Here is a 69,743-nt window from a genome sequence, read left to right on the forward strand (position 1 = left end):
AGAGGAGAAAAGCAGAGATGCTACAAGTGTGAAAATGCTGTCGGGTTGGTGAAATGAGCCAGGGGTGTCCTCGGCTACGAATGTGGTGCTGAGACCTTGAGAGAGGGACGGACATTTGGGGGTCTGTGGTGGATCCATCTGCTCCCAGCAGCACCTGGTGATCTTTAAGGGAAACATGGGAGGGTGAACATTCTACATTTGAGAGAAGTGAAACTGAGAAAATCTGAGCAGGTCAGAATGACAGAGCACCTCCCCTGAGTCTCCACTCATCATCTTGCCTTGCAAAAGTTGCTCTGTTCTCCCTGAAGGCAGCAGAAATGCTAAGGATTTCTGATACCCAAGAATACCAAGAGAGATATGGGGGGAGTTAGAAAAAAACCCCTCAGAACTCTTAAACACAAAAGGGTGTCTGTGTGTGTTCCAGGGGAGGGTGGATGGGAAATGGCTTTGGTTGTGGTTACAGATCTCCTCTAACTCTTCACTGTGTTTTTCTCCATGGTAGAACCCAATGCCCGGACACAGCCAATGTCCAACAGCAGCTCCATCAGCCCCTTCCTCCTGCTGGCATTGGCAGACACGCGGCAGCTGCAGCTCCTGCACTTCTGCCTCTTCCTGGGCATCTCCCTGGCTGCCCTCCTGGGCAGCGGCCTCATCATCAGCGCCGGAGCCTGCGGCCAGCACCTGCACAGCCCCATGTTCTTCTTCCTGCTCAGCCTGGCCCTCACCGACCTGGGCTCCATCTGCACCACTGTCCCCAAGGCCATGCACAATTCCCTCTGGGGCACCAGCCACATCTCCTACTCAGCATGTGCTGCTCACGTGTTTTTCTTTCTGTTCTTCCTCTCAGCAGAGGATTTCCTCCTCACCATCATGTGCTACGAGCGCTACGTGTCCATCTGCAAAGCCCTGCACTACGGGACCCTCCTGGGCAGCAGAGCTTGTGCCCACATGGCAGCAGCTGCCTGGGCCAGTGCCTTTCTCTACGCTCTCCTGCACACGGCCAATACATTTTCCCTGCCCCTGGGCCAGGGCAATGCCCTGGGCCAGTTCTTCTGTGAAATCCCACACATCCTCAAGCTCTCCTGCTCCAAATCCCACCTCAGGGAACTTGGGCTCATCACTGTCAGTGCCTGTTTGCTCTTTGGCTGTTTTGTGTTCATTGTTTTCTCCTATGTGCAGTTCTTCAGGGCCGTGCTGAGGATCCCCTCTGAGCAGGGCCGGCACAAAGCCTTTTCCACGTGCCTCCCTCACCTGGCCGTGCTCTCTCTGTTCCTCAGCACTGTTATGTTTGCCCACCTGAAGCCCCCCTCCATCTCCTCCCATCCCTGGATGTGGCCCTGTCAGTTCTGTACTCGGTGGTGCCTCCAGCCCTGAACCCCCTCATCTACAGCCTGAGGAACCAGGAGCTCAGGGATGCCCTGAGGAAAGTGAGGACTGGATACTTTTCACAAGTTAAAATCTTTCTATTTCCTTCTGCCATGCGGGGAAAATGATGACTAGGATGCTTCTCAGAAGTAATAATCTCTCTCTTTCCTGCTCCAGAACCTTCAGAATGTAACTTTACAATCCGGGCCTTTTTTTTCCTCTTTGTCCATATTTTCATTGGTGCTTTTTCTTATTCTTTTTCTGGTGTTATTCTGCTTTTTATAAAGTACTGTAGTACTACTCCTTGCATTTCTACATGAACATCTACCTTTCTTTTGAAACACAAAGACTTTCAGGAGGCTTCTTCCCTGTGCATTTGAATCAAAACAAGGGGCTGCCCTGACCTTTGTGTCCAAGGTTTGTTCCTCAGCCTTCTCTGGCTCTGCAGGGGCAGTGCCTGTGGGCAGAGCTGGAGGGAAGAGACTCCCAGCACAGCAGCACGGCCAGGGACAATGGCCCAGCCTCTTCCCACCTCTGCTCTTCCCAGCTCCACACTCCCTTTCCCAGCCCTTCTGAGGGTGCAAGGCCGGAGTGCTCGGGCAGCTCGGTCACTGTCCTGCTGCATGTCCGTGCTGTGAGCACAGGCAGGGGCAGGCCACGGGCACTGCTGGGACACAGCCGGGCTCCAGCACAGCAGCTCCATCAGCAAAGGGCATCTCCTGGGGGCAGGGCAGGAAGGCTTCGCTCTCCTCCTGAGCTGCTGTCAGGAATGTGCCCCAGGAATGCCCTGGCAAAGCAAACCCCAGTGCCCAGGGGCAGGGGGGAGTGTGCAGGGGGGGCAGGCAGCAGTGTCCTGGCACTGCCAGAGCTCCTGGGATGGACCTGAGGGAGCAGCAGAGCAGGGCCTGGGCTGTGCCTTTGTTCCGGGCACAGCCTGGGAAGGTGCCCAGGGCAAGTGTCCCACACCAGCCCCTGCCACCAGCAATCCCAGCACTGGCCTCTGCCCTCCCCTGCAGGAGGTTGTTTGTCCCTGCACGGAGGGACACCAAGTGACCAGGCCAGCAGTCCGTGTTTGCTGTGTCCTGAGGAGCCTTCAGCAGTGCATCGAGTGGGTGTGGGGAGATGAACCCGAGTGAGCACAAACACCATCAGCAGCACTCGGGGCTGGCACAATTCCAGGGGCACAAACAGTGCCCTGAGGCCACTTCACTGCCAGAGTAATGTCCTCTGGGAAAGCACCTGAATTCTTTGCTGGGCTGTGCTGAGAACTGCATGGAGACAAACGTCCAGGGCAGGGAGGCTCCAGGGAAAGTGCTCAGGACAGCCAAGGGCTGCACAGAGAGACACCGGAGTGGTGGGTCTGTGGGGAGAAATCACAGCTGCCTCCCTTGGGAATCGCCCCCAGGACCTGGACAGGCCTGTGCTGTGTTCTGGGCACTGACCTGGAACCGAGGGATGTGGAAAAGGCCTCTGGTGTCAGGGACGTTGGGAAGGCTGGGCAGGCACTGGCATTTGTCCCTCAGGGATTCCATGAGGGTCCTGCCAAGATGAGCTCTGCTCCTCCTTGGAGCCCTTCATGGGCACAGAGGGCTGAGAGACCTTTCCAGGACAGGCTCAGGCCAAGGAGCCCTTGAGTCTCTCAGCCCCCCGTCGGTGCCTGCTGGAATTCAATCCCCCTCCCCATCCCGCAGCAGCCCCGCATTTCCCTCCTCCAGCCTTGGTCTCCAGCACAGCCACGGGGGCTCTTCGGGCTCTCGGCTTTTCCTGCAGCCACCGAGGCCAGCTGAGCTCTGCCTTCCCCACACTCAGCCCTGCCCAGCGCAGGCAATGCCCAGAAATTCCCTGTGTGTCCCTGGCCTCGCTGTCAGCCCCGGCAGCGGCTCCGTGGCCCCTCTGTGCCCCGCTGCCCCAGCCATGGTGCCCCAGCCCCTGTGCAGGCCCAGCCCAGGACAGGAGCGCTGCGGGTGGGAACGGCCCCTGGGCCCTGCTGCCCACAGCAGCCTTGGGGCTCTGCGCTGTTGAGCTTTGGACGGGGTACCCTTCCTTCCCGGACCAGGGTGAGAGAGCAGAGGAGGCTGCTGTTCTGCTGAGTTCTGTATTTCATAGTCTCACAGCTTTCTTGAAGGCAGAGTTCAAAGGGGGTTACATGATAAAGGCAAGCAGCAACAGCAACAACAGGCAAAAACAGCTTCTTCTTCTTCTTCTATATGCTCTATATGCTCTATATGTTCTATATGCTCTATATGCTCTAGACTCTACATTTTTTCTTGCAGAAGTGTGGATTAGATTTGTTAATTGACCAATAAGATTAACACACGATTCCAGTTTTCCTTTTCTTAACTGATCCTGGTCTAATTCTAACAGTCGTAAGCCTCACACCAGTGTTACACAGGTATTACACAGATTTGCGGATGCAGTTTCTATCAGCTCTTATTGTTTACGTGAATGCTCCATCTAAAAAATGTGAACAGTGTCATTCTATCCATATTTTGTCTAAAGTAAAGAATTCTGTGAAAAGGTAACCCTGCTGCAGTAAGATCTGTGTTTAAGGTCTCTGCTGCAGCTTTTCAATGTTTAAGGCACTTAGCATATATTTCTACTAAAGGTTAAAAAATCTGTATTTCTATTTCACTTTGGTGTGTCTTCATGTATCTCAGCTTGTCCAAAGGTTTTAATTCAACCCCTGTGCTTTGGCTTCCCTCTGGGCCTGAGTCCAGAGGAGCTTTCACTTCAACAAAACAGAACACTTACAAGAAAAGTAAATGGAGTGGGAACTCATGAGAGATTGAATTTTCTCTGATTCAACTCAAGGATTGATGCCATAGACTTCTGAGTGGAAGAATAATTAATTCATTCTCCTTAAGACAATAAATCAAGAGAATAAATTAGACTTTTGTATCAGGTATGAGTGAATAGATTGCATCCAACACAAGTTTTTCCTGTAGGATTTTTATTTTATTTTTTTATTTTCTCAGGAGATTGTATCAAGGCAGAAGAATTAAATTCAAGATATTTGTAGCAAAGAGACCTCTACTGAACTCATTGTTCCAAATAAACATATCCCTTACCCCATATTTCCATGACCAGAAGTTTTTCTAATTCTGGACTCTAGTATATTGTACTGTATGTGTATTCAGAATACTTTGCAACAGTTAAATTTGCTTAAATTTCATTTCAGACATTTACTTAATTTTAAGAATTTGCCTCATTTCAGCCATCTTTTAAAAAGTATTTTCACACTTTCATTTTTTTTGTCTGTTACCTTTTCAGTGAGGAGGATCATCATTTGGGTTTTCTCTTGGTACCTCACTAATGCACTCTGAGAGCCATGTTCTGTGTTATTAATGTAGTAGTGATCCGGGGTTCATGGATAGCTACTGCAGGAAACTTGATGGCCAGTAGTGAAAACAGCAAAAATAATGATGAGAGGAGCCACAGACGTTCTGCTGTCTGAGAACTGTGAACTGCCAAAATCAAAAAGGTCAGTGCTCTTCTGGTTCAGAATGCCCTTCAGTTGGAGCTGGAACATACTTTGGGCTAAGAGCCTGAGCACAAGAGGCTGTAGCACCTATTTGGTTCAGCAGTTCCCTATTGCCCTACTCCATACTCCACTGCATTCCAGCATGTGATTTGCTGAGCTGTAGACTGTCCCTGAGTGGTGTGATTTCCTGGAATGCTTGAAAATTTGGCTTCACATTCCTCAGTTTCTTTTCAGCATTTTCTCTGTTGCCCTCGTTGCGTCACACCAGCCCCTGTTTTACTTCTAGATGGAGAACAAGGTTACAAACTACAACTTCTCTTCCTATGTCCTTAGAGGGGTTCTCACCTGTAATAATAAATGAAATAGGTTTCATTCCTTTTGATTCCTCCTGGTATGATGCAAAGAAAGGAAAGGTAGCTGGAACTATGGCTTTTTGGGGTGGCTGTTATACCAGAGCCCTGGATCTGTATTAGGGATATTCGTGTTGGCCAGACTGTCTCAGCAGAAAGAGGGAGGAGTGCAATATTAATGTCAGGAGCTCATCCCTGTCCGTGATTTATTAAAAGAAGCCTAGCTTCATGTCTTAGGCCCTGAATGAAATACCTGCAGTTTGGCTGCCTGAGTTTGTATCTATGGATCCCACTTCTGTGCAATGTCTGAAGGCCAGGGAACTGCCTTTGTTACCTCTCCTACTGGCACTGCTACAGGAGAAGGAAAGAAATCCAACTAATTTTGAATCATCTAACGTGTCCCTTTTGGATACAGAATTCACTGAGAGCCATAAATACAGTGCGTGGCTTTAATAAAGCACAAACATGAATTTTAAACCACACCTGGCATTGATGTTGCTTGGACTGAATGTGTGCACAGCCCAATGTTTCTCCTCATTGTCCCTGTTATGAATTTCTGCCATTTTTCCTCTTCATTCCTGTCTGAACAAAAGCAGACTTTGTGCCACTGAGTTGAGAACGTTATAAATAAGGTATGTAATTCGTGCTATTATGTATAAAATTGGAGTGTAATCAGACCCTACAGAGACCGAGTTTCAAAATCCCTTCACCAGCCTGGCTGAGAGAAAAATTTCACAACACTAAAAGAAGTTCTCTCACAATAAGTGAGGATTCCACCCAGGTGGGGTTAGATCTTATCACCGGGACATCTGCACCATAACGACTTGATTGCCACCTTCTGATATCTACATCTCATCTGATAAGGAATCGGACATCCCGGGAACTAAAAATAACTGTTCCAGGAAGCAGAGATGGCCCATTCATCAGCAGAAATGGCCCACTCATCACCCAGGATGGACAATTCCTGGGATCCAGGAAAGGCTTTGTGCAGCCCAACTCTGGGACAAGAAAACTTCATGAATATGCTAAAATGACGAGAAGAATAGAATTAATTCGGACTCTGCCCAAAAAATGTATAAGAAGGGACCAACCAAAGCAGCATCCGTGAACTTGGGAGGTCTGGTGCGACAGAGATCAGATCTATGCGTGTTCACCCAGCTCCGACCCCGGGCTCGGAGCTGCTTTTCTCCATCGTGGCTTTTAAAACCGATATTTCGGTAGCATAATAAATGTTATTTCTTTATAAATTTTGATTGGGCAATTTTGTTTATCTTAAGAACATCCTTCTCAGGCATCAGGAAATTGCCCCATCTCTTTGTTCACCGTCTCGAGTGCTTTTCTCACTCAGAGAGGATGGTAACACCACAGGGATTCGTGTACTGACTCTGAGCAGCAAGCTTTGGCCCTGGTGAAGCTGAAGGACCATAAGGCAAGGCAGGAATTTGTTAAGAAGTTCTCACTAATCCCTGGATTTGAAGGAATGATGAAATAAATGGCAAACCTTTTGCTTCAGGCACTGGAGCAGATGATTTTTCTAGCAAATAATATTGGTTTGAGTGTTACTGAGCTCATTCACCTTGTGAGGGATTTTTTCTTTAAAAAAACATTGATTTCTTTGTACCTTAACTGCACAGCTTTTGAACAGCTGGGTGCTTTTGTGTTCCTTCTCCCGTTTATGATGTCAATGTGCTTTTTACTGCATATCCAAGAACAGCTTTTAATTTTTCTCATTTTTAGCTTCACTTCCTAGTTTTTACAGTTAAGTGCATTTTTTATGTTGTAGGTCACCTGTCACATTTCCCTCGGGCAGTATCTGTACACTGCAAGTGATTCAGCCTCTCTCTTTCTGTTCCATCTCATGCTAATGGCTGGGAGATGTTATCTGGGTTAGCCAGGCTAAGGAACATCCTGTTCTTGCCTGATTTTCTTGAGCTGAGAATCTTCTGGCTATCTCACTGCTCCTTGGAGTATTATGTTGCTCTGGGTTCTGCAGATAGTTATCTGAGGTGGGAACTGGCCAGATGAGTTGCTGCCCTTTGTAAATGGCTCTGTTTAAATTTCTGTGCTATCTTGGACACCGCTTAAGGTGTTGGGTCCTTCTTGCTTCAGGTGCTGTAAAATGGGAAGATGAGAAATTCCTTCCCATCACTGATGAAAGTCCTGGCCAATCTCAGTATCAGGGGAGATCTGTAATGTGATGAATTTCCTTTGCTGCAGTATCTGTGCCAGGCTTTTCTCCCTTGTGTTTGATCGTTTATAACATACACAGATACATGTTTTACTTAGGGAAAATCTGGGAGCATGGTGTGTTCATAGCTACTCGGTAACATATTTTCAGTATATATAACATGTGAATGGAAAAGGGGAAGTGCAGCACAATGAGTGTGTTTTGGGTATCTCCTGCAGATGTTGAATCTGTCCATAAGAAGAGATTTCTAAGAAAGTTTTATTAATGAACGTTGCATCATTGCTTTTTTTATGCTTGCAGCTGCTCAGAGGGAAGGAAAGTCCCACGTCTCTCTTACACTTGTTGAAACACAGCATGATTTGTTGGTGTATATAAATTTAAGCTAGCTATTTCTCATTTGACTTCATTTTGCTTTGTGCCAAGGTCCTCTGGAGTAACTGAAACAAAAGTAAAATGCCTGTTCTGATGGAATGATTGAATAAAATGTAAAAGGTTAGCAACAGTCAAATTAGATCCCCTTGCTGCTCATTGCCAGGAAGAGCTGGTTCATTAAACCAAAGCAGGATGGAAGTGATGAGCAATGTGCTTGCTTAAAGGATTCCTCCCTTGAGAGGGTGATGGTGTCACCTGGATCCTTGAGATCATCATCTGCTGCTTGCTGACTGCCTCTGAGGAACAAGCCTCAATGTCATCTTACCTGTCTGTGACCCATCGGCCTCGGGAAACAGCTGCTTTCTCTCATGCTGCACTGGTTTGGAAAGGAAGGAAGAGGCAGGAAAATTGTGACTTTCACCTGTGTGAGTGCTTTGGTGGCAACAAGATTGTGTCTTTCTATGTAAGAAAGTGTGTGTGTGTCTCTCTTAAAAAGCCTGGTGCTTGTTATCTTTGCTAAGCAATTGCAAAGAACCAATGAAATAGAGAGACAGTGTTGTGGTGGATATTAACTTTTAATGAGCTTACAGAATAGAGCCTCTCATAATCGGAATTCCTTAGCTCTACAGAGATAATGAAAATAAGAATGCAGTGAAGTTGCTATATACGCTAGCAGATGATTTCCAAACACTGAAACCCAAAGGATTTAAAATTTATTCTGCTAAGAAATTGCTTGGGACATGCAACTCTTGGACAGGAACTACATTTCATACTAAGTAGACATCATCTGGTTATGTTGAAATGTAAAGACTCAATTGGGGTCTTGCAGAAAGCAGTGGTAGAAGTACTGTTGGCTTTGCTAAACGCAGACCTGGGGCAGTGGGAACTATCCTGGTGCTGGCAGACAACAAGGTCTGCATGGAGGCAGGGGTGGGGGAAATCACGGGTAGGGCTTGGCCCCAGTATTTTCAGAACTATAAAGGACTTGGAATGGCCTGGGAAATTCTGTTCCGGGTAGAGCTGATGATGGGATGGGTCAGCATTTAGGAAATGCTGATTAAATGAAGGGCACGCAGGGAGTTGAAGACATTGTGTTAAGGTGAGGAACAAGACCGGGACACCGCGCTGGGGCCCCGCGCACTTTTCCAGCCCGGCCGCCCCCACGGGCCGGGCCCCGCGGCTCCCGCTGCCGCCCCCCAGCACAGGGCTGTGTCCCAGACCCCACGGTCCAGCCCGAGGGTTGGGGGCGGCAGTGGAGCTGCTGGACGGAGCTTCCAGCCCCGCCAGCCGCGGCTCCGATCCCTTGGGTCGTGACGCCGGGGACGGGTGTCCGTCGGCGCTCGGGTCTGTCAGCTTTTGCAATGCAGAGGGAGAAACTGAGTCCCAAGGGGTGTCGCTTTCCATCAATCGCTATTTCTCCTCTCTTTTCCATGACGGATTTCACAGCGCTTCCTTTCGCCCCAGAGATTTGGAAAACAAAATTCCCGGCTGCCCCGGCATCCCTGCAGCTCTCCACAGCTCCAGCCTCGTCCCTCCTCTCCGTTTCCTTCTCTCCAGTCTCTCCCGCCTGGCCCTGCTGGCTTGGAGGAAGGAGATTCCCCCGGCACCCCCTGCCTCCTCCTCCTGTCCCGTGGGGCGCAGTTGGTGCTTCTGGAGCCGCCTGCCCGCGCAGCCGGACCCGCCCTGCGGCCGCTCAGCGCTGCAGCCGAGGGAATGAATTGCAGGCACCGCTGCGCTGGGCTGGCCCTGGCCGGGTGCCCGGGGCCACCAAAGCCGCTCTGGCACTCTGCTCACAGCTGCAGCACACAGAGCACTGAAGGAAAGGCTTGTGGGCTGGGATCGGGGCAGGGAGAGCTCACTCACTGCTCACTGCCAGGGCCACAACAGACCCAAACTGGGGAAATTAATGGAATTTATTTCCAAACCAATCACACCAGGACAAGGAGAACTAAAACAAATCCTAAAGAAACACCTTCCCCACCCCTCCCTCCTTCCCGGGCTCCCAGTCTCCGCCCGCAGTCCCTCCTCTGCCCTCCCTGCACGGCAATCGTGTCACCAGCCATGAACTTGGCTTTTGCCTCATCCCGGGATCTCTTCCCGGACAGGAAGAACTTTCCCCAGCACAGATTCAGGCTGTGGCAGCCTTTGAGGCTCAGGGTGTTTCTCCTGCAGCTCCTTGCAGGTCTCCTCTCCCCGTGCCGGCTCTCCTGCGCCACAGAACTCTGCCGGCTGCAGCTTTGCAAACGTCGGGTCCAGGTCTGGATGTTCCTGCACGATTTGCTCGAGGTCCTTGGGGGCTGCATCCGATCCACTGTTGTTGTGTTCCCCCTCGGCACGGAGCCCATGGATCTGATGGCCCCTGGCCAGGGCCTGGCACAGGAGGTGGAACCTGGGTGCTGCTGCAGCGGCGCCGGGGGAGCCCCAGGACTCGCTGTGGCCGCTGTGGCAGCCGCAGCACAGCCCGTTCCCAGCAAGGAGCCCAGGGCTCCGTGGGGCTCTGCAGGACCTCGGCCCTGGGGCTCGTCTGCATCAGCCCGGGCAGCTGGGCTGGACTTGGCTTCCTTTGTGTCTCTGGCTGCCCTGGCACAGCAGCTGCCCAGCGCCCAGGGGACAGCAATGGGAGCGGGGCAGGTCGGGGTGAGCTTCAGTGTCTGTGCCCGGCAGAAATGCCAAAGCCTTCCCTAAGGAGCAGCGAGTGCTGCCAGAGCACAGGATGCTGCTGCTGCTGCTGCTGCTGCTGAGCACGGGACGGCCCCAGGGCTGATGCCAGACAAAGCCGGGATGGGAGCCACAAACAACGGGGGGGGGGGGGGGGGGGCAGGAGAGGACGAGGAAGAGCGAGGGGGGAGGGCGGATGGAGGAGCAGGAGCGGCAGGAAGAGGAGAGATAAAAGGGGAGGAGCGGGAGGAAGAGGAGAGATAAAAGGGGAGGAGCGGGAGGAAGAGGAGAGATAAAAGGGGAGGAGCGGGAGGAAGAGGCAGGACAGAGGAGGCAGGAAGAGGAGCCTCCACGTGCATCCATCGCTCTCTGTGTCCGCAGCTCTCGGCTCCCCCCATCCCGCAGGTGACCGGGTAGGGACAGCTCGCACCAAATATCTTGGGCAGTCACTGGGGTTATTTTTGGGAGAGGGGATTTTTGGAGCTTGGAGGACTCCAGCACCGAGCCCCAAATATCTTTGTTGGTTCCTGGGGGAAGGGGGTTTGGTGGGGCGGGGGGGGAGGCGGATGTTTGGATCTTACAGGGCTCCAAATGTGAGTCGGAAATGCCCCTTGGGGGATATTGGGGAGCCCCCGGCACGCGGGGTTTTTGGGGTCCCGGTGGCGGCTGCCGGGAGAAATGGGATGGGGCGGGATGGGGCCCGGGAAGGGTGGGATGTGGATTGGGGGGTGGGATGAAGTGTGGCGGAGGGGGATGGGCGGGATGGGGCCTGGGCTGAGGCAGCCGAAGGTTGGGGATGATGAGGCCGGGGGGACCCCACTCCTGAGGGGCGTGCGGGGTATCCGGCAGCTCGGAGGGAGTTTTGGGGCACCCCTAATCCTGAGGGGGTGGTGCCGGCAGCGGGGGACACGTGGCGCCGGCAGCTCTGGCCCCAGCTGAGCCCCCCCCGCCGCCAGCGCCCCCCGGAGCGGAATTTGGGGAGGGGGAGGTGGGGGCGGCCAGGCCGGGCCCCCCCGCGCTGTCCCGGCGGGGGCCGAGTGCGGGCGGGAGCCCCGCGGGGCCCGGCCCTGCCCGGGCACGGCTGATGCCGCCCGCCCGCGCTCCGCACTGGTCCGGACTGGTGCTCCCAGTGCCGTGCGGGGCGGGGCCGCTCTGGGGACCCCCCAGGGCACAGCGCGGCTGCTTTGGGGCTGTGGGCAGCGCCCGGCGCTGGGCATGGGGCGGGTGGGGGCAGCTGGGGCCGCACTGGTGGCACTGGTGGTGCTGGGAGCCCCCCGGCCGCGGGCGAGGAGCTCTGGGGTGAGGGGCGGGGGGGGGGGGGGGGAAGGGAGACCCGTTTTAAAGAGGGGAAGAGCAGTGAAAAGGGGATCGGACTCCCCAGACTGAGTGGGAGAGGGAACTGAGAGCCCCAAACCAGGTACGTGGGACACGGAGGCTTTGGGGGAGGATGAGAAAGGAGAGGGGGATATCGGAGAGAGGGAGGAAAAAGGGAGTGGGCCCCTTCCCCTTCGTGGGGTCCGTTGGTGGATGAGGATTGGGGGATGATGGGAAAAGGGTGGAGGAGGGGAAAGATGGGGGGTGGGACCTCCAGAGGAGTGGGAGGGGTTCTGGAGAAGCCCAAAGTTGCCATCATTGCAGGGGACTGATCTCCTGTGGGAAGAGCTTTGGCCGGAGCACGGAGCTGATCTCCCAGCACAGGATCCAAGTGGGGGAGAAGTCCTGTGTCTGCCCAAGCTTTGCCCAGAGGTGCCATCTCAGAGGAGAGAGACCCTACAGGGGCCAGGAGGGCAGGAAAAGCTTTCATAGGAGCTCCAGCCTCCCCAGACACCAGGGGATCCACACTGGGGAGCCCCTATGGATGCCCAGACTCTGGGAAGGGCTTCACCGTGAGCCCCAAGCCCCTGGAACACCTGGAGGAGCCACCTGGAGGAGGGTCCCTACAAGTTCTCGGCTGCAGGAAGAGCCCCAAGGAGCCCAGGTCCCTCCAGAACCACCACCTGAAGCAGAAGGTGGTGACAACTCTCCATCCCAGGGCCCTGGGAACACTCTGGGGTCTCCGGGCTGACCTCTCCCAACAAGAACTCACAGCAGCCCTCGTCCTGCCCCTAAAATTCCCTGGGATCTCCCATCAGTCTCTGCATTCCCTGCTCCCCTCTCCATCCTGACATGAGACCAGAGGGGTGGAAGTCCCCACCCAGGGTGACCACAACACCAAGTTTTTATCTCCACCCACCAATTTTGCATCTTTTCCCTTGGCCAGGTTACCCCAGGGGTTGGGAGCAGCCCAGAGCCCTGCACTGCCCATCCCGACCTGTCCTGGCTCCATTCCCATTCCTCCCGTGGGATGTGAGGGGCTTGGGGAACAGGGGAGGAGGGATGGAAGACAAGAAGGGGGGAAGAAGCAGGAGAAAGGATGGAGAGAGGAGGAGCAGGAGGTGGGATTAGGGAGAAGGAGGAGGACAGATGAAGGAAGACGAGAAGAAGGTGGAGGAAGAGGAGGGAGCTCGTGGGTCCAGCGGTCCCAGAATTTGCAGGCCCCTCACCCCAAGGAGCATCGACCCCCCCATCCCACAGGTGATGGGGAGGGGGAGCTTGGCCCAAATATCCTGGGGAGTCCCTGGGCCGGTGTTTGTGGGGGGGATGTTTGGATCTTGCAGGAGTCCAGAGCTGAGCTGTAGGTGCCCCTTGAGGGGATACTGGGGGGTCCCCAGGCGGTGTTTTTGGGGGGTCCCTGTGCTGGCTGCTGGCAGAGCCTCAGTGGGGGGTGGTGGGATGTCAGGTCCACCCCATGCTGGTGGGTCAGGCACGGCCACCTCCAGCCCGGAGCCAGGGGGCTGCGGGACCCCTTGGGAGAGCCGGAGGGGGAACCTCGGGAGCCCCAGAGTGGGACAAGCAGAGAGGGGCAGTACCGGGAGCAGGGGAGCCCCGGCAGTCTGGAGGAGCGAACCCCTGTGACCCCCAGGGCCCCAAAGTGGGGAGCCCAGAGAGGGGGGAGCGCCGCCATTCGCGGGACCCTCAACAGCCTGGAGAGGGGCAGGGGGGACTCCTTGGACCCCCTGCACCCCGAAGCAGAGAATAAGGGGAGAAGGGACCTGGGGACCCCATAACCCCCAGCATCCCTAAGTGGGGAGACCAAAGGGGGGAGCTTTTGGATTCCTGGGACTCCCAGCAGCCTGGGGAGAGCGGGGACCAAGTAGAGAGGGGGACTCAAATAAAAGAGGGACCGCCAGCAGCCAGGACAGGCGGGAGCCCCAGAACCCCAAAACAGAGAGGCCAGAGAGGGGGAACTCCTGAGATGCTTTTTCAGAGCAGATTTTTGGTTGGACACACAGTGCCCAGTGATTTCTAGAGATGGACTTGGCAGAAGGACCTGTAAAGTCAAAGTGCTCATCCTTGTCCTTCCTCCCCAGACAAGGAGCTGAGCATGGAGCCCAGGGAGGACAAATCCCCGTGGCAGAACCTGGTAGAAGAGGCCGTTTTGAGCGGCTCCACAGCGCAGGAATCCAACGGGGAGGAAAAGCCCCGGAGATCCCACAGGAGGAGGGGCTGCAAACGCAGCCCAGGGTGCTCTGAGGAGGAAAGACCCACCCTGTGCAGGGAAGGCGGCCGGAGATGCAGCCAGAGGTCAGAGCTGGTGGTTCATGAGCAGCTTCACGATGGGGAGAAGCCCCACAAGTGTGGGGAATGTGGGAAGAGCTTCAGGTGGAGCTGCCACCTGATCGTCCACCAGCGCATCCACACAGGGGAGAGGCCCTACGAGTGTGGGGAATGTGGGAAGAGGTTTCAGACCAGCTCCAATCTCCTCCAGCACCAGCGGATTCACACGGATGAGAGGCCCTTCCGCTGCCCCGACTGCAGGAAGGGCTTCAGGTACAACTCTGACCTCATCAAGCACCGGCGCATCCACACCGGGGAGAGGCCCTACGAGTGTCCCGAGTGTGGGAAGAGGTTTCGGAGCAGCTCCCATCTCCTCCTGCACCAGCGGATTCACACGGATGAGAGGCCCTTCCGCTGCCCCAAATGCAGGAAGGGCTTCAAGCAAAACTCCCACCTCGTCAGGCACCGGCGCATCCACACCGGGGAGAGGCCCTACGAGTGTCCCCAGTGTGGGAAGAGGTTTCAGACCAGCTCCAATCTCCTCCAGCACCAGCGGATTCACACAGATGACAGACCCTTCTGCTGCCCCGACTGCAGGAAGGGATTCAAGCAAAACTCCACCCTCATCACCCACCAGCGCATCCACACCGGGGAGAGGCCCCACGAGTGTCCTGAGTGTGGGAAGAGCTTCTCACAGAGCTCTACCTTGACCCAACACCAACAGAGGCACCGCTAAGGGAAGCCCTGCGAGTGCCCCGACTGTGGCAAGAGCTTTGTCCTCTGCTCCAACTCCATCTCCCATCAGAGGAGCCACGTTTGGCAGAGCCCTGGTGACCCACATTCCCTGTGATCCAGGTTGGGAAGAGCCCTGGCTGGTGCTCTCCACGTTCTCCTGGATCCCTGTAGGCACCTGGGTGAACGCAGGGGCAGGAACATCCATTGGGACTCAGATCAACATTGGAGATTCATTGGGAAGAGCTGATTTTTTTACCTTTACACCCTAAATTTTCATCTACTCTGTCCAATTGTTTTTTCTGGTGGTATCAAGCAACCCTGGATGATCTTGGAGATCTTCTGCAGCCTAAGTAACTTCTGTGTTAATCCTACTGAAACAACCAAAATTGGGGTAAAAATAAAGAAATTAAACAAAGAGATCTAAAGCGGCACCATTTTACCGGAATTTGGGGGTGACTTTGCTGTTCAGGGGAATATTCGGGAGGATCTGAGTGTTGTGGGGTCTGAAGCTGGGCAGATTGGGGCCACAGTCTCGTAGTTGTGCTGACAGAACATGTTCACCTGAGCCCGTCTGTTCTCCAGGAATTCCGGTTGTCTGTCCCAGTCCCTGCCCTGGGTCTCCCCCTTTGGGGTGTGACCTCCAAAGTGCCCAAATCACTGCTGAAGTGCCTGAGCTGCTCTGGGCTGTGGATGTTCCTGTGCCCCAGCCTGTCCTGGTCAGTGCCATGGGGGGTGGAAGGGGGTCTGGGGGCTCCTTGGGGGACTGGGAGGGGGTTTTGTGTCTCTTGAGGGCATTGGTGGTGCTTGGAGGGGCCTTTTGGGGTGGTCTCTGAGAGAGTTTTGGTGATCTTGGCTGGGCTGTGTGGCTTGGAGAGAATTTTGTGGTTCTTGGGGTCATTTATGATGCAGGGAGTGGTTGGGGGGTTCCTGGCCAGGAGCTGTGGGGTGATTTGAGGGGTCTGGGAATGGCTGTGGGGCTGGGAGGGGGTTTTAGGGCAGTTGTGCTCTCTCCCGCAGACCCCCAAAGCTGCCACCAGACCCCACCCCCAAGATGCTGCTGGGGGTCGGGGGCTCCATGTGGGGGTTCACCCTCCTGGCACTGCACGAGAAGGTGAGGGGGGGTCCCCAGGGGCCGTGTGTGTCCCCCCAGAGCATGTGTGACCTCCCCCATCCCGGTGTCACCCCCTCTTCCCTGCCCACAATGTTCCTGAGCCAGCCCCTGCTGCCCCAGGAGGGAATTTGGGGAGGGGGCAGAGGGGGTGCGCAGCCCCCGCCGGGGGATGACCCCGGCCCAGCGCCCTTCGTTCAGCACCGAGCTGGGCTTGGGGCCGCAGGAGGAAGAGGCCGATGGGAAGCAGATCCTGCAGGGGGGACAGGGCTTGGGCTCAGGGCAAGGTCCTGCCCTGCACACCTGGCTCAGGTGTGAGCCTGCCCCGGGAAGGGAGCGGGACATTGCCATCCCCACGGATCAGGGCTGGGAGCAGCGCTGGGAGCACGGACATGGAAATCCTGGGAGCCACTGGGACCGCCCTGGGGGGTGAATGATCCCCCCCAGCACCTTTCCAGGCCGCCCTGCGAGCTGAGAAATGCTCGCTGGGCCTCGGCCTTGGCCAAGAGCCCCCGGGCTCAGCTGCTCTGAGCTCAGGCGCTGCCGGCTCCCGCAGCCCGCCCAGGGCCGCCCTGCCCGTGCCGGGGCTGTGCTGGAATTCTCTGCTGCTGCTGGGCCACTCGGGGGCTCTGGCCCAGCAGGAAAGGTGACCCTGAGCCAGGAGCTTTCCTTGGCCGCAGCAAAGCCTCGGCACGGAAAGACCTTCCCAGCGCTGGGCCCTGGGCCGGGAGGGATTGTGCCACCAGAGCTGTCCCTCCATTTCTTCTGCCAGGCAGCTTTAGCTCATGAAAAGTGGAGAAGCCAGAGCTGCCTCTCAGCTTTCCGCAGTCCTGCAGAGGAATCCTGTGTGGGAAGCAGCCTGGGAACAGGGTTGAGGTGCCAGGGCAGGGGAATTGAGAGCCCTTTCCTCCGCCGTGGGCCCAGGCTCTGGCCCTTGCCCTTTGCAATGGCCCTGCAGCTGCCAGAGGGGCCTTTTTGGCTCAGCTGAGAGCAGTCCTGCTGCAAGGCTGTCCTCGAGCTGCTTGGGCTGCACATGTGCCCAGGGAATGCTCATTGCTTGCAGTCTCAGGCGCTGTGGGTGTGCAGGTGTAACTACTGCAGGAGGGAACAGCTCTGCTGGGGGCAGTTCTCTTTTTCTTGGTGGTTTTTCTGTTGAAGGAACGTTCCCAGCCAGCTCTGGGCAGAGCTCTGTAGCCGTATGTGCCACTTGTGTGTGGCACTGTGGCTCAGGAGGTGGCCAAGGGGAGCTTGGCCGAGGTGTGGGCAGAGGAATGGCCATCAGGCCAGGCTGGGGGGTCAGCGGCCGGTCAGTTGCGTTGCGTGGCCGCGGCTCTGGAGGCTTGTGTGGGAGCGTGTGCAGGGCTGGAAGGCTGGGGCTGCCGCCGCTGTGTCCCAGAGCCGGGAAGGCCGGGGCTGGCCCGGCCCTGGCCCGGCCCCGCCAGCTCTGGCAGCTGCCGGCGGGGACACAAAGGGCAGCTCCGAGCTGCGGCCGCTGCGCTGCGGCCGCACAAAGGCAGCGCCCGCAGAGCTCCAGGGCAAGGTCCTGGCCCTGGCTCGGGGCTGGGCCGGGGCCAGCGGCAGAAAATCAACTTGCAGCTTGGGCCCCGCAGCAGGGAGGAGCAGCAATTGCTGGCTGAGAGAGACTCTTGCCAAGGGCCTGCGGGGCCGGGCCCCAGGGAACGGCTTCCCGCTGCCCGAGGGCAGGCTGAGATGGGATGTGGGGCAGCAATGGTTCCCTGGCAGGGCGCTCAGGGCCTGGCCCAGGCTGGCCCCAGAAGCTGCGGCTGCCCCCGCATCCCTGCAAGTGTCCCAGGCCGGCTCGGCCATTGGGGCTTCCTGCCCAGGAGGGCTGGGCTGGGCTGGGCTGGGGCTGCTGAGGGCGGGATGGGCTCTGCCTGAGACAGCTGAAGGCTGCGCATGATGAGGCTGGGGGGACCCCGTTCCTCAGTGGGTTCTGGGGTATCCCACATTCCTGAAAGGATGTCAGGGTATGTCCCATTCCTGAGGCAATTTTGGGGTCCCCCCAATGCTTCGGGAGAGGTTCTGAGAGGGGGGCTCTGGTACTTGGAAGGGGGACCTATTGTCAGGGAGCCAGGGAGCCCATTTTGGGAGGGATGCTGCTGTTTCTGGCAATGTTGAGAGGTTCTGAATGGGCTCCTTTTAGGACTTGAGGTGAGCTCATAAGAACAGCAAGGCCTGAGGAGAGGTTCCAAGCTCCCATTTGGGATGGAGGGATTGAGCGGGTGCCTGCAATCAACTCAATGCCAGCCCCAGTGTGTCGATGGCAGCCCCAAATGGCTCGATCCGTCAGCCCCAAGGCCCGGCTGTGGGGAGTCAGGAAGCACAGAAGGGGAATTGGTGTCCAGGAGGGGTGGGGTGGGATGGGATGGGGTGGGATGGGATGGGATGGGTGGGGGTGGCATCATTGAGGTGGGATGAAATTTGGGAGGAATGGGGTGGTTTTGGCACTTGCAGTGGGGCATTTCAGGGAGGGAAAGCAGGAGCTGCTTTTGGGGAGGCTCCTGCTGCTTTTTTACAATTTTGGGGCCTCTAAGTGGCTTCTGGGAGGTTGCAGTGAATTTGGGGAAGGTGCCGTAAACCCCCTGCAATTTGAGGGGCTGAGGTGAAGTCCCCACATTTTGGGAGGGTGAGGGGACCCCAGTTGGGAGGGGATCCTGCTGCTTTGCACCCCTTCAATGGGGCGAGAATTGGCTTGTGAGGGAAGGGAGGAAGGAAGGAAGGAAGGAAGGAAGGAAGGAAGGAAGGAAGGAAGGAAGGAAGGAAGGAAGGAAGGAAGGAAGGAAGGAAGGAAGGAAGGAAGGAAGGAAGGAAGGAAGGAAGGAAGGAAGGAAGGAAGGAAGGAAGGAAGGAAGGAAGGAAGGAAGGAAGGAAGGAAGGAAGGAAACAATGTAAGCACTGAATGAAACAAAAACAAAGGTAAATAACTGATTTGTCTTTTGAAAAATATCAATTCTCTCTGAATCCAAAGTTGCAGAAGACTTTTCACTCCACATTTGGGTTTTGTTTTCATCTCATACTTTTTATGGTTCTTTTCTTTCTTCTCTTGTTTTTAATAGATAACACCTGCTAGGAAAGGAATGCAGAGCAAAATGAGCCCCATTTCTGGCAGGCAATGAAAGTGTGGGCTCCTGGTGTGGTTCCTTTTGTGTGGATCCCTCATCTCTGCGGCACGGGGGGAATAGCAGTGCTGGGAGCCAGCAGCGGGCTCAGGAGCATCCCGCTCTGGCAGCTCTGAGCAGGTGGCACATGTCCTGCTCTCCTGCTGCCCTCCAAAGCACAGAATGCATGGGCAAGTTTAGGCACAGCTCTGGGCACAGCCAGCATGGCCTGGGCACGGGAACGGGGGGCAAAGCGGGCGGGATCCTTCTGCAGCTGACTGGTGGTTTCTGCTTTCTGTGCCCAGAATGCCAGGATGTTCTGAAGAGGTGCTTGTCCATGCAGCCCTTGGCCAGGCCGTCCTTGGAAGAGCTCTTCCGTGAGCCTTGGCTGCAGGGTGTTCATGTGCCCTAGAGGATGGCAGAGAGCCACGGGCACAGTGTGATCCAGGGGCCTGGCAGGGAACAGCCCCACCCATCTCTTGGCAATCAGTGGCAAAGCAAAGCAGACTCTTTTGTCCTGCCTGTAGCTGTGAGCAGGGAGCATCAGAAGGGAACATGCAGCTCTTGGGCTGCAGCTGAGCTGGAGGCCTGCTCTGGCAAGCCCTGGTGGCCACCATCCCCTCTGGTTTTGCTTGTCTGGTTCATTGATTGTCTGCTGGGGCCCTGGGCAGAACGCTGAGAGCCTGGTGTGGCCCCGGGGAAGGAGAAGGAGCCCCTGGAGAAGCTGTAGCAGGTGGGGCTGCTGCTGCTGGAGCCACCAAGGCCGAGCTCAAGGCCGACAACCTCTTCCTGGAGCTGGCCAGCGGCAGCTGAAGATGATGGCCTTTGATTGTGGCACCTTCTCCAAAGACACGCTCCACGGCCAGTGTGCAGGTGAGTCCAGAGCCAGGGGGATGCTGCCAGAGCTGGGCATGGCACGGCCTGGCCGGGCACCAAAGGTTCCCCCTTTGCTGGGGCACCTGCAGCCAATCCTTCAGTGGCTGCCAATACATGTGTGTCAGTACAAAGCTCTCAAGGGACTGATTAAAGCAGATGACTGGAGACCATGACTGCACAAACCTCTCAGAGACTCAAGTGTGGGAAAAGGAAAATACCTTAGAAAAACCAGAAGTACCTTGAAGCACTAATGAACTGTTGTTAATGACCAAGGCTCTCAAGGGACTGATTGAAGGAGATAATTGGAGACTGTGACTTCACAAACCTTTCAGAGAGTCAGTGTCAAAAAGAGGTACTTTAACTACCCTGGAGTATCTGAAAGCATTAATGAGCCCCACTGAGTATTGTTACTGACAAAGAATCTCCAGGGACTCATTAGAGCAGAGAATTGGGGGCCAGGATTGCACAAAGCTCTCAGAGGCTCCCAGGCAAAAGCCAAAGCCAAAGTCCTTTGAAAACCCTGCAGTCCCTGGGAGCATTGAGGAGCCCCCAGGGCCATTCCTGACCAAGGCTCCGCAGGGACTCCTTCCAGCAGATCCCTGAGGCCACTGGGATGTGGGGGGATGCTGAGGGCAGGACAAGGGGCTGACAGTGCCCAGCCTTGCTGGGGCTGTGCCAGGAGGCCCCAGGGCCTCAGGACAAGGTGTCTCCTCCCAGCCCTTGGTGGCCCAGACGCTGCTGTGCCCCAGGGCACCAAGGCTTGGCTTCTCCTGGGCACTGCCAGCCCTGCCAGGGCCCTTGGCCATGTCCAGCACAGCTTGTCCTGCGCTGTCCCACAGCTGCTGCTGTGTCCCTGCAGGCTGCACACTCCCATCTCGCTGCCCCGCCAGCTCTGCCCTGCCACTGCCAGCCCGGCCTGAGCTGTGCCCAGCCTCACCCTCTGTGCCTTGGGCACACACACATGCCCTGAGCTCATCCTCCCTCTGGGTGCTTCTGCTGCCCCAGCACTGCCCTGGGAGGGACATTTCCTCCTCCTCATGCCCAGTGTCCCTGCCCAGCTGCTCTGTGGGGCAGTGCGTGTCTCTGCTGCTGTTCCCTCCCTCGCTCCCAGGAAAGCTGCACCATGTGGGGCACGGCCCTTCCAGCAGCCTCCCAGCCCCTCAGCCTTGTTGGGCCCTTTCCCCTGGGCAGACAGCAGCAGCATCTCCGTGCTCTGCCCAGCATGCTCCTTTTGCCACCAAACTGCAGGAAAATAGAAACTGTCCAACACCATCTTTGAAGTGTCAGAGAATCAGGCCCTGTGGAACCAACGAGCCCTTGGGACACAGGAGGATCTCGTGTAACCCAGGGTCAGTTCTGCCACTGCAGATCCAAAGAGATCCTTGTGACACTGTGGGGCCTTGTGGAACCCTTCTGCCCTGGTCTCTGCACCAAGGAGACCCTTGTGCCACTGCGGGACCTTGTGCAGCCAAGGAGAGCATTGTGAGAGTGCGGGGCCATGGAACCAAGGGACCATTGGGACCTTGTGGGGCCTCCTGGACTCAAGGGACCATTGCCACACTGTGGGGCCTCATGGAATGAAGGGTCCATTGTGCCACTGCAGAGCCAAGGACACCATGGTTACACTGCGGGGCCATGGAACCAAGGCACCATTGGGACACCCCGTGGCCTCATCCTCTGGAATTCCAACACATCTGAGGGATAGCAGCACCTGCAGGCAGCACGGAAGGATTCTGGGGAGAGCCTTTGATCCCTGCTCCAAAGGAAATCAGAGAAAGAGCCCTGCTCAGATCAAGGCACCTTTTCCTTTTCCTTTTCCTTTTCCTTTTCCTTTTCCATTCCCTTTTCCTTTCGCTTTCCCTTTCCCTTTTCCTGTTCCTTTTCCTTTTCCTTTTCCTTTTCCTTTTCCTTTTCCTTTTCCATTCCCTTTTCCTTTCCCTTTCCCTTTCCCTTTCCCTTTCCCTTTCCCTTTCCCTTTCCCTGTTCCTGTTCCCTTTTCCTTTTCCTTTTCCTTTTCTTTTTCCTTTTCCTTTTCCTTTCCTGGTGTAAACTGTTGACCTGCCTGTAAGGTGCAGCAAAAGCTTTGCAGGGTTTGGTTCAAGGTCCCCAAGGTGGGAAGAGGGAAGTGTTGGAGTCCCTTCTAAGAGAAGGCTTGGAGTCTTTGTGCCATGACTGCCTGGGATGCATGGAACAAGTGTGTTCTGGCAGACTCTGGGACCTCGAGAGCAATCCCATGCAGGAGCCAGCACTGGCCCTGCACCCTGGTGGGAGCAGCGTGGTGCGGATGGGAAACGGGCAGCTGGGTGTGCAGTGGGAACCTCGAGCCAGGTCCTAGAAGGCCAGGCTTTAGCTTTGAACAGAGCAGCACAAAAAGCAGAATGAATGACCTTGCCTAGAAATCCCTGAAGGACAAAGGGTGACCATATGGACTGATTTGAACTCTGGGTTTGCAATAATACACGCCCAGGGAGCCACATGGAAAGAAAGGGCACAGAGGTCTCCAGTGAGCACAAAAAGAAATCAGTCCCCTACTGCAGAGTGTGCCAAAGCCAAAAGAAGTGGCCCTGGTGCCCTTGTAAAGCCCATGGGTTTGGAGACTCCCCAGGTAATCCAGGGAATCCATTGGCTGACCAAACAGCTCAAGAGGGTGCTGCAAAAGCTCTCCTTGCACTAATACCTAGCAAAAACTGGAATGTTCTGCAACAACAACCAGATTCCAGTGATCAGGACAGGCAGTCAGCCCCAGCAGCAGCAGCAGCTACGGAAAATCCCAGCAGGTGATTGGTAACCCCGTGTGGGCAGGTAATTGTAGCTCCACAATTCATGTAGAACGGAAATAAAACATCAGCAAACACATGAGGAAGTGGAGAATCTGGTGGCCAGTTTACAAAGGCATCTAGTAAGCACCAAAATGGCAAAAAATGATAGATCAGTTGTTGAGAAAGATGGGATTGGTTTTGAAGGAAGAAGGCTGCCTCCAGGGCTCGTTAAATGGGAATCACCAGGTGATTTTGGCCAACTGATTTTGCAGAAGTGCCCAGGCAGAAGGGGCACTGGCACATTTTGGCACTGGTGGATCCTTTTTCTGGATGGCCAGAAGCTTTCCCATGTGGCACCAACAAGCCAAGGGAAGTCTCAGAAGCTTTACTGAAATGAATATTTAATAGCACTGGGCCTAACTCTTGTAAGCCTTAAAAGGTGCATGGTTCTCAACAGATCATTGGGGCTGGACTCGCCTGTGCATCCTTTCCAACCAGGAGATGCGGTGTGCATCAGAACCTGGAATTTTGGAACAATCCAGCCAAAGTGGAAGGGACCATCTCAAGTCCTCCTGGTAACCTACCCTGCACTCAAGGTAGAAGGAATCCAACTTCGGGTTCATCACATGTGGGTAAAACCAGCGAGCACACATTAAACACAGCAGAAACAAGACTGACTGACACCGTGGGGTTTGGGGTTTTACATAAATCCTATTGTTTTAGGTATTGAATATGAATTTCTAAGGGGATACTATTTATTGGATCTAGATGGAGATGATCAATAATTGTGTATTTATAATAATAATCGAAATGATGTTCCTGACTTCTGGGAAGGGAAATGTGGTTTTCAAAGTCAGTGCGAGATGTTGGCAGATGACAGAATGTAACCCCTGTAACAGCTTGTGTGCCAACACCAACCTCTGCAGAAAATCCAGTGCCATGGGGAGCTTCAGTCAGCAATTTGACAAAAATCTGGGAACACGTGTGGGCACCTGGACAGGGATGGAAGGAGAATATTCCTTACCATGGGCAAATCAGAACAATAGTGCTGAGAATTGTAACATTTCCAAAACAGATCTGGAAATTACCTCAGGAAATATTGATCAGCTGACAGATTGCACTGATACCCCCTGGGGCTGTCAAATTCCAGCAGTATGGAATGGCCCTCAGACAGGACACTGGGAATGTTTCCAGCCAGTTCAGGGGTGTCTGGGCTGGGCAGGGAGCCCAGGCCTCCCACAGGACCCCTTAGAGGTGGGTATAAAATATCCAGATTTAACAAGGTCAAGGCCAAAGGATCCCAGGACCAAGGAAAAGTGGGATTGCCCTGGGACAGACACTTGAGCTGTTTGGAATGCTGAGGTCCAGCGGCTCCTGGCTGTGGCCCAGGCTCTGAGGCTGGGCTGTGTTTGTAGAAATGATTCTGCCTTTCTCAGGGACACGTGGGCTGAGCCAACAAACAAGGAGCCTTGGAGAGGCACAGAGTGTCAGCAGGACACGGTCAGATCCTTAGGAGCCCCAGGATGGGTGGGAAGGGATGGAATTTGGAGCACACGTTTGCCCCTGGGAGAATCAGGAGCACCACGGACACTGGGGGTATGAACGTTCCGTCCCTCGTGCAAGGAGTCACCACCGGGAACCCGACTGTGGGGAAAGGTTAAAGGGGATGGAACTGGGAAACATCCCAGTGCGGGAACTCCAGCGGGATGGATTTTAGAATCCATCTCTGCTCCGCAAAGATCTGCCTTTAGGAACAGACCAGCCCCACACCATTGGGCTCTGCAAATGGGAACTTCAGTGAATGCAGCTCCTTTGGGGTTTGCTGAAATAAAGGAACAATTGCCAGCCCCAGCTAAAATGACCTTCCAGAGCAGATTGGCTTTAGCCCTATTGCTGCTACATGGACAGGGAGTGTGTGGATTCTTGAACTGAAACAGCAACACTTGTTGTGTGCACATTCCAAATGTGATGCTGGGTTGGATGATCAGGTAGAGAGGATAAAATTGGTTGCTGCATCCAGCAGGGAATTAAGGGGAGGGTTAGACAGTAACTGTTTGGATAAAATATTTAGAGGACTTGGATTTTCCCTGACTGATGGTTGGCCTCACTTTTGCAAAGTCTAACTGGGATCACAGCACTACTTGTGCTTATGACACTTGCTTTGAGCTGTGTAAAGAACATGGTTGTGAAAGCAGCTGAGGAACTCGTGGGGTGTGAGTAAAGGAGCAGAGTGAGGCTTCTGAAGGCTTGAAGGGAAGAGAAGCTTCACAGCCCTCCAAGGGGGGGAAATTTGCCAGATGAAAAACCGTTTGCACCTGGTGGGTTCATACAATGCTTCTTCTCCAAAAGCCACTGGCCATGGACCCGCCCAAGGCTGATTCTGTGGGCAGCAACCAGCCCAGGTGTGCCAACTTTCACCAGTTCACCGGGCAGTCAGGGCTGGCTTTGGGGTCAGCGACCACCAGGGACCCCCAAGGAGACCCCCAGGGCAGAAGAAGGGATGTGCAAAGGGGTGGGGGAAATCTGCAATGATTTTGGGGCAATGATGATCGTGTGTGTGTTTCTGGTGGGACAATCTGGGAATGTGTCTGTGAAGCACAGTCTGCAAACAGGAACATTCCTGAACTCGGCACCCACGGCTTTGGGAGGGGCTCTCCCCTCGTGCATCCGGCCCAATAAAGAATGCTGCTGCTTCGTGCTGCGCTGGTGCTGAGGAGGTTTTGTTTCACTGAAGTTTTGGTAACACCTCTGTGCCTGTGTCACAGACCCACAGAGCAGCTGTGATGTCAGGAAGGGGCTGTGTGACATCACAGAGTGAGCTGTGACATCACAGGGTATTGGTGTGACATCACAGAGAGGGCTGGGCCATCCCAGAACAGGCTGTGACATCACAGAGTGGGTTGTGACATCACAGGGTGGCTGTATGACATCATGGAGTCAGCTGTGTGATGTCACAGAAAGGCCTGTGACATCACAGGTGGTGTGTGACATCACAGAGTGGCTATGACATCACTGGGTGGCTATGTGACCTCACAGAGTGAGCTGTGACAGCACAGACATGGCTGTGATATCACAGAGCAGAAGTCTGACATCATAGAGTGGACTATGACATCACTGAGTGGTTGTGACATCACAGAATGGGTTGTGACATCCCAGGGTGGCTGTGTGACATCCCAGGGGGTTGGATGCCATGGCAACCCTCAGCAGTTCCAGTTCCCTTGGAAACCCCCCCAGGCCCCATTGCTGCAGTCAGGCTCCGTGGCCACTTGCCCGCAGAGCTGTGGCTGCCCTCGGCTGCCATGGCAGCCCTCAGGACAGAGCGGTGCCGGGCTGGTGCCAGCTACAATTGCAGTGACACTCGCTGATGCCCTCAGGTGCCACGGCAGCGGCCACAGGGACCCGTTCCTCACTTTGGTGCCACGGACACCAACGCTTGGCCCCGCTGCCATGGGCATTGGCACGGTCACCTGCACTCAGGGCCCGTGGCCGGGCACTGCTGCCATGAACACGGGCACGCAGCCCTGGGCCACAGGCGGCTGCCGTGGCCACCAGCACAAGGTCCCGTGGCCAGGGCCGGGGCCATGGAAAGGAACCCGTGGAGCCGTGGTGATGCTGGGTGGCCATGGGGTGCTGCTGTGGGCTGGGCCAGAGGGAATTTCCTTGCCAGGCCTTTCTCTGGGGCTGTGTTGGGCTCTGTGCTGAGCACAGCGTTGCTCACACTGAGATGGTTTTGTTCTTGCTCAGCTTGCACAAAGCCAAGGCCTTTCCTGCCCCTCATCCGGCCACGCTGGCGAGGGGCTGGGGGTGCGGGGCAGCTTGGCAGGGGTCACAGCCAGGACAGCTGACCCCAACTGACCCCAGGCATATCCCAGACCACAGGACATCATGGCCAGTGCATAAAGTGGGGGGAACAAGGAGGAAGGGGGGACATTTGGAGGGAGGGGTTTTGTCTTCCCAGGTAACACTCAGGCAGGATGGGGCCCTGATTTGCTGGTGGGCAGGGTCAGCACCAAAGACACAGACACCAACTGAAGGAATTGTGTAATTTATAAAATGCAAATCTGCAAAAAGTCACAAAAGCATAAGCTCAGCAAAGCACATAATCATTAGCAAAGAATCACAGCAGGAGCAGCTCAGCAATGCCCCCAATCATCCCTGCCAAAGATTGCCTGCAGTGATTAACCAAGATGCAGCCCCAGTTCCCCTCAGACTTTAGCATCACCCAGAGCCACCCATCAGCTGGGGGAAGCTGTCCCAGCCAAGGACTGGAGAGCCACTCACGGACACTGGGAATTCGTGCAGCTGCCTCCAGCCACAGCTGAGGCTCCAACCCCGCTGGGAGAGGGCCCAGCTTTGACAGTGCTGGAGAAACAAACTGACAGCACTTCTAGTGCGGGAACATCTGCTTTCATCCTCCTCTTGCCTTCCTCCTAAGCCTGGTCAGGGCTCAAGGAGGAGCCAAGGCAGCTGCCTTTGACCATACAGCCCCAGACAAGGCCAGATGTGGGATTTCATATCCGGTTTCTAAATACAGAAAGGTAAATCTGTGTTTCACCAATGCCTGGTTACATAGAACATATTGTTAAAAGTACTTTGTTAATGAGTTAATGAGTGGGATACAAATATAACATTTGGTTCGAATGTTCATCAGGAGGTCAGCTGTGGCCCAGGGCCTGTTGTTCAGGCCTCACTCAGGGCCTGGTGTTCAGGCCTTGGAATTTCAATCAGTGCTTTGACCTAGACATGAACTGCAACCTTCATAACAATTCTTCTAATAATGGAGTCTTAGATTTAGGTATCAGGCATAAAGGCATCACCTCTTGTTCTCCAATTAAGTGCTGCTCAAGGTCATCACTCAGAGCTATAATTCACATTCCTTTTAAAACATGCCTCATTAGTTGCTATTCTCTGTTCTTTATCAAATCCCCCTTTTTCGTGAGACTGTGTCTCTTTTTAGACAAGTCTCAGTGCTCCATTTCCCAGCACAAAGTGTCACAACAGCTCTAACATGGAATCATAACACACCAAGTGCTCACACTGCAGTGATTACAGTGACTGCCACAAATGCATTTCGCAGCAGCCTCCAGTTTGGCAGCCCCAAAGCCAATCCCAGCAAGGAGAATTTTCTTCTTCCTGCCACTCTTCCACTGCTCTTTCCATCGAGGTGATTCCTGACTGTTGGACTTCAAACCCATCACTGATACCAGTGCAGCATTCCTGTCCTAGAATAGCCCAGGCTCCTCCTTGGCCAGCAGGCAGATAATCCAAGGCCATGCGGGTCTGCAGAGCCCCCGTTCGTGTTTGTTGGAGCTCACAGGATGTGCTGTTGGATATTTTAACAGTATCATTTGCTGCTTCTTCTAATAATCGATTCAGCTCGTTAATGTGAACTCCACAGGACGAGGCAGCGCATGTGGGGCACAGGGTGAACCAGAATCTTTGGCTTTCTGAAATCCAAGGCATTCTTTGGGTGGAGAATGGTCTCTTAACATGAAACTCTTCCTTGCAGTTGTTGCTGAAGCACCCTAAAGGGAGGCATCACTCTTTTTCCTCAGTCTCATTGGGGTTAGGAACAATAATTCCATTGTCCATGGAGCTGGCACCTTTTTAATTCCAGAATAATGCCCCCAAGGTCCTTTGCTGTTCAGCTTTACCGCCGTGTCTGGGGGTAACAAGGCTTGGTGGGGTCCTTTCCCCTTCGGCTGGAGAGGTGCCGGGTCCCAGTCCCTGAGGGGCACCCAGGCTCCTGGCTGGAATCCGTGTGGAAGTCACTCAGAGTCACATCAGCCTTCACATGGAGCCCCGTGGATCAGAGCATTTTCCAGAGGGGCCGTGGGGGCAAACAGGGAGATTGGGTCTGGCAGGATCTGTGAAACAATATCCTGTAACATCTCCTTGTTCTCACACAGAACACTTGGCTGCAGGGACACATTCCCATCGTTCCTGCCCGGGTTCCAGGGTTCAAACAGTGCTGTCTTTCCCCGGAGCTGTTCCTTCAGCTGCCTCGGGAGGGCCATTGGGCCTCTGGACCCACACTCGGGCTCCATTATTAGGACTGCTGGATCCAAACCCTTTCTCTCCACCAACAGTGGTCATTTGAGGTGGATCTCCCTTTTTCACAATTGTTTATAAACCTGCAGTATCAGTAATTGTGCCGGCCTGTCATGGAGTTAAATAATCCAATCTTGTTCACTATTGTTTACCAGAATTCCTTTGATTTCTCCTTGATAATCTGCATCAATTCCTCCTCCCATGACATGAACACTTGTCAAGGCCAAGCTCCAGCAAGCAGTTATCAAACCAAAGTGTCCCGGAGGAATCTGAATTCCTATTCCTGCATTGATAACTCTCCCTTGCTCCTGATTTATCCCAATTAATCCTAATGCAGGAAGGCCCAGCCCTGCAGCCTCTGGGGTGGCCCTGTCAGGGCCCATCGCACCCAGAACGATTTCCCAGGAAGTCCAAGTCTCCCTGTCCATGGGTGGATTTGCAGACTGGGTGCAGCCGGGCACACCCAGGGGTTTCCATTTCCCCAGCGGGCCCATTGTTAAGGCTATGGAGCACATCTGGGAGATGGGTTCTCCATCAGGACGGGTTCCCATCTCCGCATTTTTTCAGCTGCTCTTTTAACAACCCCTTCATCTGCTCAACCAATCCTGCAGCTTGTGCATAGCCTGGGATATGAAAAACCCAGCAGTCTTCATCACTCTCTTTTTCACAGGAACAGACAAAGCATTCCAGATCACAGTATCAGCAAACCCTATAAAAACAGCCAATTCCATCCCTTCCTCCTTTATTCATTGTATGCAATCTCACAGAGTTTACCAGTAACCTTTGGGTCCTGGCCAACCATTTTCTGGAGGGTATTTAGTGTTACATCTAATTATATAGTAGTATTATATAATAATAATAGTGTTACATCTAAAGAATTCGTATTGTCAGCACTATTTCACATTATTATTTATATACAATATAAATATTCTTTTATATATATATCAACTAGGATATTATTATTAGTTCACTTGCACAAAGACATTTGAGCTCAAGATTAAAAACTTCTTCTATTGCTCCATGTGGGAGCATTCCAACAACAATTGTTCCTTCTGTTGGTGCTGTTTCCAATACGCTGTTAACAAAATCCATCCTCCTCTTCCCAAACCCACAAGCTCTTTTCCTTTTTCCATATCCAATTTTGGGATGCATTTTAAGACATCCAGCGCTTCAGCTCCTTTTAACCAACTGCCCCACTGCTCGCACGGTGCTCCGACCGCAGCCCACTCCAGAGCCAGCGAACTCCAGGGAAGCTCTTCCCATCTGGGATTTCGGACAGGACTGATTCCTTACATTTACATTTAAAAAGTGACATTTTGGTGCGATCCGGCCAGACTACGCCAGTTTTGTTGTACCAGGTGGGCAGGGCCAGCACCAAAGTCACAGACACCAACTGAAGGAACTGTGTCATTTGCTACAGCTCAAAGCAGCAAAGAATCACAGCAGGAGCAGCTCAGCAATGCCCCCAATCATCCCTGCCAAAGATTGCCTGCAGTGATTAACCAAGATGCAGCCTCAGTTCCCCTCAGACTTTACCAGCACCCAGAGCCACCCATCAGCTGGGGGAAGCTGTCCCAGCCAAGGACTGGAGAGCCACTCGCGGACACTGGGAATTCCTGCAGCTGCCTCCAGCCACAGCTGAGGCTCCAACCCCGCTGGGAGAGGGCCCAGCTTTGACAGTGCTGGAGAAACAAACTGACAGCACTTCTAGTGCAGGAACATCTGCTTTCATCCTCCTCTTGCCTTCCTCCTAAGCCTGGTCAGGGCTCAAGGAGGAGCCAAGGCAGCTGCCTTTGACCATACAGCCCCAGACAAGGCCAGATGTGGGATTTCATGGCCTTGTCTGGTGTCTAAACACAGAAAGGTCAATACATGTTTCACTAATGAGAGGATACATCAATCACAACGCTAATGATCATGCATATTTCGGTAATGAGCAGATACAAAGATAACCTTTGGTTGGAAGGTTCATCCAGAGGTCACTTTTGGCTCAGGGCCTCTTGTCCAGGCCTTGGCACTTCAGGGATGTGGTTTAGTGCTGGGCTTGACAGTGCTGGGTTAATGGTTGGACTCGATGAGCTCAGAGGTCTTTTCCAACAGGAAGGATTCTGTCATTCCAGGATTCTGTCTGCTGCATTCAGCCAGGTCCATGGCACCAGCATTACTTTGGTCAAAAGTCTCCTCTGGCTCAGCTCTTGTGGCCTAAGGCTTCAGCTCCTTCAGCTCCTGGTGCTGACCTGCTCATGCTGAACGAGATGACTCGGAGAGAAGAATACAGTTCATCCAATTCCTTCTGGCACACGGAGAGGGGAGGCTGTGAAAACAGGAGCATTGTTTGCTGTGGCCTCCTCTGTGCCCTTCACGCCTTTCAGCGCTTTGAAACAGCCAAGAGCTTTCTCCAAGAGTGCAATGGAGCAGCTGTTCCTGCTCCCAGCTCTCGCCCTTCCCAGTCTCTGCCCTTGGCTGCTTTTGTCCTTCTTGCTGTGCCCTCTGTGCCCCCGGGGCTCGGTGGCTGCTGCCCAGGGCTGTGGCACTGGCACAGATCCAGTGCTCGAGACCCTCCTTTCTCTGCCCTCGGAGCTGCCTGCTCACAGCAGCCTTTTCCACCTGGAAGCTCCACATGGACAGGGAGTGCCCACCTCTGCTCCTTGCACACCCTCCAGGAGCCCAGGGCTGCCATCTGCAATCCCTGCTGGCACTGAGGGCTCCCAGGTGCCCCAGGCTGCTGTGACACCGCTGCCAACGGGAGGGAACAGCAGCAGGGGCTGTGCTGAAAGTCAGCTCCATTTGCTGCTGCTGCTGCTGCTGTGGGGGTCATTTGTCCAGCCCTGCCCCAGAGTCAGGGATCAGATCCAGGCCCTGCTGCTGCTCCCTCGGGATCAGGCACAGTTTGGGTGTTGCTGTCAGTGCCAGCAGGAGCGGGCGCTGGAGCAGCGGGTGCTGACAGTGCCCCGAGCCCCGGGGCCCGAGGGGTGCCTGGGCTGCGGGGCTGGCAGGGAGCTGCCCCTTGTTCTCCCTGTGCCTCACGCAGAGCTGGGCCGCTCACAAGTGGGGCAGCACAGCAAACAGGGAGCCTGCGAGTCTCTGCCAGCCCTGTCTGCTCAGAGATTGGGCCTTGGAGCTGCAGGGGGACAAAGGCAGCTGCTTCTGCTCCCTCTGCATGTCCCCATGTTCAGCAGTGCTGCTCCATCATTTAGGATATGTTTTCTGTTTAAATAATTAGAAAAACAAAAAAGAAAAAACCCAGAAAATATTATGAAACATAAAACCAAAACCCAAATGTGGAGTGAAAAGTCTTTTGTAACTCTAGATTAAGAGGTAACTGATCTTTTCAAAAAGACAACTCAGGTATTTGTAAATATGCTGAGGGCATTGATCCATCTTACTGACCTCAGCAGTCCTTTGTTAAAGATTTTGGGCTTTGTTTCCAACATTGTTATTTTAAATTGTGGTTGAAGCAATAGGAAATTGCTTGTGCCCTGCCAGCTCTGAGCAGGACTGGCAATCTAAACTCTGTCCCACCCCAACTCATGGAGAAGATGCCCTTCCTTCTCACCCTGCAATGAGCTGCACATTCCCTTGGAAATTGTCAGGGGGTTCTTAAAGACACCAAGTCCCACTCAGGGCTTTTTGCTCTGCTTTGGTCGTGGAGAAGGGCGATTCTTCATCCATCAGCTCCAGACTGCACTGCCTCAGGAACACGGCCCACTCGCCAGGTTGGGCCCACTCGTGGCACTTCCAGAGGAGGAAGAAAGTGCAATGGCACAATTCCAGCCCAAAAGGAAGGAAGAGTGGGACAGACAGAACACCCTGTGCAGATCCAGGCGTTCAGCTGGGACTGTGCAGAGTTTGGGTTCTTGCCAGTGGGATGTGTGTCCCTGACTGCAATCTCTTGGCCTGCACCAGAGTCTCACTCACCTGCAAAAGCAGAAAGCTCCGTCGCTGTGCTCGCAAGGGGCTCGTCTGATGCAAAGCTGTCAGAGCCCTGTGAGGGGAGAGCGGGCCCAGCCGTGCCCGGGGCTGAGCCCCAGCAGAGCCCTGGCAGAGCCCGGAGCAGCCTCAGCATCGGCAGAGCCCGGCTGTGAGGAGAGAAAGCAGAACCCGCCCGTCAGCTGAGGCCTCCTGTCCCCTTGTCCCAGCCGCCCGCAGTGCCCAGGCCGTGCTGGCCGTGCTCAGAGCTGGGCCCAAAGCTGCCCAGCATTGCTGCCTTTGGGAGCAGAGCAGCAGGGCAGGACATGTGCCCAGCCTGCAGCCAGCCATGGCACAGCCACCTCCTCAGCAGCTGCCCAGAGCCCAAAAGCAGCTTGGCAGCCACTGAAGAATTCCCTGCAGCCGCCCCAGCAAAGGGGGAACCTTTGGTGCCCGGCCAGGCCGTGCCATGCCCAGCTCTGGCAGCATCCCCCTGGCTCTGGACTCACCTGCACACTGGCCGTGGAGCGTGTCTTTGGAGAAGGTGCCACAATCAAAGGCCATCATCTTCAGCTGCCGCTGGCCAGCTCCAGGAAGAGGTTGTCGGCCTTGAGCTCGGCCTTGGTGGCTCCAGCAGCAGCAGCCCCACCTGCTACAGCTTCTCCAGGGGCTCCTTCTCCTTCCCTGGGGCCACACCAGGCTCTCAGCGTTCTGCCCAGGGCCCCAGCCATCAGTGAACCAGACAAGCAAAACCAGAGGGGATGGTGGCCACCAGGGCTTGCCAGAGCAGGCCTCCAGCTCAGCTGCAGCCCAAGAGCTGCGTGTTCCCTTCTGATGCTCCCTGCTCAGAGCTACAGGCAGGACAAAAGAGTCTGCTTTGCTTTGCCACTGATTGCCAAGAGATGGGTGGGGCTGTTCCCTGCCAGGCCCCTGGATCACACTGTGCCCGTGGCTCTCTGCCATCCTCTAGGGCACATGAACACCCTGCAGCCAAGGCTCACGGAAGAGCTCTTCCAAGGGCGGCCTGGCCAAGGGCTGCATGGACAAGCACCTCTTCAGAACATCCTGGCACTCTGGGCACAGAAAGCAGAAACCACCAGTCAGCTGCAGAAGGATCCCGCCCGCTTTGCCCCCCGTTCCCGTGCCCAGGCCATGCTGGCTGTGCCCAGAGCTGTGCCTAAACTTGCCCATGCATTCTGTGCTTTGGAGGCAGCAGGAGAGCAGGACATGTGCCACCTGCTCAGAGCTGCCAGAGCGGGATGCTCCTGAGCCCGCTGCTGCCTCCCAGCACTGCTATTCCCCCTGTGCCGCAGAGATGAGGTAGCCACCTGGAGAGAGCCGTTGTGGGAACAGGATCCACCCCCAGATGATCTCCTGGCCCCTCCTGAACGGGTGCTTCCCCACCACCAGGTGGTACAGCAGGAGGCCCAGGGACCAGATCGTCGCTGCCTCGCCGTGGTAGCGTTGGTGGTGGATCCACTCGGGTGGGCTGTACAACAGGGTTCCTGTGGAACACAGACCGAGTCCATCAGGGGATGCTGCTGCTCCCAGAGCCTCGCCCCAGCATCCCTGGGCATGCAGGGGCTGCACCAGTGGCACATGGGGTGACCCGCTGCCCTCCTGCCAGCACCTGTGACTTGTGTACAAATTTGGGGTTGGAAAAGAGGCCACTGGTGTTGGAAAAGGGCAGTGGAAGCCCTGGGGAGGCCCAACCATGACATGCAAATGAAAAACCCACCCAGTGGTGGCGAAACCCCACTCTCCTCCCTGCCTCCAGTGCCCCAAGAAACATCAAGAAGCCAAGGCAAACCAGGGCAGCAGAACAGTCCAGGCCCTTCCTCGCCTGTACACCAAACCGGCCGGTGCACGGGGTCTGACCCCCCTCTCTGCTACCCTCACGGGAGATTTTGTTGGGCTGGCTGCCCCCGTTCCAGCCCCAGCCCAGGGCAGAGTGGGTGCTGAAGGCTGGCAGCAGGGCTGGGAACTGCCCCCTCCCAGCCCCACCCCAAAGCAACTTGGCTTAAGAATTAATCCCATCCCAGCAACAATGAGGGAAAGCCCCAGTGCCACACCCAGGCTGGGCCATGAGATGCCCAGGAGCATCCCCTGGGAGGGCTCACCTGCAAACTGAGTGTAGGCTGTGTCCTGGAGGAAGGCGCCGCAGCCAAAGTCGATCAGTTTCACCAGCCCGGTGGCCAGGTCGAGCACGATGTTCTCGGGCTTGATGTCCCGGTGCAGGACCCCGCAGCTGGTGCAGTGCCGCACGGCCTCCAGCACCTGGCCGAACAGCCCCCGCGCCTCCTCCTCGGGCAGGAACCTCCGCTCCGCCAGCAAACCCGACAGGTCCTGACACCGCTCCGGACGCTCCAGCACCAGCAAGAAGCTGCTGGGCAGCTCAACCCACTCCAGGAGCCGGATGACACCACGGAACCCAGTGGACACCTTGTCCAGCAGCACGATCTCCAGGGGCGCACGGGCGCCGTCGGGCTGCGGGAGGAGCACGGTGCCGTCAGCGGGGCTGAGGCCGTGCCAGGGCTCTGGGACCCCTCACCCAGCCCGGGACGCTCTGCGCCCCCCGCTCAGCCCCCGCCCGCTCTCCCTCCGGGGCTCCCGGCGGCTCCCACCCCGCCGGGCCCCGGCTCCTCGCCGCCCGGCACGCCCCGGCTCTGCCGCTGGCCCCGCTCACTCACCAGCTCGCCCCAGTGCCGGACGCGGTCCCGCGGCACGCATTTGATGGCCACCTGCGAGCAAGGGGCAGCAGCGGGCTGAGCTCACCGCCCGCCCCGCTGCGCCCCGGCCTCCTCCTCCTCCGCCCTCCTCCTCCTGCACCCTCCTTCTCCTCCTCCTCCGCCCTTCTCCTCCTGCACCCTCCTCCTCCTCCGCCGGCCCCGCCACTCACCGGGGCGCCGTCCGCGAGCCGCGTGCCCGAGAAGACGCTGCCGAAGCCGCCGCTGCCCAGCAGCGAACCCACCCGGTACCGCTCCTGCAGGGCCTCCTGCGCCTTCCCTGCGGGCGACACGCGGCCGTCAGCGCTCGGCCCGGGGCCAGACACGGCTCCCGACCGCCCTCCGACCGCCCCGGCCCGGGCATCCCCATCCGAACGGAACACCGGCGGCTCGGGGCCGGCGGCCGCGCTGCCGAGCGGCGGAGCTCGGGCCGGGGAAGCCGCAGCGGAGGCGGCGGGAGCGGCCGCGCCCCGTGTGTCCTCCGCGGGCCCCGGGAGGAGCCGGGGCCGGCGCCGAGGGCGGAGCCGAGGGCGGAGCCGGACTCCGCGTCGGGGCCGGGGCCGGGGCCGGGCTCGGGACAGGCGGAGCCAAAGGGTGGCGATGCCGCCCCAGCCCCGGGCACCGATGCCCGCCCGGCAGCGCCACAGCCACAGCGAGAGCCGGGCGGAGGCGAGACCGCGGCGGGACGCCCGGGGCCGGGGAGGGGGCGGCCCCGCCCGGGGCCTGGGGCGGGCCTGGGGCATGGCCCGGCCCGGCAGGGGGAGGGGGAGAGACCGGGAGAGGAGGGGGTCACCGGGAATGGGAGGCGCGGGGAAGGTGCGGAACAGAGGGAGAGGAGGAGCAAGAGCAAGAAACGGAGAGAGTCTGTAGAGTCGCTTGTGATCGCTGCTGCCGCTGCTGCCGCTGCAACTGAAGCGCCGGGGCCGTTTGTCCGAGTGTCCGCGTGTCCGAGTGTCCGCGTGTCCGAGTGTCCGCGTGTCCGAGTGTCCGCGTGTCCGTTCCCCGCTCGCCCCACGCTCCCCACGGCCGAGCCCCGCTCGCCCCGGGGGCAGCCCCTGAGTCTGTGCAAACACGGGAACTTTGCCGTGTCCAGCCCGGATCCAGAGTCCTGGCTCCTGCACGGTGGCAGAGGAATCCCCTCGGCTGCTGCTGTGCCTTGTCCCTGCTGAGGGTCAGACACTGCCGGGCCACATTTTCTGCCTGTAGAATTCGTGCCCCACCCAAGCTCTGCACTTTTGTCTCCAGCATTGCTTTCCAATAAAAACAGGGGAAGGCAAACTGTGTGCAGCTCACGGTACTTCAGAGTGTCTAAAACTTGCTAAGGCACAGATCTTAGAGGTGAGATCCATTTGGAATGCATGGGATGGAGAAGCAGTGCAACATGAAAAAGGGGAGCACAGAAATAGAGAGGAAAACACCTCGGATTGTTTCTTTCCATTTTCATTTCACTTCTGGAAAGCTGTTTCAGTTTTCTGGGAATCTTCTCCACAGTCCTGTCTGCTCTTTTCAAGAATCTTTCTGGGAGAATGAGGTGCAGCCCCTGTCACAAGATGTGCCACCAACTGCAGCTTCTCTTGGCTTCCCACACTGTGAGTGCAGCACGAGTGCTGCAGCAAAGCAGGACAAATGTTGGGAGAAGTTTACAAATTGTCCTTTCTTTTCCCTGTGGGCTGGGCAGTTGTGCCATTGGTGAGGTTTTCATTGTGGCTGTTCTAACCTAAGAAATCAGGAGGTGGAACCAGGAATTGTTAGGCACTGCAACCCTGGCTGAATTCAGAGAAAGAATCCCCAGAGCCTGCAGCCAGAAATGGAGAGCTGTGTGATAATCATTCCCACATCTCCGTGGACATCTGGAAAGTGATCTAGAACATGAAAATGGGCTGACAGAGGTACTTTGTTTCTGTGTTCAGTTTAGATCAGTCTACCTCTCTTGCACTGGTATAAATCAAGAGCACAATCAGTTCATGCAAGCTGGACCTCTCAGACACTGAAATAATCTGAAATGGAGAAATGCAGGGAATGATTTTGTGAACTTTGTCTGGAAGAAGGGTGATTTTTTCTAATAATTTCTAATCCATTTCCTCTGCTTTTATCCTTCCTAACAAGGCCATTTGCATCCCAGATCAAATGAGAACCCTGAGCTTGTGGAAGTGCCTGAAAGATGCCCTGTTCTTCTGCAGGGACACTCAGGCTGTAACAGGAGCCGAGCCCTTCCTTGGGAAGCCTCCTCCCAGCTGGAATTTGTGCCGTGCTGGGAGAGCAGGAGGGGGAGAGCGATGGGATGGGCGCTGTGTGGGAGGAGCAGGAGGTTTGGGCCGCAGGACGTTCCCTCTGCGCCGCTGCCCCGCAATTGGCGGCCGTGCCCAGGGCTCCAGGCTTCTGAGCATTTCAATCTCTGCTAATCATGATGCCTGTGACAAAAATACTGAGTTCACTGTCACGAAAGCACCGTGGGTAGCGCTGATCGAAAGAGGCAATTGCGGTTTTCTGATAAAATTCAGGTGGCAACCAGAAGAGGGGCAAGAGCAGCCGCGATCTCCAGTTCCCAAGGCAAAGGCAACAACAGCCCCGTGCTGTCAGCTCAGGGGGAGTAAAACCGTGCTGAGAGCAGCGCTGGAAGCCGATCCTTCCTTTTTTCTCTGAAGGCTGGCTCAGGGCAGCACAGCCGGGCCCTGAGGAATCGGGGCTGTTTGGGGGTGATGGTTGCTCTGCTCCAGAACTCCCCTGGAAAAAGCCCTTGGGAAGCCGAGGCGGGAGCGGGCGGGAAGGGCCGGCGCTGCTGCTGCTCGTGCCCGGCAGCCCCGGCCGGGCCGGGCCGGCGCCCGCTGCGCTGCGGCTCCTGCTGCTGCCAGAGCCGGGCGGGACTCGGGGACAGGGAACGGGCCCGGGGGACAGCAAAGGCTCGGGGGCTGCAGGGATGTTCGCGCTCGGGCCAGCGCCGGCACAGAGCTTCGGCCTCGGCATTAACCCCGAGGGAAACGCTGCGGAAAGGCTCCGGTTCAGCCTTTCTGTGCTCGTTGCTGTGAAGTGCCCGAAATAAAAGGAGAACAAGCAGGGCCTGACCCCTTCTCCTTGGGAGGAGCCCCGTGCCTGGGGCTGTGAGGGGCCGAGAGGGGCTGAGAGGGGCCGAGAGGGGCTGAGAGGGGCCGAGAGGGGCTGAGAGGAGCGTCAGCCCTGGCAGGAGGATGTCCTGCCATGTCCCTCCCTCCTTCCTTTTCTCTTGTTGCCTTTTTTTTTCTTTTCTCTTTCTCTCTCTTTTTCTCTTGTTGGAGAGGATGAAAGTTTGGTAAGAAAGTTTCACAGGTATGTAGGCTTGGCAGAAGGATCTCCGAATGTAGAAATGAAAGCAAGTTTTGATATAGAGTAAAAGATGTTTTGCTGAACCAGTGATCACTGAATAGCTGAGAAGGCAAAGGTTGGAGATGAGTTGGAAGGAGATTTTTAGAAATAGGACAAAGGCATGTGACTACGAACAAAGACGTATTTTTCACCAAGTAAATGAGTCTCAAGAAGAGCATAAGTAAATAGAAAACAGGTTTTTACCAAAAAGAAAGATATGGCAGGCAAACAAGAAATGTTGATGTAGCAAGAAGAAGAGAGGTCTGAGAATTTTCCACTGTAAGCTTAAATTGTAACTTACTTACTCTTGTGATTGGATAATAATGACTATAATATGGTGATGGTAGTAGCTATGATAGGCTATAGGCAAATGTAAAGGTATTGTGTGTGGTGCTTATGGGTTGTTATGTATTAAGATACTCAGCAAAGAAAAGTATCTGATGCTTTGTAACTTGAGCAGCAAGCGGCTTCAGGTATGCCTACAGCTGGAGCTGGCAGCTGTAGGGCTGGCTCTGGATACCCACTCCCTGAGCTGCTGTAACTTCACCTAGGCAATAAACAGCTTTCAAGAGAGCCGCCTGAAGTCCAGACATCCTTTGTGAACCCTTCTCCTATAGGACAGATTTATTGTAGCACTGTGATTAAGCCTGCAAGCTGTAGCTAAAATTAGCCTTTAGGTTTAGAGGTATATACACTGAGTGCTTCCGAATAAAATCCTAGATTAACCCACATTTTTGTTGGTGGTGTCCCTGATCTCTTCATGTGTCACAACGAGCAGCCAGCCTGAACAGGTCAGCTGGAGGACAGAATGACAAAGATGAAGATAATGAAGAAGTGAAGAGACTCCCTACACAGAATTACCTGAAAAGGACAGCCCTGCTCCATGAAAGAGTAGTGCTGTGAAGCAAGATATCGACTTCAGAGACGTGACATGTAGGACAGGCTGTTGGGGGGATATGAGAAATTTCTGGATGTTGAAGTGTATATAAACTGTTCCGGTTTGGCCAAATTTAGAAATATATCCTCTGAGAGAATGCACAACCACTCCTCCCCCACCAGGTTCGGGAAAAAAATAAATTTTCCTTGAAGAAAAGTGAAGAAGATAAAACTATTTATTTAACAAACACACGGGAAAGGAAAATAATGTTAACTGGTAAAATCTTTCGCTGTAGAGGAAAAACCTGGGAAAGTGTTTGAGTCCTCCCTTTGGTCTCCTCGGAGCTGGGGCTTGGGCCGGGGCCAGGCCCTCTGTGCCTGGTGGAAAGTCCTCCTGATGTGCTCTGATGTTAAAGCAATCAAGCAGTCCAGTAGAAAAGGGAGAAAATCCAAAATTCCAGGGAAGGAAAAATTCAACTCTCAGTCTCTCTCCGGAGAACAAAGCAGCTGAACCACTGGCCAAAAAAAACTGTCCTGGGAGCAGCAAGCCGGGTGCTTCCTCCCTCCCCTGCCGCAGTGGGGAAAACCAATTGCTGTCTGTGTGTGACCTTGAACAAGCAAAAACTGCTTTGAGAAAGTTTTGCTCAGTTTTTCCTTCCCTCTCTCAGGCTCAGTTTAGAGGCACAGAAAAGCACAAAAATTAATTTCTGGGCATAGGCAGCGATATGGGATACACATCATAAGGTCACCCCAAGACATTCCACCCCTTATCCCATATCATTGGCTCAATGCCCAAACTAAGATATTCTAACTCTACACACACATTAATACATACATATATATATATATATATATATATACACACAGCTATGTACGAACAGTGACAGTGACCCTCAGCAAGCAGTGGTACCCAGGCATTCCACATTACAGATGGTTTTCACCCAACAATCAGATCTCCCTGTGGTACACAACGTGTTCTTCCATCTTTCTGCATTACCCACCATGTGCAACCAGGTCCCTGAGAAAAGACAACCCCACGGATGGGTTGGTCTGTACTCGAGGCAGAATTCATCCCCACAGTCTTTCCTAACAGACCTCTGACATGCATTACTGGGGCCTTATCTCCATCTGCTGTATGCAGGGATTCAGACTGGGCTGGACCAGCTCTATTGGTGGAACCTCAGGTGTTAACTAACCAGGTGGCCTTTGCCAGATTCTGTTCCCAATTTTTGAAAGTTCCCCCACCCAGTGCCTTCAAGGTGGTTTTCAACAATCCATGGCACCGTTCCACTTTGCCTGCAGCTGGTGCATGGTAAGGGATGTGGTACACCCACTCAGTGCCATGTTCTCTAGCCCAGGTGTTAATAAGGCTGTCTTAAAATGAGTCCCATTGTCAGATTCAATTCTCTCAGGGGTGCCATGCCTCCAAAGGACTTGCTTTTCCAGGCCCAGGATGGTGTTCCGGGCAGTAGCGTGAGGCACAGGGTAGGTCTCCAGCCATCCTGTGGTGGCTTCTACCATTGTGAGCACATAGCGCTTGCCTTGGCGGGTTTGAGGCAGTGTGATGTAATCAATCTGCCAGGCCTCCCCATACTTGTATTTGGACCATCGCCCACCGTACCACAGGGGCTTCACCCGCTTGGCCTGCTTGATCGCAGCGCATGTCTCACAGTCATGGATCACCTGGGAGATACTGTCCATGGTCAGATCCACCCCTTGGTCTCGTGCCCACTTATAGGTGGCATCTCTGCCCTGATGGCCTGAGGCATCATGGGCCCATCAAGCTAGGAACAACTCTCCCTTGTGTTTCCAGTCCAAGTCTACCTGTGACACTTCTATCTTTGCAGCCTGATCTACCTGCTTGTTGTTTTGGTGTTTCTCATTAGCCCTACTCGTGGGCCCATGATGCCTCAGGTCATCAGGGCAGAGATGCCACCTATAGGTGGCACGAGACCGAGGGGTGGATGTAACCATGGACAGTATCTGTGATAAAACAAACTGTATCCCTGTGATCCATGAAAGGCGGCCACCAGAGGCCAAGGCCAGCCAGACCTGTTGGCCTTGGCAGCTTTTGTCTGGCAGCAATCCTTGGATAGATGGAATTTTGGAGGCCAAATTCCAATTTTGGCCATGGGCAGCTGGAGGAGAAGGATGGTTCTGTTCCACAGGAAGAGCAGCACAGCCCCAGCGTTTCAAAGGCAGCTGAGAGCTGGCCCTCAGGAAGCCAAGGGAAGCTGGACTTGTCAGTCCTGGCAGATTTTGCCTGGGAGCTGTACTTGGATATATGGAATTTTGGAGCTGGATTCCCAGTTTTGGCCATGGACACCTGGACTTGAAAGATGTTTCTTTTCCATGGGAAGAACAGCACAGCCCCGCAGTGTTTCAAAGGCACATGAGAGGTGGCCCCCAAGAGGCCAAGGCCAGCCAGAGCTGTCTGTCCTGGCAAGTTTCATATGGGAACAATCCTTACATAATCAAATTTGGATGTAGAATCCCAGTTTTGGCCATGGGCCCCTGGAGGAGAAGGACAGTTCTGCTCCATAGGAAGGAAAGCACGGAGCCCCAGCACTGCAGGGCAGGTGAGAAGCAGCTCTGGCCATGCCAAGGTCAGCCGGAGCTGCCAGGCGGCCCCAGGAGCCCAAGGCAGCCAGAGCTGTTCCATGTTCCCTTGGTTCCGTGGGCCCTGCAGGGTCACAAAGGCCCCTTGGTTCTTTGGGGCCAGCAGTGCCACAGTGGCCCCTTGGTTCCATGGAACGCCACAGGGTCACAATGGTCCCCTTGGTGCCACCAGCCCTGCAGGGTCACAACGGCCCCTGGGTTCCACGAGGCCACGCAGGGTCAGGGTCACAGTGGTCTCCAGAGGAAGGGCAGCACCGAGCCCCAGGGTTTCAGGGGCAGAGGAGACACAGCCACCAGAGGCCAAGGCCAGCCACATCTGTCTGTCCTGGCAGGTTTGTCTGGGAGCAGCCCTTGGATATTGGGAATCTGGGAGGTGGGATCCCAATTTTGGCCATTTGTGCCTGGACAGGCAGGATGAGTCTTTTCCATAGGAAGGAAAGCACAGAGCCCCAGGGTTTGGAAGGTGGGTGAGATCTGGCCCTCAGGAGGCCAAGCCAGCCAGACTTGATGGTAATGGCAGCTTTTGTCTGGGAGCAGCCCTTGGATATTGGGAATTTGGGAGGTGGAATCCCAATTTTGGCCATGGGTGCCTTGTTGAGATGGATGGGTTTTTTTCCATATGAAAGAAAAGCACAAAGTCCGAGTGTTTTGGAAGAAGATGAGAGGTGGTCACCATGGGTGAGGGCAGCCAGACCTGTCTCTCATGGCAGCTTTGGTCTGGGAGCCATCCTTGGATATCTGGAATTTTGGAGGTGGATTCTCAATATCGGTCATGGATGCCCGGACATAAAAGATATTTAATTCCATGGGAAGATGAGAGGTGGTCCCTGGGAGGCCAAGCCAGGCAGAGCTGTCTGTCCTGGAAGGTTTCATCTGGGAACAATCCTTGGATATACAGAAATTTGGAGGTGGAATCCCAGTTTTGGCCATGGGCACCTGGACGGGAATGACGGTTCTTTTCCACTGTAGGGAAAGGGTGGAGAGTTGCTGTTGGGATGGGCACGACACACACCAACCCCAACAACAACCCCAGGCAAAAGGCTGTTTATTCTAAAAAGCCAGTGTCATTTATACACTTTTGTATGTTTATCATTCATTAACTTATCCATTGGTTGCTTCACTTCTACAACAGAGTCATTGGCTATTATTTAACTGCAACATCCTGTTATTGGTTACCTATAGCATCAGCATTCTGAGCGTTCAGAAAAACACCAGGTGCAGCCTTGTTGCTGTTTTCTCTTTCTGTTGTTTAGGTGTCTTGCTTCTGTTCACACTAAGTTTCTCATGGGTACAAACGGATTGTGCTAAGATCGATGTCGGAATCAGACAGGCTCGCTGACCTGCTGTTAATTCCCACAGTGGAGCACCGGTGTTTTGAAGGTTGATGAGAAGTGGCCCCCAGGAGGCCAAGGCCAGCCAGGCCCGTCTGTCCTGGCAGCTCCTGCCTAGGAGCAATCCTTGGATAGACAGAATGTGGGAGATAGAATCCCACTTTTGGCCATTTGTTCCTGGAGGAGAAGGACGTTTCTTTTCCATGGGAAGAAATCACGGAGCCCCAGCGTTTGGAAGGCAGATGAGAGGCGACCGCCAGAGGCCAAGGCCAGCCAGACCCGTCTGTCCTGGCACCTTTCGTCACAGAGCAATCCTTTGACAGATGGAATTTTGGAGGCAGAATCCCACTTTGGACCACGGGCCCCTGGAGGAGAAGGACAGTTCTGTTCCATAGGAAGGAAAGCACGGAGCCCCAGCACTGCAGGGGCAGATGAGAATCAGCCCTGGACATGCCAAGGTCAGCCAGAGCTGTCAGGCGGCCCCGGGAGCCCAAGGCAGTCAGAGCTGTTCCACGTTCCCTTGGTTCCATGGGCCCTGCAGGGTCACTGTAAGAGCCTAATAATAAGAGAAAGGCTCCAAAAAGTGCTTTGTCATTATGACTGCTTCAAAAATGCCTCGTCATTTGGTCTGCTTATCATAAAATGGGCGGTACAGACCATGGGTAGCTCGCCTTGAGGCCCATAAAAAGGAAGGTGAAATTGGTGCAGGTGTGGAGGGAAAAGCGAGGGGCAGAGTCCCTGACCTTTGCCTTTCCCCCCACCACCATCGCCTGCTGCCAGACACTCTGGGGCCTCCTGGAGCCGACGCTGCCCGCCTGAGGAGAACCCCCCTGATCCTGCACCCCTGGGCAGGGACAAGGAGGCCCTGAGGCCCCAGGGCTGCAGGGGTCACTTGTCCCCTCCTGGCCTCAGGCCAGGGCCAGCAGCCATGGCCAAAGGGCTGCACAAGTTGGCTCTGTCAGGGCCTTGCAGCTGCTGCCCATCCCTCTGCCCTCTGCAGCCCAGGCTGTCCCACGGTGTCCCTGCCCTGCGCCTCTGTCCCTGCAGGCTGTCCTCATCCCCCCGGCTGCCCCACCTGGCTGGCCCCTTCCTTTGCTGGCAGCTCTGCGTCCTGCCTGCCTCTGCCTGGGCACACAAAGCCTTGGGCTGCTCCAGACTCCTTCTGGGGGACGTGTTGCAGCCCAGCCCTGCCTGGGAGGGAAATTCCTTTCTCCTGGTGTCCACTCTGGGCCTCCCCAGCTGCCCTGTCACAAAGGCCCCTCGGTTCTTTGGGGCCAGCAGTGCCACAGTGGCCCCTTGGTTCCATGGAAAGCCACAGGGTCACAATGGTCCCCTTGGTGCCACCAGCCCTGCAGGGTCACAACGGCCCCTGGGTTCCACGAGGCCACGCAGGGTCACAGTGGTCTCCAGAGGAAGGGCAGCACCGAGCCCCAGGGTTTCAGGGGCAGAGGAGACACAGCCACCAGAGGCCAAGGCCAGCCACATCTGTCTGTCCTGGCAGGTTTGTCTGGGAGCAGCCCTTGGATATTGGGAATTTGGGAGGTGGAATCCCAATTTTGGCCATGGGCGTTTGTTGAGAAGGATGGGTTTATTCCACATGAAAGAAAAGCACAAAGTCCAAGAGTTTTGAAAGAAGATGAGAGGTGGCCACCATGGGCGAGAGCAGCCAGACCTGTCTCTCATGGCAGCTTTTGTCTGGGAGCAATCCTTGGATAGACAGAATTTGGGAGGTAAATCTCAGTTTTGGCCATGGGAGCCTGGATGAGAAGGATGGTTCTCTTCTTTAGGAAGGAAAGCACGGAGCCCCAGGAGCCCCAGGATACCCCAGAACCCACTGAGGAACGGGGTCCCCCCGGCCTCATCATGCGCAGCCTTCAGCTGTCTCAGGCAGAGCCCATCCCGCCCTCAGCAGCCCCAGCCCAGCCCAGCCCAGCCCTCCTGGGCAGGAAGCCCCAATGGCCGAGCCGGCCTGGGACACTTGCAGGGATGCGGGGGCAGCCGCAGCTTCTGGGGCCAGCCTGTGCCAGGCCCTGAGCGCCCTGCCAGGGAACCATTGCTGCCCCACATCCCATCTCAGCCTGCCCTCGGGCAGCGGGAAGCCGTTCCCTGGGGCCCGGCCCCGCAGGCCCTTGGCAAGAGTCTCTCTCAGCCAGCAATTGCTGCTCCTCCCTGCTGCGGGGCCCAAGCTGCAAGTTGATTTTCTGCCGCTGGCCCCGGCCCAGCCCCGAGCCAGGGCCAGGACCTTGCCCTGGAGCTCTGCGGGCGCTGTGGAAAGCTGAGAGGCAGCTCTGGCTTTTCCACTTTTCATGAGCTAAAGCTGCCTGGCAGAAGAAATGGAGGGACAGCTCTGGTGGCACAATCCCTCCCGGCCCAGGGCCCAGCGCTGGGAAGGTCTTTCCGTGCCGAGGCTTTGCTGCGGCCAAGGAAAGCTCCTGGCTCAGGGTCACCTTTCCTGCTGGGCCAGAGCCCCCGAGTGGCCCAGCAGCAGCAGAGAATTCCAGCACAGCCCCGGCACGGGCAGGGCGGCCCTGGGCGGGCTGCGGGAGCCGGCAGCGCCTGAGCTCAGAGCAGCTGAGCCCGGGGGCTCTTGGCCAAGGCCGAGGCCCAGCGAGCATTTCTCAGCTCGCAGGGCGGCCTGGAAAGGTGCTGGGGGGGATCATTCACCCCCCAGGGCGGTCCCAGTGGCTCCCAGGATTTCCATGTCCGTGCTCCCAGCGCTGCTCCCAGCCCTGATCCCTGGGGATGGCAATGTCCCGCTCCCTTCCCGGGGCAGGCTCACACCTGAGCCAGGTGTGCAGGGCAGGACCTTGCCCTGAGCCCAAGCCCTGTCCCCCCTGCAGGATCTGCTTCCCATCGGCCTCTCCCTCCTGCGGCCCCAAGCCCAGCTCGGTGCTGAACGAAGGGCGCTGGGCCGGGGTCATCCCCCGGCGGGGGCTGCGCACCCCCTCTGCCCCCTCCCCAAATTCCCTCCCGGGGCAGCAGGGGCTGGCTCAGGAGCCCTGTGGGCAGGGAAAAGGGGGTGACACCGGCATGGGGGAGGTCACACACGCTCTGGGGGGACACACACGGCCCCTGGGGACCCCCCCTCACCTTCTCCTGCAGCACCAGGAGGATGAACCGCAACATGGAGCCCCCGACTCCTGGCAGCATCTTGGGGGTGGGGTCTGGTGGCGAGTTTGGCTATCTGGGGAGGAGGTCACATCTGCCCTAAAACCCCCTCCCAGCTCCACAGCCACTCCCAGACCCCTCAAACCACCCCACAGCTCCCAGCCACGACTCCCCCAACCACTCCCTGCAATAGCAGTGGCCCCAAAAGCCACAAAATTCCCAACCCATCTCCCCCAACACCCACCCAAATTCTCTCCAAGCCACACAGCCCTGCCAACACCCCAAAACTCCCACACAGACTGCCCCAAAAGCCCCCAAACCCTGTCTCAGCACCTCAAACAGCTCCAAGGGCCATAAAAGCCCATCCCAGTCCCCCAAGGAGCACTCAGACCCCCTCCCACACCCCATGGCACCGACCAGGACAGGCTGGGGGACAGGAACATCCACAGCCAGGAGCAGCTTGGGCACTTCAGCAGCGATTTGGGCACTTGGGAGGCCACACCCCAAATGGGGAGACTCAGGGCAGGGACTCAGACAGACAACTGGAATTCCTGGAGAACAGACTGGCTCAGGTGGACACGTTCTGCCAGCACAACTGTGAGATTGTGGTCCCAGTCTGCCTGGCTTCGTGGCTCCACAACACTCAGATCCTCCCAAATATTCCCCTGAACCCCAAATTCACCCCCAAATTCCAGTAAAATTAACCAGCTTTAGACCTCTTTGCTTAATTTCTTTATTTTTACTCCACTTCTCCACTTTTGGTTGTTTCAGTGGGATTAACACAGAAATTACTTAGGCTGCAGAAGATCTCCAAGAGGTTTTGAGGGGCTGTGAAGGGCTGTGAGGTGCCTTGAGGGTTTGTTAGGGGCTGTGAAGGGTCATGAGTGGCCAGGAACTGTGAGGGGCTGTGAGGGACTGTGAGCTGCCATGAGGGGCCATGGGGAACTGTGAGGGACATTGAGGGGTCATGAGGGGCTGTGAGGGGCCTTGAGGGGCCATAAGGGTCTCTTAGAGGCTGTTGGAGGCCAGGCACCTGATGGAACCAAGGGTCAGTTATGACACTGTGCAAGCAAGGAGATCATGGCTGACAGTACAGAACTTCATGGAAGCACAGGCCCATTGTCACACAGCAGGGCCGCAGAACCAAGGAGATCCTTGTGACACTCCACAACCTCATGGAGTCAAGGCGTCCATGTTACACTACGGAACCTCATGGAGCCAAGGGTCCATTGTGACACTGCGGACCCAAGGAGACTGTTGCTGACAGTACCAAAGTTCATGGAACCAAAAGTCCATTGGGACATTGTGGGGCCTCATGGAACTGTGGAGAGCATTATGACACTTTGTTACTATCTGATTTACACCCAGAAGGGCAAAGAAACCAAAATCTCTGAGTATAAAAGGAAAGAACTTTGAAGGTTCAAAATATTCCCAAAGACCAGATTAAAACCAAACGAGATTAAATGTTGGTGCCAAAAAAATGGGTATCTGTTTATCTAATGGTAAGAGAGGCAAAGAGAAAGAAGGAGAAAAGTGGAGAAAAGTTAGAAAAAGCCAAGGTTATTCTAAAAAGCATAGGATAAGTCAGCACCACACTGTGCTACCTTTGTTGCTGCTGAGACAGGGTGGGGGAAGTGGAGAGGTTTTTGCCCTTTTTTTTCCTGTTGTTTGAAGGGTCTTATCTGCCTCTTCTGATGTCTGGAGCAGTTTGGCTGGAAAGCGGCGGCCCATCCTCCGAGATGCAGGCTCGATGCTTGCAGCTGAACCTCGGTGCGCCTGGGACGAAGGAGCAGGGCTAGGGGTTGCACAACTCCCTCGGGATTTCAGTGCAGGGGTGAAGGATTGGGGGGTGCTCCCCAGGCGGGCGGCGTCGGCTCCCGGAGGCCTCAGGGTGTCTGGCAGCAGGCGATGGTGGTGGTGGGGGGAAAGGCAAAGGGCGGGGATTCTACCTTTTGCTTTCACCTCCACATTTTGCACCCGTTTTGCCTTCCTTTTTATGGGCCTCAAGGCGGGCTATGCACGGCCCGTACGGCACGTAGTTTCCAGGCATTCAAGAGTGATTATGATAAGCAGCCATAATGATGAAGCACTTTTGAAGCCTTTCCGGTGTTGAGCAGTGATAATGACGCAGCGTTTTTTGGAGCCTTTCTCTTAGCATTAGGCTCTTGCACACTTCAGAACCAAGGGGCCATTGTGACACTGCAGGGCCTTGTATAACCAAGGGGTCATTGTAGCACGGCAGGGCCTGGTGGAATCAAGGGGATCGTAGTGACACTGTGGGGCTCCAGGAGGCCCCGGGGCCATTCTGACTGTGTGGAAGCAAGGATACCATTGTTACGCTACGGGGCACCATGGAACCAAGGAGGCCATTGTGAAGCAGCGGGGGAACCCGCTGAGACTATTATGGCACTCCAAGGCCTTGTGAGACCAAAGGGCCATTGTGGAACTGCAGGGCCTCGTGGAACCAATGAGACCATTGTGACATCACAGGGCCTCATGGGAGCCAGGGGCCATTGTGACACAGCCGGGCCTCAGAGAACCAAGGGGCCGTTGTGACACTGCGTGGCACCATGGAGCCAAGGAGACCACTGTGACACTACAGGGCGTCACAGAACTAAGAACTATGTAACAGTAAGAGGCCCAATGGAATCAAGGGGCCATTGTGACACCACAGGGCCTGATAGAACCAAGGAAACCATTGTGACACTGCAAGGTCTCATGGAAGCAAAGGGCCAGTGTGACACAGCCAGGCCTTGTGGAAGCAAGGGGCCATTGTGATCCTGGGAAGCCCAATAGAACCAAGGAGTCACTGTGACGCTGCAGGACCTTATGGAATCATGGAGACCGCTGTGACACTCTGTGACCTCATGGAACCAGTGGGCCATTGTGTTATTTTGCAGCCCCGTGGAACCAAGGAAACCGTTTTGACACAGCAAGGCCTCATGGAAGCAAGGGGCCTTTGTGCCGCTGTAGAGCCAAGGAGACCACTGTGATATTGCTGGGCCTCAGGGGAACAAAGATCTCTTGTGATACCATGGGGCCTCATGGAACTAAGGGGCAATTGTGATGCTGCAGGGCCCCAAGGCTGCAAAGAACGTGGAACAGGACTGGTTGGCTTGGCCTCCTGGGGGCCACCTGCCTGGTCCAGCTGACCTTGGCATGTTGAGGGTTGCTTCTCCTCTGCCCCTGAAACGCTGGAGTTCCGTGCTTTCCTTTCTGTGGGAAAGAGCTGTCCTCCTCCAGGGACCCATGGCTGAAATTAGGATTCTACCTCCAAATTGGATTCTATCCGAGGATTGTTCCCATGTGAAACCTGCCAGGACAGACAGCTCAGGCTGGCCTTGGCCTCTTAGGGGCCACCTCACATCTGCCTTCAAAACACAGGGGGGCTGTGCTTTTCTTGCCATGGAAAAAACCATCTTTCAAGTCCAGCCATCCATGGCCAAAATTGGGAATCCACCTCTGAAATTCCATCTATCCAAGGAATAGCTCCCAGACAAAAGCTGCCAGGAATGTCCAGCTTCCCTTGGCTTCCTGAGGGCCAGCTCTCATCTGCCTTTGAAACACTGGGGCTCCTCACTTTTCTGCCAGTGGAAAAGAACTGTCCTTATGGGTCAGACGTCCATGGACAAAAGTGGGATTTGGCCGCCCAAGATCCGTCTATCCAAGGATTGCTCCAAGACAAAAGCTGCCAAGACAAACAGGTCTGGCTGGCCTTGGCCTCCTTGAGCCACCACTAATCAGCCTTTGAAACACTGGGGCTCTGCCCTTTCCTTCCTGGCGAGAAGAACTGTCATTCCGGTCCAGGCACGCACAGCTGAAATGGAATTCCACCTCCAAAACTCCCCATATGTCCAAGGGTTGCTTTCAGACAGAAGCTGCAAGGACACACAGGTCTGGCTTGCCTTGGCCTCTGGTGGCTGCCTCTCATCTGCCTTCAAAACACTGGGCTTCTGTGGTTTCCTTGCTGTAGAAAAGAACTGACCTTCTTGTCCAGGTGCCCGTGGCCTCAAGCACATGATCACTACACAGGGACAAAGGAGCTCTGTGCTCAGTGGAGTGGAGACTGAGGACAGCGGAGGAGAGTCCTGGGAGGGCTTGAAGGGTGGTTTCAGAGATGGTGGATCCTTTTGACACAGTAGAGAACAGCCGGCAAAAGAAAGAATTAATGCAAAGGGCAGCTGGGGAGGTCCAAACTGGACATGAGGAGAAAGGAATTTCTCTCCCCGGGCAGTGCAGTGGTGCAACGTGTCCCCCAGAAGGAGTCTGGAGCAGCCCAAGGCTCTGTGTGCCCAGGCAGAGGCAGGCAGGACGCAGAGCTGCCAGCAAAGGAAGGGGCCAGCCAGGTGGGGCAGCCGGGGGGATGAGGACAGCCTGCAGGGACAGAGGCGCAGGGCAGGGACACCGTGGGACAGCCTGGGCCAGAGAGGGCAGAGGGGTGTGCAGAAGCTGCAAGGCCCTGACAGAGGCAACTTCTGCAGCACTTTGGCCAGGGCTGCTGTCCCTGGCCCTGAGGCCAGTTGGGAGACAAGTGACCCCTGCAGCCCTGGGGCCTCATTGCCTCTTTTTTCCTGCTCAGCAGCATGGCAGGGGCCACCCCATGGTGCTGCCCTTGGCATTGCACATGCCCACATCCCAGTGCCCCGGGAAGAGTCCCGAGCAATGAGGGAGGGACAGGATCTGCCTTTCCGGCGGCTGGGGCACTGCCTGCAGCCAGCCCGGGCACAGCACAGAGGCACAGAGGGGTTCCATCAGTTAGGGCTGGGAAGATGCTGAGAAGTGACCTGGGGAGAATCATTCCCAGCCCTTGACACAGGAAGCCTCTGGCTGCAGGACAGTGCAGCTGCAGTTCCAGGAGTGATCTCCTCAAGCTGGAACATGCCACTGACTGTGGATTCAGGAAGTACATTCTCTGAGTATCTCTGGTGTAGAACATGAGGACATGCTCAGGCCTTCAGCTCAGTCCAGTAGTATTTCCAACACAATCCTTTCTATAGGGATGAAATTTCCTGAGACTGTTTTCAGTCTCCTACTCTTGGGGAATGGGAGGGGGGAAGTGATAAAGGCATTCATCATTTTTAAGAGTCCCTAAGGCATCGGAACTGTAACTTGAGTGCTCTGCAGGAGTTTCCTAAAGTGCTTTCAAGACACTCCTCTGCCCATGCACCGCACCGGCATCACCTTTGCTGGACCCACCGGGCTCAGTCTGAGCTGTCCTTTCTCCCAGCTGCAAACAGAACCTGTCCCCAGCCAGTGCCCTGCACACAGGCAGGTTTCTGTAGGGCCAAGGAGAGTGCACAGAGATTTGGGGTCTGTGAGTGCTGGCAGGAAGAGGTCAGGCACAGGGAAACAGCTCCAGGAGGAAGATCTTCAGCAAGCAGAGAGAAGATCAGGCAATGAGAGAAAACAAAAGGCAGAAATGTTGTGGCAGGGAGAGCTTAGAGACCTCCACAGGATGCCCTCGAGTGCAGCCCCTCCCTCTGAACAAGCCCCCTCCCCTCCTCTCTCCCTCAGCCAAGCCTCTGCCCTCAGGGCCGGGGGTCCAAGGCGTGAAGCCCCTCCTGGGCAGGCAGAGCTGCAGCAGAGCCGTGGGGCAGCTCTGCAGCCCCGGGCCCAGTTCCCTCTGCAGAGCACAGGGCTGGGAGCAGCTGCCCGGCCCTGGGGGCTCTGGGAGGGGGCACAGCTGGCTCAGGGTGACGCTGGCCCCAGAGCCCGGCTGTGGGCAATGCAGCCAGGGAAGGAGCTCCATCTCCCTACATCCAATGCCATCATTAGGACACTTGGCTTTCTTCTTGAGGATTCCCCCTAAGCTCTGAGCTTGCCTCCAGGGCGCAAACAGGTCGTGTAGCATCTTGGTGTTACCTGAAAGCCCCACAGTGAGACACAAAAGTTTTATGATGGAGAAAGGGCTGTTGGGTTGGTGAAACGAGCCATGTGTGTATTTGGCTACCAGTGTGGGGCTGAGAGCTCGAGAAGGGGATGGACATTTGATGGGCTGTGGTGGATCGATCTGCTCTCAGCAGCATTGGGATGGTTTTTAAGGGAAATATGGGAGGGTGATTATCCTCTGTCTGAGGAGGGTGAAAGGCCAGAGGATCTTGGAATAGGACAGAGTGACAGACCACCTCCCCTCACTCTCCACTCACCACCTTGCCTCACAGAACTCGCTCTATTCTCCCCGAGGGCAGCAGAAATGCTGAGTGTTTCTGACATCCAAAAACAGTCAGCAGGGGAGATGAAGAGGAGCTATAAAAACCTCTAGAACACTTTAACAGCTTTTGCCATTCCTGTTCTTGGGTCCTGGGAGTGCCCTTGTGTTAGCTGGGCTTTCAAAGTGGAACACCAGGACAGGTCCCTGTCCCCCTCCCACTTCTGCACAGCAAGGCTGAATTATAAAAACCCCCGGAGCAACTGCCCTGAAACTCATGTCACACTCAGCCAGCACCAACCAGGGCTGCGGCTGGAGCTGAAGGAAGATCTGCTAGAAAAACAGAAGGGTGTTGTCGGTGATCGAACACGGACTTGGCCGGCTGCATGCAAAGCCAAATTCTATCGCACAAGTCCCATCTTTATATACTGTTCAAACCAGCAGTTCAGCAGCTACAAACTTCAGCTCCTAAGGTTCTATGTTTTACATCTCCAAGGGCTACAGATTACCATCTCCTCGCCCAATCTCCCATTAACTATCCTACTCTTTGTCTCGCCTCTTGCTCTTTGTCTCGCCTCCTGCCAGACATGGCCCCGGCCCGCCCCGTCTCTCGCAAGGCCCCACGCCAGCCAAAGCCCTTCTCTATGGCCACACTCTGAATCCCCATAAGGTGTCAGTGTGTGACAGGAGAAGGATTTGTGGGGCATGTCTTTGATTTTGCTGAGAGACGTTTCCCTTAAGCTGTCACTGACTTTTCTCCATGAACAGGTCCCCATGGCCAGACACTGCCAATGTGCAACAGCAGCTCCATCAGCCCCTTCCTCCTGCTGGCATTGGCAGACACGCGGCAGCTGCAGCTCCTGCACTTCTGCCTCTTCCTGAGCATCTCCCTGGCTGCCCTCCTGGGCAGCGGCCTCATCATCAGCGCCGGAGCCTGCGGCCAGCACCTGCACAGCCCCATGTTCTTCTTCCTGCTCAGCCTGGCCCTCACCGACCTGGGCTCCATCTGCACCACTGTCCCCAAGGCCATGCACAATTCCCTTTTGGGACACCAGAACCACCTCGTAGGCAGGAGGTGCTGCACAGCCTCTTTCTCTTTCTCTTTTTCATTTCAGCAGAGTTTTCCCTCCTCGCTGTCGAGTGCTACGAGCGCTACGTGTCCATCTGCAAAGCCCTGCACTACGGGACCCTCCTGGGCAGCAGAGCTTGTGCCCACATGGCAGCAGCTGCCTGGGCCAGTGCCTTTCTCTACGCTCTCATGCACACGGCCAATACATTTTCCCTGCCCCTGGGCCAGGGCAATGCCCTGGGCCAGTTCTTCTGTGAAATCCCACACATCCTCAAGCTCTCCTGCTCACACTGCCACCTCAGGGAGCTCGGGCTTGTTGTGTTTTCCATCTGTTTAACTTTTGGTTCTTTTGTGTTCATTGTTTTCTCCTATGTGCAGATCTTCAGGGCCGTGCTGAGGATCCCCTCTGAGCAGGGATGGCACAAAGCCTTTTCCACGTGCCTCCCTCACCTGGTCGTGGTCTCCCTGTTCCTCAGCACTGGCTTTGTTGCCTGCCTGAAGCCCCCCTCCATCTCCTCCCCATCCCTGGACCTGGAACTGCCAGTTCTGTACTCGGTGGCGCCTCCAGCCCTGAAGCCCCTCATCTACAGCCTGAGGAACCAGGAGCTCAGGGACGCCCTGAGGAAAGTGATGACTGGATGCTTTCCAGAAGCAAAAACCTGCCTGTTTTCAGCTCCATAGGCTAAAGTGTAATCATTAGAGGCCCAGCCTGCCTTCTCAGGTTGTTTTGGTGGTGGTGGTTTTGGTGGCTTTTTTTTCTTCTCGTATGTTAAGGTTGTACCCAAAAGATTTTGTTATGCATCTTATTCACTGTTTACAGGCTGAATGTGACTGTTGGCAGGGACTGTGTCAATAAGGAGTCTGCTCTGTGGGTATTCACATTAAATAAAGGACCCATCAGCAAGGTGTCTGTTTGAGATCCTTTGGTTGAGTCCATCCCTGGAGCTGGAGGGCAGGGCCAGTGTTGCAGGCATTGGGGGGGAAGAGTCCCAGCAGAGCAGCACAGCCAGGGAGCAGCAGAGCTTGGTCTTTTCAGAGCTCCTCTCTTATTACTTCCACTCTCTCCTTTGGAGCCGCTGTGATGGTGTAAGGCCAACAGCTCTGTCCGGGTGGTGCGAGTCCTGCTGCGTGTCACAGGCAGGGACAGGCCATGGGCACTGCTGGGACACAGCTGGGCTCCGCCACAGCAGTTCCATCAGCAAAGGACATCTCCTGAAGGCACTGCAGGAAGGCTTTGCTCTCCCTCCACAGTCACTGTCAGGAACAGGCCCAAGGACCAGACTCTAAAGAGGCTGCCTGTGTTCCTTGTTCTCCCAGGGCTCAGTGGGATGAGATCAGGGTCCCAGTGTGGCCTTCAAGAGACTGGGGTGTGCTTCAGGTTTTGCTTGTTGGTGGCCAGTGCCCACCAGATGGTGAATGGTCTGTGATGAACCTTCCTGGGGCTCTGCAGCTTGTGCCAGGGCTGATGGCAGGGGAATGTTCTTCTGGAGGGACTTGGGAGCTGCCAGCAGAACACAGGGGACCTGCAGGGACAGTGTGTGCCAGGGATCAGCAGTGAGTGGAGCTCACTGGGCACAGGCCTGTCCAGGGTGGGCTCACCCACAGATAAAGGACTGAATGTTTCCTGTGACCCATGAGAGCTCTGCAGCCCAGGGGACACAGCAGGTACAGGGAAAGGAGTCTGAGCAGTGACTCGTCTGACCCTCGGGGAACTTGCAGAGGAGGATCCAGGGCAGCCCCAGCCCATGTGCCCGCCCTGGAACAAGGCAGGCACCTCTGAGCACCCTCCATGGCCACAGCAGAGCCTGTGTGGGAGGGGGTCAGTGCAGGGAGCACCATCAGCTGCAGAGCTCTGTCTCCCAGCTTGAGCAGCAGAGCCCAGCAGAGGCAGCCCATGGCCCCGGGCAGCACAGCCCCCATGCTCTGCAGAGCAGCACCCCCAGCTCGGGGGCTCTGGGCAGCAGGGCAGAGGCTACAGCAATGGCTGCTCAGGCCAGCACAGACGTGTTCCCCTGGGAAAGGCCCTGTGGGGAGCTGGCATGGGCCAGGAGAAGAGCAGGAGCTCGTGTGTGTGCAGAGGAGCCCTGGCAAGAGGCTGCCCTGTGCCTGGGATGGCAGCAGGAGCAGCCTGAGGAGCCCCGGAGCCAACTCTCTGCTGCTGTGCTGGGCAGCGGGGCCCTGGGGCTGCACGAGCTGCCCGAGCTGAGGATCTCCTGAGCATCCCAGACACAGAGTCACTGTCCCGGACCTGCACTGCCTCCAGTTCCTGCTGCAGGGCCAGACAGGACTGGGCTTCTTTGCAGGGCTGGGGCCGGGGCAGGGAGAGGAAAACAATGGACCCTTGATTGTAGGAGTCCCCACAGTGTCACAATGCTCTCCATGGTTCCACGAGGCCTTGCAGTGTCACGCTGGCCCCTTGGTTCCTTTGGGCCCCACGGTGTCACTATGGCGCCCTTGGTTACACGAGGCCCCGCGGTGTCGCAAGGCCCCTTTGGTTCTCCCAGGGCCCTCAGTGTCTGTTTTGCCAGTGGGCAGGGTCAGCACCAAAGACACAGACACCAAGTTCAGGAATAGTGGAATTTATTATAATGCAAAACTGCAAAGAATCACAAAAGGAGAAGCCCAGCAAAGCACCCAATCATCACTACTCAAGATTGTGTACAGTAATCAAGAAAGAGACAGCACCAGTCACCCTCAGACCTTGCCATCATCCACATCCTCACATCAGCTGGGGGAAGCTGTCACAGCCAAGGACTGGAGAGCCATTCCCAGACCCTGGGAATTCCTGCAGGTACATCCAGCTTTGCGGGCACCGAGGCTTCAACCTCGCTGTGAGAGGCCCCAGCTTTGACAGCGTTGAACAAACAAGCTGACATCACTTCTAGTGTGGGAACATCTGGTTTCATTCTCCTCTTTGGTTTCTCCCAAAGCCTGGCCGGGGCTCAAGGAGGAACCGAGGGAGTTTGATCCTAAACCCCCAAACAAGGCCAGATGGGGCCCTGTCCAGTTTCTAAATACAGAAAGGCAAATCCGTGTTTCACCAATGAACATAGAGCATATTGCTAATAATGCTCTGTTAATGAGCAGATAGAAATAGAACATTTGGTTGGAAGGTTCATGTAGATGTCAACTTTAGCTCAGAGCCTGTTGTTCAGGCCTCAGTCAGGGCCTGTTGTTCAGGCCTCAGTACTTCAATCAGTCCTTTGACCTAGAGACGAACTACAACCTTCACAACAATCCTTTTGATACTACAATCTTTTAGATTTAAGCATTTGAATTACTTTGTTGACAAGCCAAAATATCATACGGGAAGTGCTTTAAGGGCATCTTTTCACAATCTTCATAGGAACGCTTAACCCAGCCATGATTAAAGAGCTGTACGTGACTTTGATTCCATTTCCCTTTATACTGGGTGCAACTGAACAGTTCACAGTGTGGGTGCATACAACCTATTCCAGGAGACAACATCCATCCACAGACACTTTTTCCTACATATATTCCTCTTTATCCGATTTAGGCAAGAAATGCCTTTTCTACGAAAATGCAGCGGTCAGGGATCGCCACCCTCGGTCTAGAACCCTGTTTTTATCATGAACTGTGCTCAAGTTTCTAACCCACCGTTTGGGTTGGGCCAGATGGGCCAGCCAAGGCCAGTCATCGAATCCTTCTGGACTTCCACGCACCCAGCAATTACTGAGGTTAAATGAGTTCCCTATCTCTGCTCCTACTGTTAGAAATCTGTTTTCCCAACCAGTGCTCTGATTACAATGACAACATTAAACCAACAAGATCAACCATAGTTTCACTGTTAAGCGGTCCCTTTCTGTCTGCAGAAGTCACTCAGTGGCACATCAGTCTTCACATCGAGCGCCGTGGATCAGAGCACTTTGCAAAGGGACCATTGGGGCAAAGAGGGAGATTTGGTCTGGCAGGCTCTGCAAAACAATATCCTGTAACATCTCTTTGTTCTCACATAGAACACTTGGCTGCAGGGACATGTTCCCATCTTTCTCACCCAGGTTTCAGGATTCAAACAGTGTTGTCTTTGCCTACAGCTCTTCCTTCAGCTGGCTCGGGCGGGCCATTTGGCCTCTGGACCCACACTCTGGCTCCATGATTAGGACTGCTGGATCCAAGCCCTTTATCTCCAGGAACAGTAGTGATGTGAGGTGGATGTTCTTTTTTCACGGTTGTTTTTTTAAAATAATAATAAATAAAATAAACTGGCAATATCAATAATTGTGCTACCCTGCCGTGGGGTTGAATAATCCAGTGTTGTTCACTGTTGTTTAACAGAACTACTTTAATTTCTCCTTGATAATCTGCACCAAGCACTCCTCCCACCATATGAACACTTGTCAAGGCCAAGCTTGAGTGAGCAGTTATCAAACCAGTGTCCCGGAGGAATCTGAATTCCTGTGCCGGTATTGATAACTCTCATTTGCTTCTGATTTATCCTAATTCATTCTAATGCGTAAAGGTCCAGCCCTGCAGCCTCTGGGATGGCCCTGTCAGGGGCCATCACCCCCAGAACAATTTCCCAGGAAGTCAGAGTGTCACTGTCCGTGGTTGTATTTGCAAATTGGGTGCAGCCACGCGCATCGAGGCGGTTTCCATTTCCCCAGTGGGCCCATTGTTAAGGATATGGAGCACATCTGGGAGGTGGGTTTTTCATTGCAACAGCTTCCCATCTCCTACATTTTTCAAGTGCTCTTTTAACAACCCCTTCATCTGTTCAATCAATTCTGCAGCTTGTGGATAGTCTGGTATATGAAAAACCCAGCAGTCTTACTCACTTTATTTTGCACAGGAACAGACAAAGCATTCCACGTCCTGGCATCAGCAAACCCTATCAAAACAGCCAGTTTCATCCCTTCCTCCTTCATCTCTTGTATACAATCTCACACAGTTTCCCAGCAATGTTGGGGTCCTGGCCAATCATTTTCTGTAGAGTACTTAGTCTTATATCCCTGAGCAGCCAAAGCTAACAAATTGGTATTTGGAGCATTATTTCACAATGTCATTATATACATGTGAAAACATAAACATACAATTTTTATTATATTATATACATGTAGATAATTCTTTTTATTTTTATTCTTGTTGTTATTATTATTATTTCCTTTGCTCAAACAAATCCAAGCTCAAGATTAAAAACTTCTTCTGTGGCTCCATGTGGGAGCGTTTCAACAACAAGCGTTCCTTCTGTTGGTGCTGTTTCCGAGATGCTGTTAACAAAATTCACCCTCATCTTCCCAAACCCACAAGTTCTTTTCCTTTTTCCATATGCAATTTTTGGATGCATTCTAATACATCCAGTGCTTCAGCTTCTTTCAGTTGACGTCCTCATTGCTCGCACGGTGCTCCGACCTCAGCCCACGCCACAGCCAGCAAACCCTCGGGAAGGTCTTCCCATCCGGGAATTTTGGATGGCACTGATTCCTTACACTTTCATTTAAAAAGCAGCATTTTGTTGGGATCCGGCCAGACTATACCAAATTTGTTTTACCAGTGGGCAGGGTCAGCACCAAAGACACAGACACCAACTCAAGAAATCAGCGTCATTTACTGTAGTTCAAAGCAGCAGAGAATCACAAAAGGAGAAGCTCAGCAATGCACCCAATCATCACAGCCAAAGATTGCCCGTAGTGATTAAGAAAGAGACAGCCCCAGTTCCCCTCAGACTTTACCATCGCCCACATGCACACATCAGCTGGGGGAAGCTGTCCCAGCCAAGGACTGGAGAGCCATTCACGGACACTGGGAATTCCTGCAGCTGCCTCCAGCCACAGCTGAGGCTCCAACCCCGCTGGGAGAGGGCCCGGCTTTGATAGTGTTGAACTGACAAACCGACAGCACTTCTAGTGTGGGAATATCTGGTTTCATTCTCCTGATTGGTTTCTCCTCAAGCCTGGCCAGGGCTCAAGGAGGAAGCAAGGGAGTTGACTTTGACCATACAGCCCCAAACAAGGCCAGATGTCAGATTTCATGGCCTTGTCCAGCTTCCAAATACAGAAAGGTCAATCCATGTTTCACTAATGGGTGGATACATCTATCAGAGCGCTAATGACCATGCGCATTTCATTAATGAGCAAGTTCAAAGAGAACCTTTGCTGGGAAGGTTCTGATGGTGCCCCAAGCCCCGGGACTGGAGGGGCCCCTTGGCTGCGGGGCTGGCAGGGAGCTGCCCCTTGTTCTCACTCTGCCTCACGCAAAGCTGGGCCGCTCACAAGTGGGGCAGCACAGCAAACAGGCAGCCTGCGAGTCTCTTCCATCCTCGTCTCTTGGGATTTTTCACCTTTGAGCTTAAGGTCTACAAAGGCAACTGCTTTTGGTCCTGCTGTGTATCGCCACGTTAAGCAATGCTGCTCAATCCGTCTGTAGCACAGCAGCAGGGGAAAGGCCTCAGCCCTTCAGTGTCAGGAGCTGCCGGGCTCTGCCTGAGCAGCTCAGCCAGCAGGAAGGGAGCTGCTCCACACGGGAACGAGGAGCAAAGGACTGCAGCACCTCCTTCTTGGGCAGAGCCCAGATTCGGTGGGGCAATAACAGAGTTATTCTCGTGCACTGGTGCATCAGCACTGCAGCTGCTGTGCCCGCAAGCACATGGTTCGAGATCTGCAAAAGAATTCTGCAACTCTTGACTGGGTCAGGATGTCACCAGTGCTGAACTCCACTTTAGTCCAAAGCAACCAGTTTACACCTCTGCTGGTGTCTGCTAGGTTTTTTTCTTCAGGGTATCCAGACAAAAGGAAACAGAGGAGGAGGCTACATTTTCGTTGTTGAGCAGAAATGCATCTCATTTTGCTGTACAATCCTTTTTTAAGACGTGTTATCTCTTTAAAAAAAAAAAGAAAAAAGAAAAAACAGAAAAAATATGAAAGAGGAAAAAACCAAATGTGTAGTGAAAAATCTTTTGTAACTTTGGTTTAAGTGGTAACTGATCCTTTTAAAAAGAGAACTAAGTTATTTACTTTGCAAATGTGCTGATGGCATGGATCCATCTCACTGACCTCAGCAGCCTTTTTTTAAAGGTTTTGGGGTTTGTTGCCAATATTAAGTTATTTTAAATTGTGGTTGAAGCAATAGGAAATTGAAATATGGATTGTGCATGACCGTGTCTTGAGTGTAAAAATATTGCAGTTTGAAACTTGGACCTAAAGTATTGCAAAGCAAAGTTATAAATACCAATGGATTGTGTGACAGCAACAATTTCCTATAGGATGTGCAGCATCAGAAAGACTTCATCAGTGTGGCTGTGGGTGCTTTTAGCTTTGTCCTGTGCCACTCTATGATGACATGAAACAGGACTTAACCTGCCACCAGCCCAGGCCACCCTTTGCCACCCCAGCTCCTTGGACCTTGTGTCCGCACAAGCAGACACAAAGTGTTTCTGCTGCTTCCCCCTTTTGCACAAATCCACAGAGAGCTGGGATTTTCCCCGGTCTCGTGTCTCCATTGTGCCATATTCCTAAAGAACCAGCAGCCCCTCCCGATGAATACGGTGAGTTACACAGATGCTTGTCAGCTCCACTGCCTGCCTAGAAATCTTGAAACTGCTTCTAAATGCTGCTCACTTCAGCTCTTGGACACCTACTCACACAGAGCTGGGACAAAAATGCCCCGGATGCCAGCTTACAAGGTGAGTTACGCCAAAGAAGGGCTATGTGGGAAATCTCTATCCCTGCCTATCCTTTGAAGAGATCTGTACCCGGGGGTGCGCACAGATGGGTCTTGTATCTAAAGGAAGGAATGTGCCAGCAACGTGACTGACACTTTCCCTCTCCGTGTTCGTTCTGCAGCCACGGGTACAAAGACATTATGGGAACCCTTGTGCAGCCAGAGCATTCTATCCCTGCAGAACGGAGCGCGGCAGCTGGGGGCGGTTGGCGGGCAGCGAGCCCCGGGCAGCGGGCGAGATGCGGCTCCGCACCTGCCAGGCCCTGCTAAGGCTCAATGCCGGCTCCTCTGCAACAGCAAAGACCTTCAGCCTTGTCACTGCCCAGAGGGGCAGTGCTGGCCCGGCCGCACAGCTCGTTTTCCCCACAAGCTGCAGGAGGTGAGAAGGCAACACTTGCAAACACTGACTGCGAGCCACAGCGCCGGCTGCGCACCATTAACCTCAGCTCTGGGACCACTGTCTGCCCCAAGCTCCGGGGGATGCACTGGGAGCCCGGCTGGGCTCTGCCCTGGGGCCATCCTCCAGTGACAGCTGCAAACAGGGAGCATTTAGTTGCCACCAAGAGCCCAGCCACGCGTGGAGGGGAGCTGGTGCAGCTGCGGCCTGCGCTGTTGCCTGCTGTGCTCTGGGGCTGCTGCTCCCCGCAGAGGGAACTGCACTGCCGTGCCAGAGGAGACAGAGAAGCTTCAGCTTAAGCCGAACTGAGCTGGATGGCTGGGCTGGCAGGAGTGGCGAGGGTCAAGGGGATTCCCAGAGCTCATCCTGCTGCAAGGACGAGCAAAAGTGGCAGTGGGAAGCTAACAGTGAGGAGAGCTGAGGCCTGGAGGGCAGCTCTTGAATGACGCTCAAATCTCACCGGACCTCTGAGACATTGCTGTTCTTCTGCCAGTGAAAGGATGAGTCCCTAAACCTGGGGCTCGCTCCTCCTCGTGGTCAGGGGCATCAAGGAAGGCTACAGTGCGACAGAGACTGCCCTGAGCTGGCAACTCACTGGGGGAAAAGAGGGAGCACTTGTGAAGTAAAGGCAGGTGGGGCAGAGAACTGTGCAGAGAAGGGCTGAGCTAAAGCTTGAGCAAGATGAAAAATGTCATTTGGGCTCATCCCAGACTGATTTCATTTCACAAGTTATTGAACAAGTTTATTTTGGGCAGGGGGGTGTCATGTTTTCCCCTGGAGGCGTGCACTCTGCAGGCTTGAGCTGCGTTGCCGAAATGCTCGGGCACGTCTCTGCTGCAGCTCACACCGGTTCTTCTTTGGCTTCTTCCGGCCCGGTGCTGAGCCGCAGCAGAGCCCTGGCGGAGCCCAGAGCAGCCTCAGCATCGGCAGAGCCCGGCTGCAAGGAGAGAAAGCAGAAACCGCCCGTCAGCTGAAGGCTCCCGTCCCCCTTGTCCCAGCCGCCCGCGGTGCCCAGGCCGTGCTGGCCGTGCTCAGAGCGGTGCCCGAAGCCGCCCGTCCCTGCTGCCTTTGGCAGGAGAGCAGGAGGGCAGGACACGTGCCCAGCCTGCAGCCGGCCGTGGCACAGCCACCTCCTCAGCAGCTGCCCAGAGCGGGATGCTGCTGTGCTCGCTGCCATCTCCCAAAAGCCCTTATCCCAGCCGTGCCAAGAAGACGGGGACCCACCGCACGCCACCCGCCGCCGGAAGAAAAGCTGCTCCCAAGCCATGTCCTCGGCCTTCTCCAAGGCCACGTCCCATCCACGCTGCAGCTGCTCCCAAGCACTTCCCGATCCAGACTGGACACCACCTACAACGCTTCCTTGAAGAAAAACAAACAACAAATTAAAGAAAATGCATTACAGACAAAAAGGAGAAACAAGAAAAAAGCTAAAAAATCTTCTCTCTGTCAGGGGCCTGAGCAAGGCCCAACCTTCCCTACATGCTGGGGAAAAACCCACCCACAGGCGAGGGAAGCCCACGCTTTCTCCCTTCCCCCCTGCACTGCCCCCCAACAGGCACGGCGAGCCCAAAGCAAACAAGGGGAGGGGAGCAGCCCAAGCCCTTCCTTTCCTGCAAAAGAAAGCAGCCCGTGCACAGCTCCTGGAGTGCCACCTCTGCTCCTGCCATGGGGGCTTGTTTGTGTCGGGCTGCCAGCCCCAGCCCCAGCCCCAGCCCAGGGAACAGTGGGTGGTGGGGGCTGTTGGCAGGGCCAGGGGCTGACTCCCATTTCGTAAGCACCCCAGCCCATCCCGCCCACCCTGCCCAAAAGCAGCTTGGCAGCCGGCTGAAGGATTGGTTGCCTCCGCCCCAGCAAAGGGAGGAACCTTTGCTTCCTGGCCAGGCCGTGCAATGCCCAAATCTGGGAGCATCCCCCTGGGTGTGGACTCATCTGTAAATTCGCTGTGGAGCCTGGCTTTGAAGAAGGTGCCACAATTGAAGTCCATCATCTTCAGCTTGCCAGGTGGAGGAAGAGCTTGTCATCCTTGATGTCACCCTCCATGTCTCCAGCAGCAGCAGCCGCACCTGGCACAGCTTCTCCAGGGGCTTCTTCTTCCCTGGGGCTGGAGCAGGCTGTCAGTGCTCTGCCCAGGGCCCCGGCTGTTGCTGAAGCAGGACAAGCAAAAGCAGCTGGCACGGGGGCCACCAGAGCTGGGAAGAGCAGCTCAGCTCCAGCAGCAGGGCTGCGCGTGCCCAGCTGAGGAGCCCTGCGCAGCGATTCAGGCAGGACAAAAACTCTGCCTTTCTTTGCTGCTCCTTGCCAAGGCGCGTGTGCAGCTGGAACTCACCGGCTCCCTGGCTCAAAGCGTGCGTGTGGCTCTCTCCCTTCTCCTATGGCACGCGAATATCCTGCATCCAAGGATCACAGGACAGGTCTTCTAATGAGGGCCTTTCCGAGGAGAGCACGGATAAACACCGTCGGATGAGATCCTGGCACTCTGCGCAGAGAAAGCAGAAAGCACCAGTCAGTCGCAGAAGGCTCCTGTCCGCTTTGCCCCACTCTTGCCATGGCCAGGCCGTGCTGCATGTGCTCAGGGCTGTGCCTAAACTTTGCCACCAATTCTTTCTTTTGGAGGAGAGCAGGACATTGCCACCTCCTCAGCAGCTGCCAGTGTGGGATGCTCCTGAGCCCGCTGCTGCCTCCCAGCACTGCTATTCCCCCCGTGCTGCAGAGACGAGGATCCACCTGGAGAGAGCCGTCGTGGGAGCGAGAGCCGGCCCCAGGTGCTGTTCCAGCCCCTCCTGAAAGGGTGCTCCCCGCAGACCATCTGGTGCAGCACGATGCCCAGGGACCAGACGGTCGCTGCCTCGCCGTAGTACCAGCCGAACTGGATCCATTCTGGGGGCCTGTAGGACGGTGTTCCTATGGAATAGAGATGGAGTTCTTCAGGGGGACGCTGCCTGCTCCCAGAGCCTCGCCCCAGCATCCCCGGGCATGCGGGGGCTGCACCAGCGGCACGCGGCCTGACCCGCTGCCCTCTCGCCAGCACCTGGGGCTTGTGTACAGACTGGGGGTTGGAAAAGAAGCCGCCGGTGTCGCAAGAGGGCAGCGGAAGCCCTGGCAAGGCCCGAGCATTCCATGCAAAGGAAAAACCCACTTGGTGCTGGGGAAAAACCACGCTTTCATCCTCCCTGCCTGCACTGCCCCAGAAACCATTCTTAAGCCGAGGCAAGCACGGGCAGCAGAGCAGTCTGAGCCCTGTCTCGCCTGCACACCAAACGGGCTGGAGCACAGGTTCTGGCCCCCCCTCTCTGCTACCCCCTCCCACGGGTGTTTCTGTGGCGCTGGCTGCCCCAGCCCCAGCGCCAGTCCTGGGCAGAGGGGCTGGCAAAGGCTGCCAGCAGGGCTGGAAGATGGCCCCTCAGCCAGCGCCGCTCAAAAGCAGCAAGGCTGAAGACTCCGGCTGCCATGACTGGCAGCAAAAGGGAGAATCCCCCCTGCCACAGCTGCCTTAGGCTGTGAGCTGTTGGGCTCTGAGATGCCGCTCCCAGGAGCCTCCCCCTGCGTGGGCTCACCTGCAAAGCTGGTGTAGGCTGCGGCTTGCAGGTAGGTGCCACAGCCAAAGTCGATGAGTTTGGCCTGCCCGGTGGCCAGGTCAACCAGGATGTTCTCTGGTTTGATGTCCCGGTGCAGGACCCCGCAGCTGGTGCAGTGCCGCACGGCCTCCAGCACCTGGCGGAACAGGTGCCGCGCCACCTCCTCGCACAGGAAGCCCCGTGCCCGAATGAAATGAAGGAGGTCCTGAGACCGCTCCGGGCGCTCCAGCACCATCACCACGTTGTTGGGGAGCTCCAGCCACTCGTGGAGCTGGACGATGCCAGGGAAGCCAGCGGACACCTTGGCCAGCAGCACGATCTCCAGTGGTGCTCGGGTGCCGTCGGGCTGTGGGAGGAGCACGATGCCGTCAGCGGGGCCCATGCCGTGCCGGGGCTCGGCAAGCCCTCAGCCAGCCGGGGACGCTCTGCGCGCTCCGCTGGCCCCACGGCCGCTCTCCCTCGAGGCGTTCTGGCGGCTTCCACCCTGCCGGGCCTCGGCTCATCCCCGCCCGTCGCGCCCCGGCTTCTCGCGCTGCCCCTCGCTCACTCACCAGCTGGCCCCAATGGTGGATGCGGTTCCGCGGCACACGTTTGATGGCCACCTGCAAGGCAAGGGGAGCAGCGGGCTGAGCTCGCCGCCCGCCCTGCCGAGCCCCATGCTCCTTCTCCTCCTCCTTTGCCCCCCGCCTCCCGCGCCCGCCGCCGGCCCCGCCACTCACCGGGGCTCCGTCCGAGAGCCGCGTCGCCGCCAAGACGCTGCCGAAGCCGCCGCGCCCCAGCAGCGAACCCAGCCGGTAGCGCTCCTTCAGGCCCTGCTGCGCCTTCCGTGCCGGCGAGACGCGGCCGTCAGCGCTCGGCCCGGGGCCAGGAACGGCCCCCGAGCGCCGCTCAACCGCCCCGGGCCGGCCATCCCCACATGTTGCCTCTTTTGAAGCGGACACCGGCGGCTCGGGGCCGGCGGCCGCGCTCAAGAGCGGCGGAGTTCGGAGCGGGGAAGACGCTGCCGAGGCGGCGGGAGCGGCCGCGCCGCCTGTGTCCCCGGCGGGCCCCGGGAGGAGCCGAGGCCGGGGCCGGGGTCGGGGTGGGGGTCGGGGTCGGGCCAGCTGGAGCCAGGGGCTGGCGATGGTGCCCAGGAGCCAGGCACTGATGCCCGCCCAGCAGCGCCACAGCCAGGACGGCGAGAGCCGGGCGGAGGCGGGACCGCGGCGGGACGCCCGGGGGCGGGGAGGGGGCAGCCCCGCCCGGGGCCGGGGCCGGGCCGGGGGCATGGCCCGGCCGGGCACGGGGAGAGGGAGGCCGCGGGACGGGGGGGTTGGGGAACGAAAGGGAGAGCGGGACAGGGTGCGAGACCCTGGGAGAGGGAGAGGAGGAGCAGGAGAAGGGACTTAGCAGAGGGTTCGTGGACTCGCTGCTCTTCTGCTGCTCTTGTGCTGCTGCCGCTGCTGCCGCTGCTGCCGCTGCCGCTGAAGCGCTGGGAGCGTTTGTCCGCGTGTCCGTGTGTCCGGTGCCCGTGTGTCCGTTGCCCCCCGCGCGCCCCACGGCCGAGCCCCGCGCGCCCCGGGGCAGCACGGGCCGCTCCGCTCCGGGGCCGAGGCGGAGTCCCGGAGCATCTCTTCCTCCCGCAGCCACAGCAAACCCGCTCGGCCTTTGGGAGCATTTTTGCACAGGTTTCCCTTTGAAGGGCTCCTCTCTCCTCCCATTTCCAAGGAGTCTCCCTGGGGTTTTGGCACCTGCAGCGACAGGGTAGCGATTGGGCTTCAAACTGCAAGAAAGACATGGAGGGGCTGGAGCATGTCCAGAGATGGGAATGGAGCTGGGGAAGGGTCTGGAGGACTTCTGAGGGGCAGCTGAGGGATCTGAGGGGGCTGAGCCTGGAGGAAAGGAGGCTCAGGGGGGAGCTGGCTCTCTCCAAGTCCCTGACAGGAGGGGGCAGCCAGGAGGGCTGGGGCTCTGCTGCCAAGGGAAAGGACGAGAGGAAATGGCCTCGGGGGAACCTTTGGGGTGGATGGTGGGGAAATTCTCAATCTCCATGTCTCGACAGAGCGGGAGAGGGGGAGGGGTGGGGCACGAGCTGGGGACACGGGGGTGGTGACGGTGGGCTGGGGACACGGGAAAGGGCACGGGAAGCCAAAGCCCCGCTGAGCGCTGGCGCTGCGCTGGCACGGGGTGAGCCGGCAGCAGGGCCCCAGAGCCCTAAGGGACTCGCCCTGACGCCCGGGGAGTATTGATCCTGGTCTCTAAAAAATGTGACTCAATAAAATACCATTAAAAGATGCCTCCTTCTCCTTCTCCTTCTCCTCCTCCCCCATCCCTTCTCCTGCTCCCCCCGGGCCCAGCGCCCACCCTTGGCCCCCCGTTTTCCCAGCGCGGTCGCATCCCGCGGGAGGAGCCGGGATGGAGCCGGGGCAGGTCGGGCTGGGGCAGGGCTGGGCTGTGGGCCCGGCCTGGGAGCCCCCCACGCGCCCCCTCCTCAAATTCCCCTGGCGGGGGGCGCTGGGGGCGAGGGGGGGCGCAGGTGGGGTCCGGGGGGGGAGCGCTGGGCGCTGCGGGTCTGCCTGGCAACTGGTGAGTCACCAGCGCCGCGCGCTCTGATTGGCTGAAGGTTGTTCAGCGCCTTCTCTGATTCTCTGACACTCGCGGGGAATTTTGGTTGGTCCTTGGGGGCTGTGGGGCGGCTTGGGGGGGGGGTCTCTGCGCCTTTGGGGTTCGCTGGGTGGCGATTTGGGGTTGAGGTGCCTCCCAAGGACCCCCCGGGGGGGGCGACACACGGGTGACACACGGGGGTCCCATTCCCGATCCATCCTGGGGCCGGTTCCGCCCCCTCCACTCTCGGTCCCCGCGCGAGATCCCCCAAAGTCCCTTCCCACTGTTCCCCAATAAACGGGACCGGGGCGAACTGGGAAGCCTTCCTGGGAACACTGGGAGCAGCCGGGCAGGGGCAGAGTGACAGCGGGGCTGGGGGGGACACACGACCCCCCAAAATCAGTTCAGTGCCGCAGCGTGTTGTGCACAATTTCTATGCTGATAAGAGAAGGGGGTGCTTTTGGAACGTTTTCCTTCCTGACACGTCTGTCTGTGGGAGCTTCAGGTGCTTGGGCTCAGGGATAGCGAAGGTGTGTGAAAGTGACTGGGCTGCGAGAATCATGTTGCACAGGGAAGAGGGAAGGTCAGCAAATGTTTCCTGTCCTGGCACATGTCTCAGTCTGAAGTGCAGCTGGAGATGCTTCACTTCCACCAAGGACTCTGCCACCTTGCGAGAAGGATGCGCTAGATGGAGTTGAGAAAGAAAGTGCGTATCACTAGCTTGTTTCCTCTAGTTCCTAGACAGCAAAGGGGCTATGAAAGGCAGCAGTGGCTTTTTGTTCTAGGACTTTTTCTTGACAAGCAGCTGCTGGATGTTAGGAAGGGCGTTTGGGCTATGCAAAAATGAGAGGGTAAGATGGTACACTGAGCTTGAGAGAAAAAGCCTATCTTCAGGGATTTGGATGCATTTCAGAGGCTGGGAGTTCCATGCTGAGCAGCTGATGGCACAGAAAAGGTTCTAAAGAAAGAGGCCGTGCTGGAATTGCCTTTTCTTTTGCAGCCTAGAAACTGCACAGCCAACAGCAAAACGATTCCTCCTCCTCCTCCTTGCCTGCTCCATGCAGGATCCCATTCCTTTCTGTCTCCAAGAGGCAGGATGCACAGCCGAGCTCTTCCACCCACTGCTCGCACACGACTCGGGCCGCGCCAGCCAAGCGCTTGGCTTTTTGCTGGCCACTGTCAGCGCTCATGGAAACAAGCACACGATAGCGCTGCCCACTTGCAGGAGAAGGAATCACTGCGAGGCCAGCTCGAAAGCAGCCCAAGGGCAGAGGCAACTTGGAAACTTCCCTGCTCTCAAATCAACGGTGTCAGGACAAAAAGATTTCCCTCATCTTCCCCTTGCAAGTGCAGACTCCTCTTTGCACCCACACTCCAAGAGCAAGATGAACTCCTTTGCTCTAACTTGCACTTTCCTTCTCAGCTCTAGGCACCATCCTAAGCCTTCCCTCTGCCAGAGTCAGGATCCAAAGACAACGGCACCAGGGACTGCTCACACACGAAAGGCACCAGGACAAAAGGCTCCCGAGCTTGGCCTTTGCATTCCCGCTGACAGCTCAACAGCTCTAAGCCAGAGAAGTGCCTGGTGGGAGGAGCCTTTAGAATCACTCCGAGCACCTCATGACAAGGAGCTGCAGCGTGTGGGGATGAATCTCCAGCAGCCTCCTGCCCCAGAGTGTCCCCCGGAAGCAGCCATGCTCCAGGCCGTCACTGCCAGCTGCACAGCC

General features: G+C 55.8%; 1 protein-coding gene and 1 pseudogene across 2 annotated transcripts; one reads left to right on the forward strand and one right to left on the reverse strand.

The window, feature by feature from the left end:
- Nucleotides 1-32,259: 32,259 nt before the first annotated feature.
- Nucleotides 32,260-42,902, reverse strand: LOC309585631 (serine/threonine-protein kinase pim-1-like; the record flags this gene model as incomplete). The annotated part of the gene is made up of 6 exons (XM_082303559.1): nt 32,260-32,394; nt 33,973-34,073; nt 34,689-35,055; nt 35,259-35,309; nt 35,468-35,702; nt 42,823-42,902. 6 exons carry the CDS (start codon nt 42,900-42,902, stop codon nt 32,260-32,262), a joined length of 969 nt encoding a protein of 322 aa, XP_082159685.1.
- A 10,604-nt stretch (nt 42,903-53,506) lies between these two features.
- Nucleotides 53,507-54,465, forward strand: LOC309585632 (olfactory receptor 14J1-like; annotated as a pseudogene). Its single transcript has one exon. The product of its transcript is annotated as an olfactory receptor 14J1-like (transcript).
- The last annotated feature ends 15,278 nt before the right edge of the window (nt 54,466-69,743 follow it).

The sequence above is a fragment of the Coloeus monedula genome, assembly GCF_965178545.1.
Source record: "Coloeus monedula genome assembly, contig: HAP1_SCAFFOLD_84, whole genome shotgun sequence".
NCBI classification, from domain to species: Eukaryota; Metazoa; Chordata; class Aves; order Passeriformes; family Corvidae; genus Coloeus; species Coloeus monedula.